Source organism: Notechis scutatus, chromosome 7 (assembly GCF_049901735.1).
Source record: "Notechis scutatus isolate UNSWTSFEM ecotype Mainland chromosome 7, rNotScu1.2, whole genome shotgun sequence".
Lineage (NCBI taxonomy): Eukaryota > Metazoa > Chordata > Lepidosauria > Squamata > Elapidae > Notechis > Notechis scutatus.
This window is the reverse complement of record NC_142015.1, coordinates 7,239,763-7,311,851: the sequence shown is the minus strand read 5'-3', so window position 1 is coordinate 7,311,851 and position 72,089 is coordinate 7,239,763. Positions and strand designations below refer to the sequence as shown.

General features: G+C 40.7%; 1 protein-coding gene across 1 annotated transcript; it reads left to right on the top strand.

Moving 5' to 3' along the window:
- Window positions 1-41,283: 41,283 nt before the first annotated feature.
- On the top strand, window positions 41,284-67,135 carry STC1 (stanniocalcin 1). Its single transcript, XM_026681156.2, has 4 exons — window positions 41,284-41,649; window positions 47,090-47,232; window positions 56,593-56,804; window positions 61,405-67,135. Exons 1-4 carry the CDS (start codon window positions 41,514-41,516, stop codon window positions 61,673-61,675), a joined length of 762 nt encoding a protein of 253 aa, XP_026536941.2. The 5' UTR covers window positions 41,284-41,513; the 3' UTR covers window positions 61,676-67,135.
- The last annotated feature ends 4,954 nt before the right edge of the window (window positions 67,136-72,089 follow it).

Genomic DNA, 72,089 nt, shown 5'->3' with positions numbered 1-72,089 from the left:
TGCCTCCCTCTTTCTCTCTGTGCCTGGGGGTGTGGGTGGGGAGAAAGGAACCTCTGAACTGGTGCTGAGTGGTGAGAATCTGATATCCGGAGGCCAACAAGCCATGGGTGGAAAACCAGATGGCTGGTGGGGCAACAGGGGTGATACCGGTGGTAGATGGACTGATGCTTGCAGGAGGTCATGGCATCAGAGCCTTTCCTAAGTGTTCCCTAGCCTGCGAGGAGGTGGAGGGAAAGGAACCTCTGAAGTGGTGTTATTTCCTGCCTCCTGCCTCCATGCATTGAGGAGGTCAAGCAGCTGCCAGTGATGCCCTCAGGTGAAGATGTTGTGAGGGGGAGTCTCGACCCCTCCCCTCAGGAGCTGCAAAGCACTCCCCTCCCCTCTGGCACCCACCAAGCCTCCTCCTTCCCGCTGGGCATTTGAGCACTTCTGGCGAGGAGGAGGAAGAGAAGCAGGGTGGGAGGAGGTTTGGCGGCTGCCAGAGGGGCAGCAAGCGCTTTGCGGTTCCTGAGGGCAGGGGTTGAGCCTCCGCCTCACAACATCTTCACCTAAGGGCATTGCTGGCAGCCATTTCCTGTGGCTCAGGAGGTCCACGCTCTTCCTGCTGCTTCTTGGCCTCCTTGATGTGCTGAGGCACGAGACAGCAGCCACAACACGGAGTTTATGAGGGAGATTGCAGGATTGCCTCACCTCCTCACCAGCCATCTGGTCTTCAGCACGTTCAGAGATTCCTTTCCCCCCCACCCCCACCCCCACCCCCTCACAGGCCAGGGAACACCTGGGAAGGGCTCTGATGCCGCGATCTCCCACGTGCTACCCTCCTTCCCCATGCGCATCAGTCCATCCACTGCCGGTATCACCCTTGTTGCAGACACAGGTGTCTGCGGCCCACCAAAATTTTCTCATGGCCCACCAGTGGGCCACGGCCCATCAGTTGGCGACCACTGGACTAGAAGACCTACAACTCTGTTATTCTATTCTATTCTATTCTATTCTATTCTATTCTATTCTATTCTATTCTATTCCATTCCATTCCATTCCATTCTATTCTATTCTATTCCATTCCATTCCATTCCATTCCATTCTTTCATTCTCTATTCTATTCTATTCTATTCTATTCTATTCTATTCTATTCTATTCTATTCTCCTCTTCTATTCTATATTCCTTTTCTATTCTTATTGTACCCTATGACTATTATTATTAAGTGTGGCACCTGATGATTCTTGACTCTTGACAAATGTATCTTTTCTTTTATGTACACTGAGAGCATTTGCACCAAGACAAATTCCTTATGTCTCCAATCACACTTGGTCAATGAAGAATTCTATTCTATTCTATTCCATTCCATTCCATTCCATTCCATTCCATTCCATTCCATTCCATTCCATTCCATTCTATTCTATTCTATTCCATTCTATTCTATTCTATTCTATTCTATTCTATTCTATTCTATTCTATAAGGCATTTCCATTCAGAAACCATTGGTAACAGCCAGGGTAGCTATTCCATTGCTTTTAAAGACGTTGCAAAAATGATTGAACTTTTGGTGGCTTATCAACAAATCAAATTTCAAACAGAACATGGTTAAAAATGACATGTGATTACGTGTAACTTTTCCCACGTCCTGCCAACAGACTTTGGAAAATCTATCTGAGAAAAAACTCTTTACCCTGTCACGTAGTGACTAAATCCCATCCTTTTTGGTAGGAACATAGTTTCTAATCTTAGAATCTGGATCGGTAGCTTCCTTCCTATTACCCAGGTTTATCTCCTATGATTTTTCACTTTCTGTGTTAAAGCCTACTTAGATCCAAAGCCAAGTGATGAAATAAAGGGCAAACAAATTGCTGGGCTAGAAAAATAAGAACAAAACAAAACAAAAACTGTCAGATTTTGAAGGCAAGTCATTTTCCTATGACTTATAACTCCCCCACTTCCGCGTAGCCTTTGGCATCACAAAGAGCCTTGCCTTAATTATAAACATGATTGAAGAAGCCGCAAAGGGAAACCATACTGTATGAGAACTGGCTAAGTGTTGCTTTGCTGATTACACCGGGGCGCTATCAAAGCCAACACAAAACTAGGGTTGCAGGGCAGTTGGGCTGGGAGCCACCGGCAATGCAATCAATGCATGGGAGTGAGTTTGGAAGCGGATGTAATTCTGCCAAATTGAATTCTCCGTGGAGAACCTCTCCCACCTTTGCTTTAGGACTGCCATGAAAGGAAGCAGGAGACAAACGTGAACCTCCATCCCAAGAGGCCGAGAATTCACTGTGCAACCTCCTGGCTTTTTATTTCAATGTCAGGAAGAGGAAGAGTGGGGAGATATTATCACAACAGTGAAGCTGATTGCTGGCAAAGGCTGAGAAAACTTCAGGCACTCCTATGTGGATCTCCTGAGTTGCTGGTGGCTACTATTTAGTCGCTGGGCCAACCTTCGAGAGGAAGTTTGGCCATGATGCTAACATGGAATCTATGAAAGGTCATGAAAGGACATAGAGGCATGAGAGACATAGAGTTCAGTCTCTAGAAAGAGCGCAGAGAAGATCAACAAAGAGGATTAAGGGTTTGGAGGCTAAAGCATACGTTGAATGATGGTGGGACATAGGTATGTCTAGTCCAGGGGTCTTCAAACTTGACAGCTTTAAGACTTGTGGACTTCAACTCCCAGAATTCCTCTTCCAGTCATGTTAGCTCAGGAATTCTGGGAGTTGAAGTCCACAAGTCTTAAGCTTGCCAAGTTTGAAGACCCTTGTGTTAGAGTAATACAAGAGGAGGAAATGCATCACGGGAACAATAGAGATGAAACCTGGAAGGGCAATGTGATATAGGAAACCACTACAATAGAGGGGAATGATAGAGCTGCATATAAGATAGAGCAGAGGACTTCAAACTTGACAGCTTTAAGACTTGTGGACTTTGACTCCCAGTATTCCTCCTCCAGTCATGTTAGCTCAGGAATTCTGGGAGTCCACAAGTCTTAAACTTGCCAAGTTTGAAGTCCCTTGGTCTAGTCTAATGATGTGAAAGACACAGGATGACATGATAGCAATCTTCCAATATTTGAGGGGCTGTCAAAGAGAAGAGAGGGTCAACCTATTCTTCAAAACACCTGAAAGCAGGACAAGGACCAATGGATGGAAACAAATCAAGGAGAGAAGCAACCTAGAACTAAGTGGAAATTTCCTGACAGTTAGAACAATTAATCAGTGGGGTGGCTTTCCTTCAGAAATCGTGGGAGCTCCATCACTGGAGGTCTTTAAGAAGAGATTGGACAGCTACCTGTCTGGAATGTTATAGGGTCTCCTGCTTAAGCAAGGGGTTGGACTAGAAGACCTCCAAAGTCCCTTCCAACTCTATTACTCTGTGTTATGTATGGTTAGCATAACATCCAAATGTGTGCTATGGTGATAAATATATCTGGGGTCATCTCCTTTTGTGAATCCTTCCCTAATTAGACAATTTTTAAAAAGGGATTATTTTAATTAAAATTGAATATGGAACAAGCCCATTGCAAAGCATGCTTTTTGTTCTCAGAAAATGAAAAATATTCCACCTAGCATGAATACCACTGGAAAATACAAAGGATTTTCCGTATGATTACAATCCTGACATTTGTGAAGTAGAATACTCCAAAAAGGTGAAAGCCTAAAACATTAAAGTAACCTTTAACTCTCTTTCTTTAAAATAATAATAATAATAGGGGGGGAGAGAAATTACTGTATTTGAAACCCCCCTCCCCCCATATCACAGTTCTCCTGTGTTATGTGAATCCACCCACTGTGTTCTTTTGAAACAACCAAAGACACACAAAAATAAAGCATCATCTGCATTCAGGCTGTGTGGAAAAATTCCCTACCCTTGCTGGATTCTATTATCTTCATTCTTCAAATGCTTAGTCAGTTGAAACAGTAAAAGGAAAAAAATCAACGACCTTCTGGGAATCCCAATGTTTTCAGATATGTTTTTAAAAAAAGCTTAGGCAAACATGCTTAGTGGACACAGAATGCTCTCTACTTTCTTGAAGAAGAGGAGGATTCGGTCTTGAGAGGTGGCTTGGTAAGATGGTAGATCCTGAAAGATGGACCATTCTGGGCTTCAACATTTCTTATTATTCATTCATTCCCCCCCACCAACCTTCTGAAAAGCTAAACCTAAAGCAATTAACAATCAACTCTTTCCGCCCACATCCTATGGTTTCATTGATCCAACTGTCACAGTTGTGGAGTCTCTCACTACAAGCAAGACACCCTACAAGTGAATTACTTGTTGTGTATATGTATATGTGTATATGTATATGTGTATATGTGTATATCATTGGCAATTATGTGTTAGATTGCACCAAACTCACCACCATCACCTCTTCATCCTCTCTCTCTTTTTTTTGTTCCTCTTCCTCTTCTCTCTCTCTCTCTGTCTCTGTCTCTGTCTCTCTCTCTCTCTCTCCATTTCCACTTAACAGTCAGTCTTACTCCAACACGTCTACTCTCCTTTTCATTATTTTCCCAGTCTCACCACAATTTTGCAATTTTCAAGAGCTTGTAATTACCCCAAGATTAGCATTCAAAATACCTTGGCGAAATCCACATCGTTCTTGCTTTCTTCATCTTGCTCAGTTCAATCAGAATCAAGTTGGAAGGGACCTTGGAAGTTTTCTAGTCCAGCTCACGCAGGAGATCCTATACCATTTCAAACAGGTGGTTGTCCGGTCTCTTTTTTTAAAAAAAGAAGTCCAGTGATGAAGCACCACCCCGTAACTTCTGAAGGCAAGCTGTTCCACTAGTTAATTGTCCTCACTGTTAGGAAATTTCGCCTTAATCCCAGGTTGTTTCTCTCCTTGATTAATTTCCATCCATTGCTTCTTGTCCTGCCTTCTGGTGCTTTGGGAAATAAATTGACCCCCCCACCTCTTTGTGGCAGCCTCTCAAATACTGGAATACTGACATCATGTCCCTCCTAGCCCTTCTTTTCTCTAGACTAGCCAAGCCCAAATCCTGCAACCATTCTTCATATGTTTTAGTCCCCATGCTTTTACTCATCTTAGTTGCTCTTTTCTGGACTTTTTCCAACATCTCAACATCTTTTTTTTTTTTTTTTTTTGTAATGTGGTGACCAAGACTGGATGCAGTATTCCAGGTGTGGTCTTACTAGGGTTTTATAAAGTGGTACTAATACTTTACATGATTTTGATTCTATACCTCTGTTTATGCAACCCAGGATTGCATTAGCTTTTTTGGCTACTGCTGCACACTGCTGGCTCATATTTAAGTAAATCTCACAGTTACTGTTTTTGAACCAGGTTTTGAAAAGAAAAACTGAGTTGATGTATTGTTCCAGAAGTATGTGACATACATAGATCACCAGCGTAGAACGTCACTACACCAGCAACCTGCCACTCAAGCAGCTCAAAAGCTAGCTAAAACATTTGTCTCAGGCAACCACCTATGTTCGCTTTAAATCTGCCTCATTGCTTGTTAAAGGGAAGACCATTGGTTTGAAAAAGGGGTAGAAGAGGCCATTTATCTTAACATTGACATAAATATTAACAACAGCCCTCTCTCAACAGAGGGGAGGGATAAGTAACCACTTCCCTCCTGTCTACAACACAGTTCATCCAGCAGGTCCAAGAAGGTTCCACACCCATTTGCTCTTTGATTCAGGTGACCCTGAGGGCACAGATGAACTCCAAGTAGCCTCAAGAGTTCTCAGGGAGAGTGCAAATGACCAGATGACTGCAAAGAAATATGATAGTTCCAACTCTCTCCCCATCCATCCTGTCAGAACGAAACCTTCCATCCCCCGCACCATCCTGCCAGAACTGATTAAGCTTCTTGGGATGAGAAGCGAAATGCCTTCTTTTTCCTCAAGGAAAAAAGAAACAGTCTACCTGCATTTTGAAAAAAACACCTTTGAGATCGCTATGACCTGGATGACTGAGAATCTCCACAGACATTAAAGGGAACAGTTAGCTATTTTGATTTGGTGATGGTGTGAGAGAAGAAACACAGCCCTAGTAATCCACCAATGACTCTCCTTTGTGTCTGCTGCGTTAAAAATAGCACGTTTTCCAGTTAGTTACTGAAACAGAGGTTAGCTATCAGGACTGTGCAGATTATGCCAGCGTCGTTTTCTGCTGACTCAAGGAAGACAGCTGTGAGGAAGAGCCCTCAGGCATATAAAAGTGCTGGAGAAATTATTGAAAAGTAGGAAATTCCTCAGTCGAATTGCCTGCTTCAGGAAGATGCCCAATAATAAGGTGGTTAAAATGTGGATTGAAAATCTGGAAGACTAAAAATAAATAAATAAAAACTAGGTCAAGAGCCAATGTCTTTTCTCCAGTTCAGAATTAAGTTCAGTTAATTAAGTTCTCAAGTTGAGAATTAAATTATTTTGGAACTTCTTTCATTTTGTATTATAAACCGCTCTGGAACTACTTTCATTTTGAAACCACTTTCATACATTATCATACATTCCCTTTCTGGGATTAAGAGCCCCCCCGTGTTATAATGGTTAGCCAATGGAATGAATACTGATAAATATTAAGCTCCATCTGTTCTGAAATTTTCTTAACCACTTCCTTTTCCAGGTGTACTTGAGAATTTCTCTGGAGATGTTAAAGGCAACAGAGGTGGAAATGTTTTCTTATTATGTAACTTCCCATCGCTGAGAAGCCCCCCTTAAAAAAGAAGTATTTTTTCTGAGGCCATCTCTTGAGATTTAATGAAAAGAGTTTGAGGCGAATGGACTGTATACTGCTAGGAAAGACTGTGGATATTCTCATGGACCTGTTGGCCCCGATATCAATAAATATGTGCAAATACATAACTACAGTAACCACCTATGAACATTTCAACGACGCTATAGAGCACTGCACACCAAAATAATTAGACACAAGAATAGATTTTTCTCGAATGCCATCACTCTACTAAACAAATAATTCCCACAACACCATCAAACTATTTACTAAGTCTGCATTACTATCACTATTACTATTAATCCTCCTATCCTTCCTTTCACCCATCTACTCCCACTTATAACTGTATGACTGTAACCTTGTTGCTTGTATCCTAACAATTTTCATTGACTGTTTCCTAGTATGATTTGATTGCTTATTTGTACCCTATGACTATCATTAAGTGTTGTACCTGATGATTCTTGACGAATGTATCTTTTCTTTTATGTGCACTGAGAGCATTTGCACCAAGACAAATTCCTTGTGTGTCCAATCACACTTGGCCAATAAAGAATTCTATTCTATTCTATTCTATTCTATTCTATTCTATTCTATTCTATTCTATTCTATTCTATTCATGAAAGTTCTCTTCTCCTTTCAGGAAAAATGAGTTTCCTTCCATCAGAGCATAATGGGACAACTTGCCACAGCCAACTCACTTGGGACAACTTGCTGAGGAACAATTCAACAATTCAATTTCATTATTTAAATTTAATTTTAAAGATATTTTAAATTTTTGCCATTCACATTTTATTTTCTCCCTCCTTTGGCAATCCTTTCTTTAATTATTCCATTAGACTATTTCTTCAATATTAGTGTAACTCTTGTTCCAAGGCAAGTTGTCCTGCAACAAGTTGGACATGTCAAGTTGGACATGGTGAATTGGCTATAGAAAGTTGGCTGTGGTGAGTTGACAGTGGCGAGTTGGCCACCGCAGGCTGGCCACGGTAAGTTGGCCATGGTAAGTTGGCGATAGTAAGTTGGCCATGGTAAGTTGACCATGGTTGTAGACCCCCATCAGAGTGGATGAGAATGGGTAGTAGAAAGAAACACAAGAGGATTCCTCACCTTCACAGATATGTAGACACCCACAGAGACCTAAACAGACAAGATGACAAGCATCTTTCTACCATACAATATTCATCCCACTCCGTAATTGGCAGTCACCCACAAATCCACAGCTCCAGGCTTTGATTTAAAATCAACTTGTGTTTGCAACAGAAGACTTGGGGCAACCCAAATGACAAGTTTAGCAGGGCTTGTTTTGTTTGTTTAATCAATATTTCAGAGGGGAACGAAGCAGTCGATCTTTGCACTGACAACAGTGGGAAGGGAGACTGTCTTCTCCGCACACTCGCATCAATTAAAATTAAGGGCTTAATGAATAAAAGATGATGAGACTAATTGAAGCCAAAAAAAAAAAAAAAAAAAGCCCAGCCCACCATCCTTTGTGGAATTACCCCGGCCAAAGAATTTTCCACTGCCTTTGTGCAATGAATAACCATCTTGGGTTTGTTGTTTTTTAAGCCTATAAATAACCGCTTTATGCACCACTGAGAAACTGCAACTTTGTTTTGTAATTGAGGCACGCTTGAGAGTCAGAAAACGGCGGCACATGGCATATAGACGGAGAAGGAGTGCAAATACTCAAAGCTGGGTGCAATTAGAAGAAGCACATGGACTCCAGATGCTGACTGTGGGGAGAAATGCAGTGGGACTCATTGTCAAATGGCACAACCCTACTGAAACTACTAAGAACTGCAATATTACAATCAGGACCAGTTTTTTATATTTCACTGGGCAAAGTGCTGCTGAATATAAGGGTGTTGTTGTTTTTTTTAAGTGTGAAACACAACCTCCCTTTCTTTGCAATTTTTGCAAATCTGGTATATATTTCCCCAAAAAAACCGTACTTGATCTGTAGGCATGGTATAGGAAAATTCCATTACAGATTTCTCCCTAAAGATGTATGTCTGTGGAGATTCGCAGTCATCCAGGTCATAGTTATCTCAAAGGTGATTTTTCAAAAAGGCAACTAGACTTGTCTTTTTTTCTCTCTTGAGGAAAAAGAAGAAAATGTTTTCCTTTGCATCCAAGACGCTTCATTAGTTGTAACCTTTCAAATGCAGACACTAAATGAAGACAGCAAAATCCACATTTTGGATGGAGACGAGCATTAGTTTGAAAGAGAGGCATAAAAGAATAAGGTAAAAGAAAGAGAGAGGTAAAAGGGTGGGGGGTTGGACTAGATGACCTACAAGGTCCCTTCCAACTCTGTTAATCTGAATCTGTTAATCGGAGTTGTGGATGCTCCATCACTGGAGGTTTTCAAAAATACACTGAACAACCATTTGACCGGAATGGTATAAGCTCTTCTGCTTTGAGCAAGGGTTGGACTAGAAGGCCATCAAGGTCCTTTCCAGACTTACGATTCTAGGTTGTATGCCTTTTGATATCTTAGCACAGTATGCTGATATTGTTAGGAATGATAGTCACCTAACAGTTGGATTGGAAATATATAAACCAGGATAGACATTTAATACTGTCTCTTTAAGGGAATGCTAGAATTGTAAATGGGTGTGGTTCCTCAAACTGCCATAAGATGGAGCCAGAAACCTTAGTTGTTTAGTCCTGTTGTTGAGAGTGTTGCCGTTCCTGCATTTCCCTATTGACTGTTGCTGATCATCGTTATTCTTGGATTTGATGTGAGTCTATTTACTGAACTGTTTATGATACCGGACTTTGTTATTGGATTATCCCTGGACTGAATACTGACTGCTATAACTGTGTATGACTTGGACTGCTTGTTGGACTTTGCTTAACAGTTTACTGGAAGTAAAAAACTACATTTTACTATATAGTGTATCTGCGTGCTGGTTGTGTGTTATTCTTCACTACTCTCACTACGTCTCCCTGTGTGCGCTCATTCTCCTAACGGTGAATTACCTCAACAGATATAAGTAAATTTGGTTGGTTTATGGTTCAGGGTATTAAATGATCCATGTAAATGTGTTAATTCCATAATAATATACACAATCCTGTATAAGCATAGCCTATGATTTCCAGTACTCCAATCAACATAGAAAATGTTGAAGAACCAACTTTCTCCAATTGTTATTACCCACCCTACCAGGTCTGGCAAAAGTACCATGCTCTGGATTTTATCCATTATAGAATGCCATCCAGAGGCCCTGAAAGTGGTTTAGGAACCAGGAAATGTGCCTTTTCAGCCATGGTATCAGCCCTTTGGAATTGCATATCACCCAAAGTTAGATTGTCCTCAACCCTACTAGCCTTTTAGAAACCTGGTGATAGGAGAAAGCGGAGTAGTTGACTCCACATATGTTGGTTCTTAAGGAACCATTTTGAGTTCTTTTTTTGTTGTTGTTGCTTTTGTTATTTTTAATTTATTGTGCTAATTTTTGCTAGCCAGAGACCACATTTGATAGGATGGACAGCCACATAGTCAAATTGGATGGATGGGTGGGTGGATGGGTGGATAGAGATAGATAGATAGATAGATAGATAGATAGATAGATAGATAGATAGATAGATGATTGATAGACAGAAAGCTACATGATAGATAGATATAAATAGATACTTTTCTTTACTTTACTTTATACTTTATTGTCATTGTACGTATATAAACAGTATACACAAACAACGAAATTCACATAACACCCAGAGACCAGACCCAACACACACACACACACACACACACACATGACAATCCCCAACATACCCCAACCCGCCAAATTCCCTGCCCCCTAAAAACACACAAGCATCCACACAACAGACCAAGTAATACTGTCCAACAGCTCACTGATGCTGGTCCTTAAGTTCACTGTTAACTGCAGTTATAGCTCTGGGATAAAAACTGTTCAGAAAAAGTGTGATTCAAGTTTTAATTGTTCTGTATCTTCTGCCAGAAGGCAACAGTTCACAAAGATTGTAAGCAGGATGATTGATTAGATAGATAGGTAGGTAGGTAGGTAGGTAGGCAGGCAGGCAGGCAGGCAGGCAGGCAATCATGCTGAAATTGTGGAGATAAGATGGTCACCAGTCTTTGAGTTGACCTCCCATGAAGAACTGTCTATTCAACTGTCTATTGCTTTATCCTACCCTCCAAGAACCTTGCTTAAAACTTTCCTCTCCTTTGCTTGCCACCCTTGATTAAAATAAAAGGGACAAACAATCCATTTGCCTTCAGCAAAATTCTTCTGCAAGCATAATAAATAAAACAATAAATATGTAAATAAAAAGTAAACAACTCTCTTTGCTCATTCCAAGTTGAATAAGCAACTGCGCTGGGATAGCTGGAATAATGCATGTGCTAAGGAACTCATCGCTGCTGTTGCAAAAGAGCCCTCAAATCCAATGACTTTTTGAAACTTCCAGTTGATTGCAAGACTTCTTGGGGACAGAAAAAGAAACAGAAGAATGTCCAAATATGCTATCAGTGCTGACCACATTTCCAAACAAGCTTTCGGTCGCTTTTCTATTTTTTAAGTGTCAAATGTTTCCATGGTAGTTTTGGAAAACTCTTGGTAGTTCAAAATTAGAAGGAGCTGGATTTATGCTTTGCATGCATGGGCTGGAGTCAATTGAGACCCCACCCAGTTTCCACAACTTAGAAAAGCTGCCAAATTTTGTCTACCAAATCCATGACCTTTGCAAGTTTCCTTTAATGTGGAAGAGCCACGATTCCAAGTTTATCAGCCTGTCTAGAGACAGAAATGCCACCGTTAAATCTTTCACAGTCTTGCGTAGGTCGCCTCATGTAGAGATGAACACCTGTGATGACCCGGGATGTGGCACGTAAGCAACACAACCAGGTAAAGGGTAAAGGTTCCTCTTGCACATCCATGCTAGTCGTTTCCAGCTCTTAGGGGGCAGTGCTCATCTCCGTTACAAAGCCGAAAGGTCAGCGCTGTCCGAAGACGACTCCGTGATCATGTGGCCAACATGACTAAATGCCGAAGGCACACGGAATGCTGTTATCTTCCCAACAAAGTGGTCCCTATTTTTCTACTTGCATTCTTTACATGCTTTCGAACTGCTAGGTTGGCAGAAGCTGGGGCAAGGAACAGGAGTTCATTCCATTACGTGGCGCTAGGGATTTGAACCACTGAACTGCTGACCTTTCTGATCAACAAACTCAGCACCTTAGCCATTGAGCCACCGCATCCCTTAACACAACTAGAGAACATGTCTAACTCCCCTTTATTGCTCCAAACATTACCACATTCACTACAAGTCCCGGACCAAAGCTCTCACATGCACCTTCAGAAGCCTTTGGCTGTGAGTAGTCCAGTAAGCAAGGCTAGCCACACAGCAACCAGGGCCAACAGCCCAATAAGCCAGGTTAACCAAACAGCAACCAGAGCAAGAGGTTCGGCAAAGCTGGAAAACTGGGCACGCCCCACAAGACAGAGCACAGCAATCTCCAGGCGTCCGCAAGTGCACACGAGGCTCCACAGAGTCAATGCTTGTTCCAGACAAATGCCCCTCCCACTGGCACCTCCTTACATCTCAGTCCCCAGGTGTGCCTTGTGAAAGGGGGCGGGGCACTCTCCTCCCTCGTAGCTGGCTCAATCTGCATTGATCTCGCCGTCTCTCTTCCCTTCTTGCTCTCAGATCAGGAGTGGGGGGAGTCATTGCTTTTCTCCTGAGCTCCCTCTGTCTTCAGGCCTTACTAATTCAGAAAAGCCTTGCCTGGACTGGCTCTGCCCTTTCCCAGTTTCCTCCAAGGCCAACGGAACCGCCCTCTCAGTCTCTGTCGGCTCTTGTTCCAGCTCATCTTCCCCTGCAGATTCAGACTCCGACGGGTTGCTTGCTAAAAATCAACAGCATGACATTATATAAGATATAGTGGCAGGATTCACCCAGCCATACAGGTAGTCCTCGACTTACAACTGCACCTGGATCCACAATTTTCAATGCTAACCAAGACAGTTGTTAACCGGAGGGCCAGCCAATTTTACAACCTTTTTGGCCTTGGTTGTTAAGCAAATCACTGCAGTCGTTAAGAGAATCACACTATGATTAAGCCAAACCAGTTTTTCCCTATCAACTGTGCTAGTGGAAAGCCATCTGGGAAGGTTGCAAACATCACATGACCCTGGGATGCTGCAATCCTGGTAAATCCATGAAAGAAAGAAAAAGAAAGAAAGAAAGAAAGAAAGAAAGAAAGAAAGAAAGAAAGAAAGAAAGAAAGAAAGAAAGAAAGGAAGGAAGGAAGGAAGGAAGGAAGGAAGGAAGGAAGGAAGGAAGGAAGGAAGGAAGGAAGGAAGGAAGGAAGGATAGATTATATGTATGCCATTTGATTTGATTTTATTTTTTTGTATCCAAAGTATGCTTCTCTTTAAAAAACCAAAAATAAGTCCTCTTATCTCCAGGCTAAGTCTGAATTCCACAAAGAGTGAAAAGATACTAATTGGAACAATTTTGCAATCTGCTCTCTAGCACCACCTTATGACCAGAAGGTGTCAAAATGCACGAGCCCTGGTAAAATTGTACAAAAGGAAATCCAGTATCAAAGATGGTAGAAATGAGAAATTTAATCTAAGAATTGAAGCGAAGGTGTGGTCTCTGAAGATGGAACAACACACTGAAAAACACAGGTTTGGCAACTATGGATGTAACAGAGGCTGTACCTTCATTAGAGAACAACATCCATTGCAAATTCTCATTGATATGCCCCGCAATTTTCACTTGGAAGTGCAGATAGTCCTGCACTATGTGATAAAAATGAGAAAAGGAAGCAGAATTAAAAAAAAATGGAGTGTCATGATAGCAATCTTCAAACATTTCAAGAGCTGTCGCAGAGAAGAGAGGTATTCTCCAAAGCTACTGAGGGCAGAACAAGAAATAATGGGTGGAAACCTATCAAGGAGCGATCCAACCTAGAACTAAGGAAAAATTTCCTGCCAGTGAGAATAATTACTCATTGGAATGGCTTACTACCAGTGGAGTACTACCAGAAACATGTACGTTAATGACTTATTTTTGGCCAATAACAAAAGCCAAGAAGGTGGCTTCATGGTAGTCTAAAATCTAAAAATCTAGTAGTAGTAGTAGTAGTAATAGTAGTGGGAGGAGGAGGAGGAGGTGGTGGTGGTAGAGGAGGAGGAGAAGAAGAAAGAAGAGGAAGGGAGGGAGGAGAGAGAGGAGGAGGAGGAGAGGAGGAGGAGGAGGAGGAGGAGAAGGAGGCTGGAGAGACACTGGACCCAGTCTAAAATCTAAAAATCAAGGAGAAGAAGGAGAAGGAGAAGGAGAAGGAGAAAGAGAAGGAGAAGGAGAAGGAGAAGGAGAAGGAGAAGGAGAAGGAGGAGAAGGAGAAGGAGAAGGAGGAGAAGGAGAAGGGGGAGAAGGAGAAGGAGAAGGGGGAGAAGGAGAAGGAGAAGGAGGAGAAGGAGAAGGAGGAGAAGGAGAAGGAGAAGGAGGAGAAGGAGAAGGAGAAGGAGCAAAGTAACAATTTTCCAGGGAACGTAGACCTAAGGAAATATGGCCCATGGCAACTAGCCACAGAAATGCTGACATTTGATCTCTTGGCTCAAAGGAGGCAAACAGCTGGCTTTCCTTCCTCCACCTTTTAATCATTCAGTATCAACTCTTGCTGGTAGGACACCAAAGCCCAAACCACAGGGGTCATTTTTGGTGGCCGACCTGAATGCTCTTTTCCTTATAAGCCAACTTGGCTGCTGGCAAAAGGCAACAGTAGATTTCCACATTCTTGTCTTCACTCTTAGATCAGCATATTGGCTTCCAAAGTATAGAGGTGAAGGTGCATCTTCCAATGTGTCACCTCAGGTGGTCTGATAGCTGAAAATTTTGAAATGGTTTATTCTTCTTGAAGGAGGCAAAGGATCTATAGATCATTTCCAGATACTGCAGACTAAAGATTGAACCCATGTACACCTGCAACACAACATTTGTGTTGGGGTTTCTAGCCAACAGCCCAGAATAATTCTTAACTAGGTTGTGAAAGGGAGATGTGGGAGTGAAAGTTTTTCAGATTAGTCTTTGATTCCAGGAAGAAGTGATGACTAATGGTTAGGGGAGAAGAGAAACGTCAGGACTTGAAGAGATGTGAATAGCGGGGACCTTAAGAAATTAAGGATCTCCTAGTATTAATGGCAATTTTCATTTTTCCTAACAAAGTTTTGACCACCATCAATCAAAAAAGATATGGTCTATGGCTGTAAAAACTCCAAATATATAAAGATGATAGAGATAGAGATAGAGATAGAGATAGAGATAGAGATAGAGATAGAGATAGAGATAGAGAGAGAGAGAGAGAGAGAGAGAGAGAGAGAGAGAGAGAGAGAGAGAGAATATATAATATATAATATATATGCTCCTTAGGATTATCTGGCTCTGCATTTACTTTTAAGAGTGAGCAGAGAAGACAAAACCAAAGTATTTATGCTCTTAGAGGTAGTTATGAGCAGGCTGGGAGCAGGCAACTATGTAGCCTCCAGATGTTTAATTATATAACTTATCTCAATCAACCCAAGCTTGTCCTCTTCATTGTTCAGCTGTCCTGGCTCAGACACAAGACATTTTCACCTCTTCTGCACACCATCCTTTTCAGACTGGAAACAGCAAAAATTCACAGCCTCCATTCTTTTCCCCTCAAGTGCCTAAGTAGATTCACAAGGATACAAAAACTCCTTCAATACATTAAGCTTTAAGATGGCTCACTTACTTGGTCTTATGGTGTCAGCCTTTCTGATGAATTGATTCTGCCCCCCTGAAATGTTTATTCAAAAATTGTTTATTCTTGATTAACCAAGCCATAGCATAGAACAAGGTGTGTTCCTGGTCAGAGTAGAGGCCTATGGACAGCTTTTCCCTGTGTATGCAAACCCACTGTCCACATACAAGCAATGTTAACAACATAATTGTTTCATATAATGCAGAAGAGCTTCATTCTACCCTGATATAATCATGTGAATTAAACAAGGCAGCAGAGACAATGGATCTATTACAGGCAGGAAAGCAATAATATCTTGTGCTGGTGATCACTGTCCATCAGCAATGAAGTTATGGGAAAATATATGCATTTTTGGTAAGTAGGCCAACCAAATCATGGCTACAAATAAAATAGGCAACCATTAGAGGCCAGTAAGGAAGTCTTGCTGGCATCTAACGGTCATCTCAAGTCTGGGTGTTTTACTCCCGCTTTTAGTAGTTTGTTTCAGCTCAGGGCAAATGGAGTGGAGTGGAGTGGATGTTTATAGAGATTCTCAGTCTTCCAGGTCATGGTTGTCCCAAAGGTGCTTTTTTCAGGAGGCAACTGGATGTTTCTCTTCTCATCCAAGAAGCTTCTTCAGCTCTAAAAAAGCTTCTTGGATGAGAAGTGGAACGTCTTCAGAGAAAAACCAGAAAGTCCAGTTGCCTCTTGAAAAAGCACCTTTGGGTACTCCAGACAAATGCCTATTCTTTAAAAAAAAAAAAAAAAAACCTCCAGCAATGGAGCCCCTATAACCCCAGGATCCAAAGTGTTCCTTTGCCTAATTGTTCTCACTGTCATGCAGAACTAAAAGTTGGATAAGGCAGAAACCCTGAGATATGCCCAAGAAATCCTGCACATCTATGACACTGCACTGCCTAGGTTAACCCACCAAATGCCTTCAATCTTTATTAGTATTACCAGTTCTCAAGATGGGACTTTCATCAGATCATCCAAGGCAGGAACAAAAAAGGGGGCGTGCATAAGCGCACCAACGTGCCTACCGTCCCTGTCCTATTGTTTCTCTTATTCTTTTATTTTTCTTATATGTAACCATTTCATGTATTCACAACTATGTATACATTTATACTTATTATCTTGTAAACAATTGGCAAATCAAATAAATAAATAAAATAAATAAATAAACAAATATTACCACCACCATCCTACCATTCATGAAGGAGGCATCCATTCTTGGTTTCTCTTCTGATGGCCTCTCTCTCTCTCTCTCTCTCTCTCATTTGCCTCTTTAGAAATGCACTGTGCCTGAAAAGATTTGTCTAAACAAAAACAGCAAAGCATTTTGAAGCTCGGCTGCTCGTGATATTTAATACTTTGATTGGACAAAGCCGTAGGAAGCACACAGCCTTGGCCTGTGGAAGGAAGGATTATATGACCGCCCACCCCAAAGTTTTTTCCATGACTTTCTAGCCAGGGAGCCAGAGAAAAAAGTTTCCCTTGCTTGCAACAACTGGTTTCAGGTTGATGACAATACATAAGGAAGCTCCAATTTCCTTTCCTTCAATGGGCCAAATTCTCAGGAAGGCTATCAGACAAGAAAGAGGCTGTTTGCCAGAGGCTGCAAAAGGGAAGACAAGTTCTCTGCCTGGGTTGTGATAAAGCCTAATGAATATCTGATCCGGAATATATTAGCAAAGTTGATTACTGATGTAATCAGTTGATTATGTCATAGCAGAAAAGCACTTTGTTGATAGCCCCCTGCTATTCTTACGTACTTTATTGAAATGGTTTTTTTTTTAAAATTGCATTCACATCATTCAGAAATGCCTATATCAACCTGAGTATATCAACATACTCAAGCCAGGAGAAAAAAAGAGTGAATGTATTCATTGTACCTAAAGGGTTGAGCCCATTTTCCAATTATCGGTCTCCTGTTGAGGCTATAGCTCATTTTTTACACCTCAACGTTTGCCTGAAATTTTATTTTTCCCCAAGCAATATCGTATCCATACCCATAAACTTTATACATGCCAATTACTTTTTTATTTATACAGAGAAAACACACTGCATCAAGAGAGGCATAGTATCAAAATCATGTGAAGTGTTAGTAGTGCTTTATACCGCTTTAGTAAGACCACACTTGGAATACTGTATCCAGTTTTGGTCACCTTGATACAAAAATGTTGAGACCCTAGAAAAAAAGACAAAGAAAAGCAACAAAGATGATTAGGGGACAACAAAGATGAATGGTTGGAGGAACTGGGTATTTCAACTCTAATGAAGAGAAGGACTAGGGATGACTTGATAGCAGTACTTGAGGGACTGTCGCAGAGAAGAAGTGGGCTAACCCAGGGGTCCCCAACCGCCGGTCCGCGGACCGGTACCGGGCCGCGGAACAAGCCTTACCGGGCCGCTGGTTGCTGGCGCCGCCATCTTTTTGGCAAAAAAGCAATTTTTAAATCAAAAAGATGGCGGCGCCAGTTGGTGAGCTTTTCCGGTAGAAAGCCATTTCTACCCGAAAAGCTCACCAGAAGCATGGCGCCGCTTATTTGACGAAAAATCACTTCGTGACGCCACCGGAAGTGATTTTTCGTCAAAAAAGATGGCGGCGCCCAGCTGACGCCGGAACCGGGCCGCGGCCGAAAGGTTGGGGATCCCTGGGCTAACCCATTCTCCAAAGCACCTGAGGGCAGGACAAGAAGTAATGGATGAAAACTTATCAAAGAGACACTCAACCTAGATTTAAGGAGAAATTTCCTGACAGTGAGAACAATTAATCAATGGAATGGCTTGTCTCCAGAAGTTGTGGATGCTCCATTGTGAGGTTTTAAAGAAGAGATTGGACAGCCATTTCTCCAGAATGGTAAAGGGGTATGGACTAGAAAACTTCCAAGTCTGGTTTTTTTGTATTCTAGTCAGTACACTTATTTATTTTTTTATTTATTTTTATTTATTTATTTTATTTGTCAATCGTTTACAAGATAATAGGTATAAATATAAACAGGAGTAAGAATACAGGAAATAGGTACGAATAAATGGGGACAATAGGACAGGGACGGTCACAGTAGGCAGGATGGTGCACTTATGCACGCCCCTTATAGACCTCTTAGGAATGGGGTGAGGTCAATAGTGGATAGTTTGAGGTTAAAGGAGTGGGGGTTAGAGGATGTAACAACGGAGTCAGGTAGTGCATTCCAGGCACTGACCACTCTGTTGCTGAAGTCGTACTTCCTGCAATTGAGTTTGAAGCTTTAGTTGGGACACATATAGCATTTCCTACAAGACACTACTCACCAATTTCACACACTTTGGCCAGTATCCTACAAGCACAACCAAAACTCGTTTTCATAAGCATCTACCTAGTATTGGTCATATTGACACGAGAAGCACCATGATGCAAATAGTGAGAATTATATTATTTGCATCTGTTGCTTCTGCTTGTTATGAGAACACCATCAATTATATAATGATGTGGAAGACATTGCTTGCCCCTTTCCCCCTTTGTAGATACCCTTGCCCAGTTACCCCAAGCATGATTATGGTGTCATGCAATGAAGTCAACACAACGTTGCATGCATCAGACTAACTAGAAGGTACAAGCAATGTATTGACATATCCTGAGAAGTATTAGGAAGATAAGAAGAGTAAATTGAGAGAACAACAGGACATAACAAATGAAATGAAATGTAAGTATGCTGCAAGTTTATGAAACTCAAAATAAGGAAAGATGTGACCGTTCTGAATGAAGGTGCTCTGATCTTCTGGAATGTGATTAACAAAGGCATGCGTGGTAGTGAAAGCGTATATAAGTAAATTATATTATTATATAATATATATGAGCCATGGTGGTGCAGTGGTTAGAATGCAATACTGCAGGCTACTTCTGCTGGCTGCCAGCTGCAGTTCAGCAGTTCAATTCTTGCCAGGCTCAAGTCTTCCATCCTTCCAAGATGGGTAAAATGAGGACCCAGATTGTTGGGGGCAAGAGGCTGACTCTGGAAACTGCTTAGAAAGGACTGTAAAAGCATGTGAAGCGGTATATAAGTCTAAGTGCTATTGCTTTTGCTCTCTATTTCTCATCTGCCTGCCTGCCTATCTATTTATCTATTTATCTATTTATCTATTTATCTATTTATCTATTTATCTATTTATCTATTTATCTATCTATCTACTGTATCTATCTATCTATCTATCTCAGGTAGACTCAGCCTTCCATCCTTCCGAGGTGGGTAAAATGAGGACCCAGATTGTTGGGGGCAATAGGCTGACTCTGTAAACCACTTAAAGAAGGCTGTAAAGCACTGTGAAGCAATATATAAGTCTAAGTGCTATTGCTATATATAAATTAAATTATAAATAAAACAGCTAGAACTTCTGTAAGCCACCCGGAATCACTGTGAGTGTGCTGGGTGACCATATAAATTTACTAAACAAATAAATAAAATGTATATCAGAAATTGGTCTCATCTAAGGGGGCTGGACTAGAAGACCTCCTAGATCCCAGCTCATTCTATTCTATTTTATTCAATTCGATTCGATTCGATTCTACTCTACTCTATTCTAAAGATGCTGTGGTTTGGTGTATTTGAGATAGCTGGTATAGTCAGGGAAGCAACCAGAACAAGGAGCTCTTAAGCACAAAGTCAACTGGGTTGATCTTGGGTCAGTCCCTCTCTCTCAATAGAGTCAGGCCATGGCTATCAAACATCAAACACATCTGCCAGGCTATCCCACCTCTTTTACATGGATGATCAGAAGCTGTATGGAAAAACATCATCTGAAACAAAGTCACTGTTCAACATTGTCCAGCCCAGATATTGCAATAGAGTTTGGACAAATGCATCACATATGTGAAACTTCATTATAACTCTTTGTTGAGGCTGAAGGGTCCAAATGTACCCCTATCATTTCTCCTCAGTGTCTCAGTTATTATGAAGAGCGTGTCTTGTTTCAATGGTGGCAACAACTGGAAAGGCAGTCAAAAGATGGGATTTTATAACAGTCCCCAATTTCTCCTTGTAACTCAAGCACTGGCATATGTCTTTCCCCTCTTACTTTCAGACTGAAAGCCATTTTTTTTTCACTTTGAATTCCAAATCCTTAATATTAGCAAGGATTCTGTTGCCTTCCGTGGATTTTCAGTCAGGAAAACTTCTGCCCATTTTCAAGGCATAACCATCCAGGTTTTTTTTTTCTTTCTTCCCTTTTGAACTTTCTGATGACGTTCCTCTGATGAGGCTCCAAGTGACTTTTGAAGGCTCAAAAGGAATCAACTTTTTTTTTTTATTTTGGGATGCAGAATCACTCCTGTGGCTATGATGTAGCTGAGAGCTATTTAGGGACATGGATGAACACAAACTCTTCATGAGCCACTGACTGTATGACTAGAGAGAAATGAATCAGCAACCTAGTAGCCTGAAGGCTAGTTCTTAATTGAAAATGAAGAGAGAAAATAGATGCAACCTCAGATCCAAAAGTTAAATAACCTGGAAAAGATTTTACACAATTGGAATGTTTGAAGAACTAGCTAAGAACCTGGACAGTACACAACTGCAATATAATAACAACTCTATAACCAACCATCATCATCATAATTTTTATCTGCAATCCACTTTATAAGAAGGCTTTTATAGAAGTAGATAACACAGGTCACTGCCTGAAAGAAACTTTGGAATATAAGAAACAAACCACCTACAAATTGGTTTTCAAAGATTATATTATTATTTTTTACTTAAAATATTGGTCTTTTTTTGGATTCCAGATATGATCAGAGAAATATTTGAGAGCATCTCTTATCCTTGACATGTCTTCTCCTTTGCTCACTAGATATTTCTGATACTTTTAAGCAAAAATGAAAGATGAGTTTATTGTAAATGTAAAATAAAAAACTGTCAGGCAGTGCTCCATTCAAAATCCAAGAAAGAAATACTTAGACTCTTTTAATTAGAGAAAAGATATCTTTTACTGGAAATGAAGTGGTAGCAACCATAGAATTCTGAATCTGAGGAATTAGGCACGTAAATCACATATACAAAGTGATGGAATTGTTCCCACCCCCAAGAGTTCAAATGATTCTTCCAATTAAAAGTTGTGAATATCATCATGTAGACATCTTCAGGTGATGATGAAGTTTCTGTCCGTTGACCTTGGCCTACTTTGATAAAGGTTTGCAGCTGCGCAGAGAAAAGAAAGGTAAGCAAGAAATAGAAACCTAAGCAAGAATGCACTCTTCCCCCCCTCAATTTATACAATACTAAGTTTTATCACCTCCAGCTCGCTTCCCATACTTGTCCCCCCTCCTCCCCCCGTTACTTATGGCAGCCGAAAGATGCAAAGCAGAAGTAGAAGAGCTTGAAGGCTGACAAGAACTTTTTTTAAAAAAAAGCAAAGAGGAGTAGGATTAATAGAAACAAAAATAAGCTGGATCTCAGTTAAAATGCAACAAAACCATCTCTTTCTCCTGCTAACCCCACATCATTCTCATGTACTCTGAGGAGAATGATCTGAAATTAATCAAGGAGAGAATCAATCTAGAACAGGGGTATCAAACTCACATCATCACACCGGCATCATGTGATCTATCGGGACTTTTTCCCCCTTCGCTCAACCAGGCCGGGGCATGGCCAGCATGTGACACATCTAGTCCATGGGCCAGGAGTTTAATAGCCCTGATCTAGAACTAAGGAGAAAATTCCTGACAGAACATCAGTGGAACAACTTACCTCCAGAAGCTGTGAGTGCTTCAAACACTGGAGGTTTTTAAAAAGAAATTGGATAACCGTTTGTCTGACATGGTATAGGAGTGCCTGCTTGAGCAGGGGCTGGACTAGAACAGCGGTCGCCAACTGGTGGGCTGCGAGAATATTTTGGTGGGCCGCAGAGAAATTTCACCCCCAGATCACGCCCCCAAAGCAATTAATCCAGGCTACACAGAAACACAAGGCTGCACCACCCACCTGGCCCACGGGAACCATTCCTACCCATTCACTCCTTACCTGGCAAACTTGCCTGCTAAATTGCTATTTTTCCTTTTTCCGACCATCAGCTGTTCTGCTGTGCTGGGAGATTTAACAGATAACAGATAATCAGAGTTGGAAAGGACCTTGTAGGTCATCTAGTCCAACCCCCTGCCCAAGCAGGAGACCCTACACCATTTCTGACAAATGGCAGTGCAATCTCTTCTTGAAAGTCTCAAGTGATGGCATTCCCACAACTTCCGAGGGCAAGCTGTTCCATTGGTTAATTGTTCTCACTGTCAGAAAGTTTCTCCTTATTTCCAGGTTAAATCTCTCCTTGTTCAGTTTCCATCCATTATTCCTTGTCTGGCCTACAGGCACTTTAGAAAATACCTCAACCTCCCTCCTCTCTGTGGCAGCCCCTCAAGTATTGGAAGACCACTATCATGTCTCCCCTGGTCCTTCTCTTTACTAGCCAAGCCCAGTTCCTGCAACCATTCGTTGTATGTTTTAGCTTCCAGTCCCCTAATCATCCTGGTTGCTCTTCTCTGTACTATTTCTAGAGTCTATACATCTTTTTTATAATGTGGCGAACAAAACTGAATGCAGTAGTCTAGGTGTGGTCTTACTAAAGCTTTATAGAGTGGTATTAGTTCTTCCTTTGATCTTGATTGTATCCCTCTGTTAATATAATTTAGGATTGCATTAGCTTTTTTTGGCTGTTGCTGCAGACTGCTGGCTCATATTTAGCTGGTTGTCCACTAAGACTTCAAGATCCCACTCACAGTTACTGCTATTGAACCTGGTTTCACCCAGTCTATATGTGCACCTCTGGTTTAAGAGGTCAGGCTGGTTGGATTTCTTGCTTTCTAGCTAGTCTCTAGATCTTTGGCTCTGCTTTTAAGCACAGCCGAACCTCCCTTAGGACTGAAGGTTCTATTATTCAGTGCAGACTCACGGCAAGCAAATTTTATGTGACAGACTCAAGTAGCCAATGGCAGATAGATGGATCACTGGATGATTCTGTGAGCAACTCAATCTGCCTGCTTTGCCTGATTTTGGGTAAAAGTTGCTCTTTTTTATAAAAAATTCAATATTTATATAAATATTTATAATATTTACATACAAGCCATACCCAGCCAGTCACATGACCACCAAGCCACACCCACAAATTAGGCCATGCCCACAGAACCGGTTAATGGTCCCTGGGATTTAAAATTATGAGTTTGGTGGTCCCTGAGGTCCAAAAGGTTGGCGACCCCTGGACTAGATGACCTCCAAGGTCCCTTCCAACTCTGTTTTGATACTGAACTGCCCAGTTCTTAGGACTTGGGTGATACACAATTTTAATTATTATTTTCTTCTTAATATTCTCCCATACTGCAGAATCCATGTTTTAAATCAGGGGTCCCCAAACTTGGCAACTTTAAGACTTGTGGACTTCAACTCCCAGAATTCTCCAGCAAGCATGAAGTCCACAAGTCTTAAAGTTGCCAAGTTTGGGGACCCCTGATTTAAATCAATGAAGTGTTCATCCATTGATTGTGACATGAGTTGACTGATGAGTTGTGGTCTAACAGAAGGTGACTAGCCCAAACCCACCCAGCTAGCTTTCATGCCACCAGACTTGAAATTCTAGACCTAGGAAACCTTGAATTACGCCGCCTTCGGTCCAATCGAAGTATAGTATATAAAATCAAACATTGCAATGTCCTACCTGTCAATGAATACTTCAGCTTCAACCATAACAACACAAGAGCACACAATAGATACAAACTCAAGGTTAACCACACCAAACTTGATTGCAGGAAATACGACTTCAGCAATAGAGTGGTCAATGTCTGGAATACTCTACCTGACTCTGTGGTTTCTTCCCCAAACCCCAAAACCTTAGACTGTCTACTATTGACCTCACCCCTTTCCTAAGAGGTCTGTAGGGGGCGTGCATAAGCGCACCAACGTGCCTACCGTCCCTGTCCTATTGTTTCTTTTTTTTTCTTATATGTACCCATTTCATGTATTCATAACTATGCATATACTTATACCTATTATCTTGTAAGCGATTGACAAATCTAAATAAATAAATAAATAAAAGTGGAACTGGAACACACAGTCTCCTGGCGCCTTAAATTACTAATCCAAACTGGATCTCCTGGTGTACAAATTTTAATAATAAATTATAATAATGATACTATTTTTAACTGTTACCCAAACAAGGGACAATCAGAAGTGAGATTTGCTGCACAGATGAAGAAAGCAAGATGTCCATCACATCAAGCTGGCATGAGAAAGAGGAGCGAAAGAATTTAGATGTTGGTCTGGCCAAGCTTTGTCTTGAAACACTGCACTGAAAAGTTTAATCTGCTTTCTTTGAGTGGTTGAATCACAGTGGTTGAGTTGAGTCAGAAAAAAAGATGTTTGTGGACAAAAATAGAAAAGGAGGGAAGAAAATATAAGGAGATGGCCTTTGATATTCTTCACAGCAACTCCAAATATGGTCAAAAGGTTTGGAATTTCCCATTTCATTCAATGCCATGACTTGAAAGACTTGAAATTCTCTGTAATCCTTGTGGTTATGATTCCATCAAAACACCTGATCAAATCTTGACCTGGTCTCTCCTAATGGAATCCGAAGCCCCTGTATGTGTGTGGGGGGGCTTCTTGGTGCATAAATCAAAAAGAATTTACTGCACTAAAGTAACTTTCCATTTTTCTGTGGTCTTTTATTTTCAGCTAAAAAAAACTGATTGTGAAGGTTTAGGAGAGGGCTCCCCAAACTTGGCAACTTTAAGAACTTGTGGACTTCAACTCTCAGAATTGCTCAGCCAGCTGGCTGGGAATTCTGGGAGATGAAATCCACAAGTCTTAAAGTTGCCAAGTTTGGAGACCTCTGGTTTAAGACACTACTGTATTTACAGGAAGGCATACTGTGGTTGCATCTCTGGCCTTTTCCCTTTTCTCTCTTTGAATTCGAACAACACTTTTTAAAAATGCAGCTCCATTAGGACATTTTATGGTTCCAAGTCCAGCTGACTTGCCATTTTGCACTAAGCCAGGGATGGAGGACCTTTTTGTTGTGGTGTGCCAAAAGCACCCACAATGCAATGGGCCCCGCCCCCACCCCCTTACCTGCACGGCACGTGTGTGCCTCCCAGCTGATTTTCAGCCCGTTTGAGGCCTTTTTCGCCTTCCCAGAAGCTCGAGGGAAGCCCTTGCAGCCTCAGGAGGCTGAAAAACGGTCCTTCCTGAAAGTGCCCATTTTCAGCCTCCGGAGGGCCTCTGGAGCCCGGGGGAGACTGTTTTCGCCCTTCTTGGGGCTCAAGGGAAACCTCTGAAGCCTTTGGAGGTCAAAAAATGGGCCCGTTTTTCGGCCTCCCAAGGCTGCAGAGGCTTTCCACGAGCCTCTCTGGGAGGGCGAAAACTGCCTCAAATGGGCCGAAAATCAGCCGGCAGGCGCGCCCATGCACAGTGCAGGAAAGTTTGGCTAGGGCTCGCGTACCCACACAAATGGCTCTGCGTGCCATAGGTTCGCCATCACGGCACTAGACAATACAGGCAGTCCTCGACTTACAACAGTTCACTGAGTTGACCACTCAAAGTTACAACAGTACAAGTGACGTTACCATTTTTCACACTTATGGCCTTTGCACCACCCCCATGGTCATGTGATCAAAGTTCAGATGCTTGGCAACTGACTCATATTTATGATGATGTGCAGTGCCCTGGGTCATGTGATCACCTTCTGTGATCTTCAGGCTCAGGGAGGGCAAAAAACAGGCCTCCCAAAAGTTCGGGAAGGCTGGAAACAGGCCCGTTTCTGGCTTCCAGAGAGCCTCCAGAGTCCAGGAAGTCATTTTCGCCCTCCTGGCGGCTCGAGGAAAGCCTCCGGAGCCTGGGGAAAGCAAAAACGCCCTCCCTATGCTGTGGTGCAGGAAGCCGACTAGGCCAGACCCACCCACCATGGCCACGGCCCCCCAGCAACCGGGCAGAGAACCCTTTGCTACAATTTTTGAAGCCCACGCCTGCGCAAGACCTAACTCAAGATTTAAATCATAACATTTCTTCAAGCCTGTGCAGACTCTCTGTGGTGTTATCAGGGGCCCTAGAGGTCCACAGACCACAGGTTGAGAACCACTGCCTATAAGACAATGACAAGTCAAGAAAATTCTCTGCATATGTCTTTCAAGCAATCAGGAGCCCAATTTTTTTTTTTAAAAAAATTAATAAATACATGTATGAATAGCTCCAATGCCAGTAATAATCTAACTAAAAACATGATAGCAGTGTTTTAATATTTGAGGGGCTGCCACAGAGAGGAGGGGATCAATCTATTTTCTAAAGCGCCTGTAGGCCAGACAAGGAATAATGGATGGAAACTGATCAAGGAGAGATTTAACCTGGAAATAAGGAGGGATTTTCTGACAGTGAGAACAATCAACCCATGGAACAGAAATTGCCTTCAGAAGTTGTGGGAGCTTCATCACTGGGATCTGTCAAGAAGAAACTGGACTGCCATCTGTCAGAAATGGTGTAGGTGCTTGGATGGGGAGTTGAATTAGACAATCTAAAAGGTCTATTCCAACTCTGTTAATCTGTTAAAATATGTTGAAGTTATCTCTGAGAGGTCTTTGGTACTTGCAGATGTTTCATTACCCAAACTAGGTACCATCATCAGTGCTCTGATGATAATGAACCACCAACATCAGCACTGATGATGTTACCTAGTTTGGATGATGAAATGTCTGCAAGAAAACAACCAAGCTCAGAGAGATCCAAGACCTTACAGTTCAACTCTGAGCTGCCAATATTATTCTCTTCTATCAGGATTGTGGTCTTTTTTTTTTTTTTTTTTTTTCTCAATCTATATTTCTACAATTTTTAACTAATTCTCCCCCCAAAAAGACATATACACACAACACACAAAACATAAAAAAAATCTTTTGAAAGTAACTTGGACCCAGGTGTCTCTCTCTTCATGGACTTCAATTATATTCATGCTCATCTTACATATCATTACTTATTTTATTTACCATTCTAAGCCTTCTATATTAACTTCCCCACATATTTCACACTTCTTACTTCTATCTTAATTAATCATCTTAATTTGAATCATTATATTTATATCTTTTGTCCATTTTTTATCATCCCTTTGTCTCATTCCTTATAAAAAAAAAGAAAATAAGTTTCTCCTGAAATCATTAATCAGAGTCTGATGCCTTTCTATCTCCCCTAAGTTAATCAAATTAATCTTTAAAATAATATCTAATACCCAATCCGATTTTGCTTGGTACATTCTATCTAACTAATACACCCAACATAATTAAGTACATAATTAGACAATAAATCCAAATATTAAAAAAAGATACTATAATAAAAATTTTATAATAACATCAATACCATAGTCTTATTAAACTCTTTAATTAAAACAATATTCTAAACCTCCCCTATTATTAAGTTTTAAAGCCAATCATTTTTAAACATTTTAACATTTTAATCTCTTATCAACTCTTAAATCATTACAATACTACCATCTCATCTTATGTACCTTGCAAAATCTTTTTTTAAAAAAAAAAAATATACTTTATCCATTATCCAAAAAAAGCTTCTTTTTTTCATTTAATTTCAAGACATTGTAGCTTTTCTCCACCTTTTCCCTTTCTTTCTTCTCCCAGCAAACCTTTCTACCCCCTTCTTCTAGCCTCTGCCTTGCCAGCTTCCCTTCTCTGTCGTATTCCTTTTCCCTTTTGTTTACTATCATCATATTGGTTTTGCACCTTATTTTTCCCTTTCTTAAATGTTTTTTTAGATCTTAAGTCCTTAAGTCCTTTAATTTTCTTCTTTTCTCTTCTTTTCTTTTCTTTCTCTCTTCCTTCTTTCTGGATCAAGTTCTGAGATTCATTAAAGATGGCTCCTTTCTTTCTTTCTTGTTCCTCTGCTGTCTTCATCTGTTGTAATGTTTATTGATAATTAATAAGCGCCATTTCTAAGAAAAGGAAAGCTTCTTCCACACCATCTTTACCATTTTTTTTTGCTTGTTCATATTCTTTTCTTAGTTCCTCAACAGAAAGAGCCATTATAAATCTTTTCTTTTCTTTTCCCCTTCTTTCTTCTTACAACAACCAGAATATTCAAAAGAAAATAAAAAAAAAATAAAACAGTCCCAAAGTTATCAGTCAGTCCAAACCAAGGCAGAATTCTCACTTTCTCCTTCTGGGGCAATATCAATCCAAGAGAAAGAAAGTCCAAATCTGTTTAAAATCTTATTGCAATATATTCTAGTCTTCAAATCCTTAAGGCATCTGCTCCAACAAATCTTAGCATACAAATGTTTTCTTTTTAATCCTCTCTCTTCCCACTCATCGCTTAAAATCAATTTTCACCTAAAAGAAATAGGTTTCTTAATATCCAGTTATTTATTCCGTAGGAAAAGAGGAAAGCTATCCTTTCAGCACCTTCACAGCCGCTTTTTTCCTCTTCTGGCAGGTATAATTCAGAAAGTCATACTTTTCAGGAATTTTATTAGATATGTCTTAGAGTCCTAGGAGCCAAGAAAAACTTTCTCCTCTCAATCACTTTCTCCACTTCCTCCTGCGCATTCTTACCCGGCTGCCAGCTTCTTTGTGGCGGCCATTACAGACCGCCGCTGCACCGTCCTGGGAAAAGGGAGTTCTGCCGGCCAGGGAGGGGGTCTGCAGCACCCCCAAACCCTTCTCCGGATCCCCTACCTTCAGCTGCCCCTGCAGGCAGCCTAGCTCCGCACCCGGCTGGGTCGGAGCCCCAAAAACGGCTAGCGGCAGGGATCGCGCACCGCTCCAAATCCCTGCCGCTCGCGAAGCCGACAAACCGGAAATCCCAGGATTGTGGTCTTTTAACGTTTTGGTTTTCTCTTTTGAATGGTATGTATATGTTGTTTATCTCTATATGCCTGTTGATGGCTAATTTGTCTGAATGCCTGGCTTCTAGGAATTCACTAGTGTTTTTGAACTTAGTTTGATTGGGGATGCTCATTATGTCCCATTTGAAAATATGGTGAACTCTGTGTAGATGTTGCTCAATTAAGAAGTTTTACTTATATCTTCTGATTGCTTGTCAGAAATCTATCTATCTGCTCCTTTCTAGTAATAATGATGTTACCTAGTTGGGTAATGAAACATCTTGGAGAAAACCACCAAGCTCAGAGAGCATCAAGAATCTCTCATTTCAACCCTGAGCTACAAATACAACTTAACTGGTAAAGTTATCTCTGTCTAGGTCACATAAATATCAATAAAATGATCTTGTATTTGATTAATCCTCCCATTGAGAACATTGAAATTCAGTTTCGTGCTTTGTCTGAATCACATCAGCTGAGTTCCCAGCCTTCCTATATAACATAGAAAAAGGTCATTTATTCAAGACTTGTTCAAAATGTCCCAAAGCCAATTTTAGCTAGACTGTTTTGTAAGAAATATTCTACATAATTCCATGCCCTCCAATAAACCTTCTATCATTTTTCCCTATTTTACCTCTTCTGTCATTATCTCTTCCACTTAACTTTCTCAAAAGTGCTTCCTTCTTCATATTGAATAGAAAGAGAAGGATTCGGTTTGCTCTTTTGGGGAAAAATCTATTTGTTATTTCCCTTTCTACTTTTAAATATTGACTGGGAAAACTTTGAATTGATTGGCTGGACAAATTGCTAATTTAGTTAAAAGAATTAAGGAATGATGTCCTGGTGTATTTGAGAAGCTAGTATTTGGATAATTTTAAAAACCATTCTTATATTGCAACAACATATTTCTGTCTAAGGGTTAAAAATAAAATAACTTTTAACATAGCACAGTATTTAAGCAAAATGGTTTAGTTGAAATCAGCATATGTGGGACTGACTGGGGTAGTTTGTAAGGGTGACACCAAAATATAATTCCATCATATTTTATTTATCTATATATTGAAGTATTGTATTTTATTCCAATTTTATTTTAAACTGTATTTTATTCCAATTTCATTTTAAACTGTTTTTATCATATTTTAGTAATAATTTGTGTTTGGAACTCTGCACTTTGATATGGCCCAAGGGCTAATCAGTAAAGTATACTGTTACTGTCTAAGGTAGTTTATTTCTGCAAGAACTGGAATTTTCCCAAGACTCTTATGGGAGAAAGATGCTGTTTCAGCTAGATAACAATCTGGCTTTGAAAAGGCAGGAAAGCAATTAAAAAAAATTGAGATTGAATCAGTCATCACACACGTCTATGGAGATTCTTAGTCACCCAGGTCATGCTTGACCCAAAGGTTCTTTTTTCAAAAGGTTTTCTTTGTTTTTCTTTAAAATCAGAACTGAAGAAGCTTCTCGGAGGAGAAGCAAAACATCTTCAAGGAAAAAAACCAGGAAAGTCCAGTCGTCTTTGGATAAAGCAGTCATCACACATTTGTGATGGTGCTTTGGAGCTGGAGAGCAAAAAGAAACACGCTTTAGGAAAGCCTGAACTTCTGGAAGTATAAACCTTGCTGCTTCTAAGAATAATATAGTGACATAGCAAAGGGAAGACCAACTGCAGGCATTTATTGGAGAAGCAGCTGCTACCGATAAACTATTTCCTATACTTCTTCCTTGCAAAATAAAACTCCTTAAAATAGACTTGGCCCTATCTATCAGCCAAAAAAGAAATTACTGTCTCAATGCTTGCTTTTCTCTTTCCTTATCTTTCTCTTTTCCTTGTTTATTAAATCCATTCGATTGTCTGCTTGTGATAGAAACTAACATTTCAGGATTCATTTTGAACTAAGGGTTTGCAGGTTACAGGAGAACCCTGTACCCAGGGGTGGGATTCTACTGGTTTGGCCTGGTTCGAGTGAACCGGTAGCTCCAACAATAAGCTGTTGGGCCCACGAGCCCGCCCCGACTCTAGTCTGTGCTTTATATCCTGGTTTTTAAGCTCACCTGATTCACGCAGCACAGCAGATTCTTGCGTGTCAGCTGTTTAAAACACAGAGATTTGTGGAGAAGGTCAGTAGCAAACGCAAAGCTCACTGAAACTGGTTGTTACTCCAGTTGAATCGCACCCCTGCCTCAGATGTGGTATTCAACTGGTTCGCATCGGCTCGGGCGAACCGGTAGTGGTGATTTGGTGCGGGGTCGCCGAACTGGTGGTGACCCCTGGCTGGCCATGCCTTCAACCCGGTTGCCCGGTTGCTCACTTGCCCCGGTCGCTCTCCTAGGTTTCCCAACCACATGGTGGCTGGGCGCAGCTCGGGCGGATGTCCCGCAGCTGCTGCACATGTGCACTGTGAGTGCAGCCACTACATATGCAGTGCACATATGCAGTGGCCCTAGGACATCCGCCCACCTGCCTATCCGCCCAGAGCACGCTTCTCCCGGCGGACGTGCCTCCTCCAGCTTGGCCTGGCCCGGCACAGCTAGCCAGTAGGTGACCACATGTTTAGCCATTCCTTTTGCAGCGCCAGAAGCCTCTCCCAACTGGCCGACTACTCTCTTCCTCCTCAGCCATATAGAACAAATGGGCAGAGAAGGAAGGGAGCAGCTGTCTGAAAAAGGGGTGGCTGGGAGCGGAAAAAAAAGTCGTTTCCAACCACCTCTTTTGGAGTGCTGCATCAGCAGGCTCAATGGGGTAGACCTGCGTGGCTGGTGGCTAGGATGCAGCGGCGGCGGCGGCAGGTTGGAGAAGCGCAGCAAAGCCTCTTGCAGAAGCCTATAGCCACTGCAGGTTTTTTTCAGTGTGGAAGGAAGATAAGGTTAGGTTTCAGGCAGTCGAGAAAGCTGCCTAGCCCAGAGCTGCTGGTGGGGTGGGGGAGGCTGCAGCACACGCCTCGCTTGAATTTCCCAGCCCCAAATGTGGGAGGGAAGGAAGGCTTTTTCAGGCAATGCAGCACAGGAGACTGGCTGGGATGAACCCTTGTAATGAGAGATTCTGCCGGGCACTTGGAAGCCTGTGTGTGTTTCAGATGGGTCTCCTTTCCTAGAGGGAGGGGGAGAGAGGAAGAGAGAGGGAAAGAGAGAGACAGAGAGAAAGAGAGAGGGAGGGAGAGAGGGAAAGAAAGAAAGAGGGAGAAAGAGAAAGACAGAAGAGAGAAGAGAGAAGAAAGAAAAGAAAGGGAAAGGGGAAAGAAAGAAAGAAAGAAAGAAAGAAAGAAAGAAAGAAAGAAAGAAAGAAAGAAAGAAAGAAAGAAAGAAAGAAAGAAAGAAAGAAAGAAAGAAAGAAAGAAAGAAAGGAAGGAAAGAAGGAAGAAAAGAGATAGACAAAGAAAAATGGGAAGGAAGGAAGGAAGGAAGGAAGGAAGGAAGGAAGGAAGGAAGGAAGGAAGGAAAGAAAGAAAGAAAGAAAGAAAGAAAGAAAGAAAGAAAGAAAGAAAGAAAGAAAGAAAGAAAGAAAGAAAGAAAGAAAGAAAGAGGGAGGAGAAAATGAAAGCTATATGAATGAGTGGATGGATAGAGGGAGGGAGGGAGAGAGAGAAAAAGGAGAGGAAGGAAGGACACAAACACTGGCTTCAGAAAACTCTTTAAAACAGCACAGGAATCTAGGACTGGAAGGGATCTCGGAGGTAATCTTCTAGTCAAACTTGGCAAGTTTAAGACTTGTGGACTTCAACTCCCAGAATTCCTGAGCTAACATGACTGGAGGAGGAATTCTGGGAGTTGAAGTCCACAAGTCTTAAAGCTGTCAAGTTTGAAGAGCCCTGTTCTAGTCCAACTCCCTGCTCAGGCAGGAAAACTCTGAGGATGCCAAAATCTGACTAGAGGTCCTGGGAAAGGTGTCAGAATAACAGAATAACACTTAGAAGGGACCTTGGGGGAAACTCTATACCATTTCAGAGAAATGGATGTCCAGTCTTTTGTTAAAAACTTCCAGTGTTGGAGCACCCAGAACTTCTGGTGGCAAGCAATTCCACTGGTTAATTGTTTTCATTGTCAGGAAGTTTCTCCTTACTTTTAGGTTGCTTCTCTCTCTGTTTAGTTTCCATCCTTCTGGTGCTTTGGAAAATATATTCCCCCCCCTTCTTTCTGACAGACCCTTAAAAGCCTGTTGCCTATCATCCTCTTGGGCAAAGCATGTGAGCCATTTCCTCCTTTCAGTGGTCCATGAAAGTACATCTATAGTACGTAGATAATAAAGTCAAAAAAAGGTTTTTACAGAACTATAGATATGTTGAGGCTGGGTGTGACAAGGAATGGCTGGGAGGGGAGGGGCCAGGCGAGGCACCTCTTGACGTGAGTGACATTGAGTTGGCCACACCCACCCAGTCACGCAACCACCCTGGTCACATGGCCACCAAGCCACGCCTACCCAGTCACATGACCCTAAGTCACGCCCACCAAATAAGTCACACCCACAGAAACGGTAGTAAAAAAAATTTGAATCCTACCACTGCCCTGCCTGTACCTGTTTTGCAGCCTTCAGAGTAGTCTAAGGTGGGCAAGCCAACACTTTTCACCATTTTTTAAAAATATGATGGCAGGTGGGCCCAAGAGTCTTGCAGAGACCACAGGAACCAATTCCATCTTTTATGCCTCTCAACTATCCTCCAAAGGAGCTCAAATTTCCATGGCACCTAGCATTAATGGCCACAACCATTTGTAGCTTGATGAAAAGAAGAACTAGGGGAAACATGATAGCAGTGTTCCAATATCTCAGGGGCTGCTTCATTATCAAATGCCTTAACCAAATGTTTATAATTTTCCATGTTTGTATTTTCTATGGTTTGTCTTTTTCCATGTTTTGGCAATGTTGTATTTTTGGTGGTCAACGACTATTGCATTGTAATGATGGGGTAGGGAGGTGTGTAACAACAAAGGCAGAGAAAAGAAAAGCCATCTACCTGTGTATAAAAAAGAGTATTTGGAAGTCTATTCCTTTGTTATTAATATTGCTAAACAGGTAGTGCTCGACTTACTTAATAAGAAGAAGGACCAAGGGTGACATTATAGCAGTCTTCTAATATCTCAGGGGCTGCCAAAAAGAAGAGGGAGTCAAGCTATTCTCCAAAGCCCCTGAGGGCAGGACAAGAAGCAAATGAGTGGAAACTAACCAAGGAGAGAAGCAACTTAGAACTAAGGAGGAATTTACTGACAGTGAGTACAATTAATCAGTGGAACAATTTGCCTCCAGAAGTCGTGAATGCTCCAACACTGGAAGTTTTAAAAAAGATGTTGGATAACTATTTGTCTGGTGTAGGGTTTCCTGCCTATGCAGGGGGTTGGACTAGAAGACCTCCAAGGTCCTTCCATCTCTCTTATTCTAGCTTAGCATATTTTACAAAACTTTTATGATGATGATTAGCATCCAGGTTAGCTTTAATTTCTATGTGTTATCTCAGCTAACAGAGAGAAAGAAACCCTGGAATGTCATGCAATTCTTTGACACTCTTGTCCCCAGAGATTAACCTAATCTTCACCATCTTCTTTCTGACCTCCAACACTTCTCAGTCCATCTTAGGTTCTTAGCTCCTCCTTGGTGCAAAATTTAGAAAAAGAAGTGCATTAGAATTCACCCATAGGAAGGAATCACCATGTCAAGAAACCATCACCAACGCTGCCAGGGAAAGCCACTAGTATATAAAATGACAGCAAACCTTACTAACTTAATCCACTGATGATGTTACCTAGTTTGGTAATAAAACTTCTGCAAGAAAGCAACCAAGCTCAGAGAGTATCAAGGATCCCACAGTTCAACCCTGAGTGACAAATTCTCTTCTATCAGTTCACCCATAGCTATATATGTTATTATATAACTTATTCACCTCGAAAAAGGTTGTTTCAGCTCTGCATGTCTTACCCTCTCCTTCTGGGTATAATGGTATGTGAGAATGACCTTGGGGGAAAGATGTAAAACCTGAAGACTGGAAAACAAGCATATAAAGGATCTCTTAAGATATAAGAGCCTCTGTGGCACAGTGGGTAGAGTGCAGTATTGCAAGCTACTTCTGCTGCCAGCTGCCTACAATTTGGCAGTTCAAATCCCACCAGGCTCAAGGTTGACTCAGCTTTCTATCCTTCCGAGGTGGGTAAAATGAGGACCCAAATTGCTGGGGGCAAGAGGCTGACTCTGTAAACTGTTTAGAGAGGGCTGTAAAGCACTATAAAGTGGTATATAAGTCTAAGGGCTATTGCTATCTTATCCCACAGAAAGATGGGGAGCATTTCAAAAAGGACTCTCACTAATTTTCCATTGAATAAAAGGAAAAGAGGAGATAAATATTTTCAGTCTCACAAGATTCTGTTAACTTACCCTGACAATAAAGTTAGTACTTGTGCTTCTTGTCTGGACTATCTCAAAGAGCTAACATTCTGGTACTATGGATTGGCACAAGGAAAACAGTCTGGAGGATAACAGAAACAGGGGTAGATCCATGGGAACTCAAGATTAGCCCTCCCCATGCAGAAAAATTCTAAAATCAGTAGTGAATGAAATGAATGCAATGCAGAAAAATGCTTATTTTTTTTTAAAAAAATAATTCTCATTTAGTTGAAAGAAAAAGTATTTTGCTTTCTGAGTTTCTTTCTAAGCAGTAGTTCAGTAAAATTCTCATGGACAGAATGTGGTGTTTCTGAAATCTGGCCCTGGATTGAATTTGGAAATTTTGCCTTTCACCGTGTACCTCTTTTTCCAGCCTAAGAGGAGACAGTTCTAGTCCAACCTATTCAGGCAAGAAACCCTACAACACATCAGACAAATGGTTATCCAATTTCTTCTTTAAAACTTCCAGTGTTGGAGCATTCACAACTTCTGGAGGCAAATTGTTCCACTGATTAATGGTTCTCACTGTCGGGAAATTTCTCCTTCGTTCTAAGTTGCTTCTCTCCTTGATTCATTTCCACCCATTGCTTCTTGTCCTGCCCTCAGGGGCTTTGAAGAATAGCTTGACTCCCTCTTCTTTGGGGCAGCCCCTGAGATATTGGAAGACTGCTATCAGGTCTCCCCTTGTCCTTCTTTTCATTAGACTAGACATACAAAGCCCACCCCCCACTCAAAAAAAGACCATTATATCGAAAGTGTGATGGTATGGGGGGAATGACCTTGGGGGAATAGGAGAAAGAGGAACATTGGAAGACCAACATGGAAAGAATATTTCATTCTACAGAATGAGGGGACCTCTGGGAAATGTTTCAGAAGAGATCCTGCCTAATTTTCTATAGAGGAAAAGAAAAGAAAGGGAGAGATTACAACATCCATTAGTGTCCCCCCCTCCCCCAAATTTGAGAAAAATAGTTTTGGAAAAATTATGCAGAAGGCGGTATCTGTGCTACCATCATCTTAAAACCATATACTAACATAAAAGGAGGACAGAATATTACTGATTCAGGACTTGGGGACATGACCAAGAAATATTTAGCAGCTCAGCTGAGAAGTTGGTTTTTTATTTTAACCTTTAAGAATGACACCAATTTCACAGCTGTTAATGGCATGTGGAAATTATCCATCAAGAACTCCAGGGCTCTGATAAATAGGTTGAGGGAGAAATCTCCACATTAATTTGCTGGTTTCTTTGTTCTGAAGTATCTAATTTTATGCTTTAATCTGTTCATCTCATTTCTTTTTATTTATTAAATGGCCCGTAAGAAAATATGGCTTGACTACAGATCAGAGATGGAATTAGAAAAGCAGAAGACTCAATTTTTGCAATTTTACAAGAAGTCTCTTAATTAATGTCACACCATAAACATCTGCAGGAGAGGGACAAGGAGAAGGTAAATGATAAAACATGTCTTATGACTCCAGAAAGAAACTCTAAAGGTAAAGGCTCCCCTTGCACATATGTGCTGGTCATTTCTGGCTCTAGAAGACGGTGCTCATCTCCGTTACAAAACTATAACGGTGGTGTCCAAATATGTTTCCATGATCCTGTGGCCAGCATGACTAAACGCCGAAGGTACACGGAACACTGTGACCTTCCCACCAAAGTGGTCCCTATTTTTCTACTTGCACTTTTTTACATGCTTTCAAACTGCTAGGTTGGGAGAAGCTGGGACAAGTAACGGGAGCTCACTCCGTTAAGTGGTGCTAGAGATTCAAACTGCTGAACTGCCGACCTTTCTAATCGACAAGCTCAGCGTCTTCGCCACTGAGCCACCGCATCCCTAAAGAAACTCTACCTCTTGGGAACAACATGATGCCACCAAAAAGGACCAGACATTAGATGACTCTGTAAATATCCTTTCGTCATCCCTGAACTTATTTAGGGATGAGATGGCCAGTCTGGGGATGAGAATGCCCTTTCTTCATCATTTCTCCAGCAGGATTCCTATTACATTATGCTGAGTGTTGACTATGGTAGTTTTATCTCTATGCAGTTAGAGGATAATCGGATGTAAAAACAGAATACGGTTTCGGTCACAAAATGGAAATGTTACTGTTCAATCTTGGAAGATATTATCCATCACTGTCATCTGCTGCAGTGTGAGGAGATGTTCCTCATTGGGTTACCCTTTTCCTTTCCTAAATTAAACCATATAATTTATGAAATTGTCATTGCAAGGAAAACTACATAAGAAGCAACACTTAACATTTCTCCCCACCCTGAAATTTCTATAAAGCTGGGATAGAGATGCCATACCTACCTCTTAATTGAGGTCTATTGTCTATTTATTTATAATTTACCAGCTATTAATCTGTCAGATGACTTGTATGGACTTCTTCATGCCCAACACAGTAATTTATCCCTGTCTATCTTGGGTTCTCCTGAGATCATCCTTTCCAACACCAAGAAGACTTCAGCAACTGGCTTTGCATTGTCCCTCCAGTTGGTTCATTGCTCCTAAATGCTATATGCAATCCAAGCAACAAAGCGGGATCATTGCTTTATGTAATTGTCTTTTAGAGGAACTGTAGAGCATATTATATATGTATAGTCAAATCATTTATGACTCTCTTTTCCACTCTTGGGTTGGTACAATCACATGAATATTGCAATTGTAAAGTACGCACATCATATATTGGACATCGCACATCCATATTTTTGATTTAAGAAAGCCTGCTGCTACAAATAAAATTTGCTACAGATCTTTAGAGCTAATCAGTGAAAGAGGGACAAGGACAGTAATAGATATTGTTTCTTTCCACCTGAATATAATCTTTGTTTTATGTAGCATCCCCAACCTGCCTATACCTCCTTAGTCACCCCACCTTACCAAACTTCTTCAGGCAATGGCTAGGGATGATGAGCCCTGTGTCCAAAATATATGGAAGATAATAGGCAGGGGAAGGTTATCAACAATAAGGGGAATGTGAGAACTTACTTATATCAAGAAAGACAATCTTGTTTATCTTGCTGACATTTGTGGGCTTCCTGAATGTCCAATGATTGTCTACTATGTCTGCTTTGGACTAACTGTCTATTACTAAATTTCCTACCATGGACTAAATGAGTTCTTAGCTTGACCTAGCAAGATTTAGTATTTTTTTTAGTATTTACTTGATTTGTCAATCTAGTTTAGCACTGCCTGGAGCAGCTTTTAAGGATTACAAGTGATCCTTTCCAATTGCCCTAGTAAGAGAATGAGTCTAGAACCTTTTCTAACCATTACATGTGTTGCTCTCCTGAACAAAATTCCTTTCCTTGATTTTCTGCTTTAGCTTCCAGCAGTTCTTTATTGTGGGTGGGAGGTTTCTCCTTGGAATTAAGCTGCTTCTGCACACAACTATTTAGGGCAGCCTAAACTAGAGGAGCTGCAATCAGCTTTTTGTAGGAAGAAATGCAAGATTGACTCGGAATAGAGCTGGGAGGTCTTCTTCCACTGGATGTCTGCAAAATCAAGGCCACCAGAGATGTGTGATCAGAAAAGGAATGATCGTAGTATATCTTCTAGGAAATACACATACATCTTAATGGATTCTGTTCTCGCATTCCATTGCTAAGTTCCAAGTGCTGTAGACTCACATAACATAGGCTGACTGACAGATCTCTACAATAATTTAAGGAAAATGAGTGGCCTTTGTGGGTTGAGTATCAATAGGGAATTGTCCATAAAAAAGAAAATCAACACAATGCCTTCTTGACAGTTTGGACGTCAAGTCCCATCAACCTCAGCCAGCATGTCCACCAAATGAAAGACTCTGGAGTTCTCCAGAATGCTGCAACCCAACATTTTCACTGGGAAACTACATGTCTCTCCGTAAAGGAAAGCATTTGTAGCTCAGGGTTGAAACATGGGTTCTTCAATGCTCTTTGAGCTTGGTTGTTTTCCTTGCCTAAATTAGTTTAACATTATCAGGGCTAGTAAGGAATGGGGTTTGCTCTAGCACTGATGTCGTCACCTCATTTGGGTAATGAAACTTCTTTTAAGAAAATAACCAAGCTCAAGGAGCACCAAGGACCCCTCAAACTATTTACATTTCCCCCATCTCAGAGGCAACTATCGATAGTAAGAATCCTGTCACTCAACTCCAATATCTGTAAAATCCTTAGATCTTAGAAACAAGGTGGGAGTGATATTTAATACACATAATTTTACATACATATACACAAATATATATATGTATGTATGTGTGTATGTATGTATGTGTGTATGCATGTATATGTTTTCTTAAGTTTTCGCGGGTACTTACATGTATGGTATTCAGCTTTGTTCGGGTATTTTCCCACGTCATTATAGTTGTGCTTTTAAAGTTGTAGCAATGTTGCTACAACTTTTAAAGTTGTACCAACGAAGAAAAAACCATTCTGGCACAGCAGTAGGCTAGCCCCAAATTTAAAACAGAGACGGCTGTGAAAGTCTGACTCAGAGACGAACACTATACAGAAGGCTGATGATGGCAGATGAGATTCTGCCGAAACGTTGCTACAACTTTAAAAGCACAACTATAATGACGTGGGAAAATACCCGAACAAAGCTGAATACCATACATGTATGTATATATGTATATACACATATATGTATATACACATATATACACATAACGCGGGATAGAACCCGAATAACCAAAGATCCACATACAAATACCCGCGAGAACCTCAGAAAACAAATACACATATATGTATATACACATACACACACATATGCACTGTGTATACATGTGTGTGTATGTGTGTATATGTATACATGTATATACATACACAATGTATACACAAATATATATATATACACACATACACTGTATATGTGTGTGTATATATATGTGTGTATATGGATCTTTGGTTATTCGGGTTTTCTCCCACATAGAATTGGAAGTATTGAAATGTGTGTATATATATATGTATATGTATATGTATATGTATATATGCATACATACATACATACATACATATATATACACACAATGTATACACACACACACGTATGTGTATATGTGTATGTATACACACACACACATATAAATTATAGACATATAGACATAACTTATGGAGAATGTAAGGAACTGCACAGTAGCACTGATCCTAAAGATTTATAATGTGCTGCCTTCATCTACGCCTGTTAATGCGGCTGCTTTGATTGTCCAATTTCATTCATATGGAGGGAGTGCCGATGAAACCTCTACCATTTTCACGTCTTCGGAACACCAAATGCTCTTTGCAAAAGATTTCACCTTTCCTTGCTTAAGTTTTCTGAAGCAAATCCACATCGATTCAGAAACTCGGGCACGAAGCCTCCCTAGGTACAGATGCTCGCTTGGACCCAATTCCAGCCTAAGCGCTCAGCCTCTCTTTTAACATTTAAGGGAGATGAACACGCGTGTGGGCCTCGGTGTCCGTGTGGTTTTAGATTCCGTCCGGAGGTCCTTTTAATAGGTTGGAAAATATTCTTCCTATGAACTTTCCAGGCGTCCTGTGCTTGAATGAGCATCGCTTCTCATTGGCCGCCCACCGCGTCCCCCGATTGGTTCCTGGTCGGGGAAGGACTTTTAGGGGTGGGGGGAGATAAGAGAAGCTATAAAAACTCCAGGTTGGTCACCTGCAGCGAGTAGGAGCCAGAACCGAAGAAGAAAAGAGGGGCTCTCTTGGTTGAGCTGATTCGGCGAGTCTTTCTCTCCTTCTTCTCTTCTTCCTCTCTTTTTCTCCAACAGCCAGATCCGTGTCTTTGCTCAAGCCAAAGAAGTGGGCAGAGAGAGAGAGAGAGAGAGAGAAAGAAGCAGAGAAAGAGAGAGAGAGTCGAGCGAGCACGCCGCGCGAACTTGGCGGAAACTTAAGAGAATGCGCCAAAAGCCCACGCTTCTCCTGCTGCTGGCGGTTGCTGCTGCTGCTGCTGCTGCTTCTGCATCCTATGAAGTCGAGCAGAATGACTCCTCCGTCAGCCCCAGGAAGGTCAGGCTTGCAGCCCAAAACTCAGGTAACTTCTCCAGATCCTTTCCCTTGTGGGGGTGGGGGAAGTTCTCCTGCGCAAGTGCTCCCCCTTCTGTGAAATCCAAGAAGCCAGGTGCTAAGAGGGAAGCTTGCGCAGGGAAAACTTTCCAGGGGGGTGAAATGGGCTTCTCTGCTCGCTTGGCTTGGCTGCTTTAGGGTACGAGAGGGAAAGCAGGCAAGCGATCCCTTGTGGTCTTGGGCGGGGGGGGGGCTCTTCAGAGGGGCCCAAACCCGAGCCTTGTCGTGCCACCCTAACGGAGAATGCCATCCTTAGCGAATGACAAGCCCGACTCGAAATCCTGGATGGATCTATAGAGTTGGATTCGCTGCACCTAATCCGCTGGGCATTCCCTCTTAATAGCCCTTTGCAGAAGTTCACCGAAGCAGATTTCCACCACCCCTTATTTGCAAATTAATTGAAAATCCCCCACCCCGGTATTCTATGAGTTGCCTTCTTCAAAGACAGAAAATACCAGGAGTGGAAAACGTGCCCTTAAAAAGAGAGAGAGAGAGAGAGAGAGAGAGGAAGAAAGGAACTGGCCATGCGTGCTTCAAGTAGGAGTATAGATGCCGGTTCCAGGAGACTGTTAACTTTTCACTTTTCTTTTTAGAGTCCTTTCAGCAAAAAAATTTTTTTGCCTTGCATACCTCACATGCAGAGCTTGGGGTTTTCCATAGGTGCATATCCTCCTCTAAGGAGCTTTCTTTAAAACGAAAGACTTTACACTGGGAGGTTCTCTGGCTTCCAGTATGGCAAGATATCACTTGCATCTTAATTTTCAATCCAGGAAACTCCACTCCCCTAATCTGACACTTGCCAGGGGAATGGTTTTTATTTCAGATCTGCAGGGCTCTGCAGCACTGATGCTGGAGTATTTGCTCAATTTCCTTTTGTACTTGGTTACTATAGAAACCTAGGGTCTCAGTTCTTCCAGGGTGTCTAAAACAATGAGAAGCCCCAATGCTTATTAAACCTGCAGATTGCAAAGTTCTAAGTTGAATCCATGGAAACATCATAAGAGAAAGCAGATGTCCAGGGTACCTACTGATTTATATATATATATATATATATATATATATATATATATATATATATATATATGTATATGTATGTATGTATGTATGTATATATGTATGTATGTATATGTATATGTATATTATATGTATATGTATGTATGTATATATATATATACACACATATATATATATATACATATATATACATATATGTATATATGTATATGTGCGTGTGTGTATATATATATGTGTGTATATGTGCATATATATATATATATATATATATATATATATATATATATATATATATATATATATATATATATATATATATATAATATAATATAATATAATATAAATCTTTCACTTGGCACATCTAATACCATTGGAAGACAACGCCTCTGTTTTAAAGACTCCACTTACAAGGTACTAGAATACAAGTAAAGGTTAAATTTTTTTTGAAAATTACTGCTAGTGCCCTCCAAAATTCCTTGATTTCCTGCAACGTATTTTAGTCGTGTTTCTTTTTTAAAAAAAGAAGAAAACTTCAGTTATATTCCTGATACCTACAAGGTGATCGGGTAGAAAAGAAGGCATATGTTTTCAAGATGGCACGTATCTAAGTAGAAATTCAACTTGGAGGGGGGAAAATAATTTAAAAAGAAATAATACCATCAGGGTGTTGTTTTTTAGCAAAACTGCTGGAAGAAAATATTTTTTACCTATAGGTAGTCCTCAGCTTATGACTACAATTGGGACCAGAATTTCCACTGCTGACCAAGGTTGCTAAGTGAGACCTGCCTTATTTTATGACCTTTTTTTTTTTTTGCCAAGGTTGTTAAGCAAATAACTGCAGAGTTCTGTGTATCACAAAGTCATTCTGACTCTGCTTGTCAGAAGCTGTCTAGGAAAGTTGCAAGTGGTGATCACATGATTCCAGAATGCTGCAACCATCATAAATGTGGTTGTCAACCATCTGGATTTTGATCATGTGACTTTGGAGATGCTGCAATGGTCATATAAGGCACCACTTCAGTGCCATTTTAACTTCAGATTGTAAGTTTACTTGATTCAGTGTTCATTTGCGATAAATAAGTTGGATTTTTTTTTTAATGAGATCTCTTTACAAAACACTGTATATCCTAGCTCTGGCTCACGGCAATGTTCCTGATATTTTCCCCTTCCTCAATGTTACAACCTCCCTTCCAATTGGACTGAAACATCTTGATTGCCTGAAGATCATTCACTGAGCTTCAGGAAATCAAGAAATGATTTAAATCTGGGTCTCCGTGGGCCTAGGGACACATTTTAGCTATGACTTTTCATTGCCTTTACCCAACCAAAATCTTCCATCTGTACTTCACTTTTATGGACTCCCTAAGCTCACCTTTGGTGATCGCTTTCTAATGCATTTCTTGTAATTGGGTCCCCAAAAAAATAAGGACACATTTGCTCATAGATAGCCTTCACAGAGTGTCTTCTGGAACAATGGAACAGAACTATTAAAAAAATGTTCATTCCATAGTCTATATGGGATGTTGTTGTTGTTAGTTGCGAAGTCGTGTCCGACCCATCACAACCCCATGGACAACATTCCTCCAGGCCTTCCTGTCCTCTACCATCCCCCAGAGTCCATTTAAGCTCACACCAACTGCTTCAGTGACTCCATCCAGCCACCTCATTCTCTGCCATCCCTTTCTTCTTCTTTTGCCCTCAATCTATATGGGATAGTAGGTTCAATTTGTAAGAATCTTTGCATAGGGGGAGGAGGGGAGACCTTCAGCATTCAACAATGCTGAATGTTATCATCAAACAACAAAAGTAAAGATATGTTGCCTCTGCTATGTTCCCATCCCATATTCACAATCCAATGTGGTCATTTTTAAAAGTGCCCCTTTATAAAATTGGTCAACATTATTAAAGAGGTGGTATGTTTATTATAAAAGTAAAGGTTCCCTTCGCATACACATGCTAGTTGTTTCTGGCACGAGGGGGTGATGCTCAACTCCAGTTCAAAGCCGAAGAGCCAGTGCTGTCCGAAGACGTCTCCGTGGTCATGTGGCCGGCATGATTAAACGCCAAAGGCGCAAGGAATGCTGTGACCTTCCCACCAAAGGGGTCCCTATTTTTCTACTTGCATTTTTACATGCTTTTGAACTGCTAGGTTGGCAGAAGCTGGGACAAGTAACGGGCGCTCATTTCGTTACAAGTAATTCAAGTAGCTCCATTACTTGATGCTAAGCTTGTCGATCAGAAAGGTCGGCAGTTCGGCGGTTTGAATCCCTAGCACCGCATAACGGAGCGAGGCCCATTACTTGTCCCAGCTTCTGCCAACCTAGCAGTTTGAAAGCATGTAAAAATGCAAGTAGAAAAATAGGGACCCCTTTGGTGGGAAGGTAACCGTGTTTCATGTGCCTTCAGCATTTCGTCATGCCAGCCACATGACCACGGAGACGTCTTCGGACAGCTCTGGCTCTTTGGCTTTTTAATGGAGATGAGCACCGCCCGCTAGAGCCAAAAAAACCTAGCATGTATGTGCAAGGGGAACCTTTACCTTTAGAGTTTCTTTCTGGAGTCATAAGACATGTTTTATCATTTACCTTCTCCTTGTCCCTCTCCTGCAGATGTTTATGGTGTGACATTAATTAAGAGACTTCTTGTAAAATTGCAAAAATTGAGTCTTCTGCTTTTCTAATTCCATCTCTGATCTGTAGTCAAGCCATATTTTCTTACGGGCCGTTTTAATAAATAAAAAGAAATGAGATGAACAGATTAAAGCATAAAATTAGATACTTCAGAACAAAGAAACCAGCAAATTAATATGGAGATTTCTCCCTCAACCTATTTATCAGAGCCCTGTCTTTCCAGACTCACTCAATCAACCATAGCTTTGGTGCTTCAGATATACTGGACTAGAATTCCCATAAAACCTTTTCTTCCTTTGTCATAATTGGGTTAGGCAGGTATTTCAACGTTTCATATATATATGAATCTACTTTTGTAGCTGCTGGGATTCTGAATTAGGTTTGAAATGACTTTGTGTTATCACGTTATGGTCAAATTGCCCTGAATCAAATTGTACTGAGGACCTTGAAAGAATTATTTCCTTGGTAGAAATAATATAAAAAAATATCTCAACTAAATAGCAACTGTCTGAGTGGGCAGGTGTATTGAGAGGCTGTACAGCAGGCTGGTTATGGTCTGATAGAATTGCATCAGTTTGGTAGACTCCAAGTAGCTTTAACATCTTGTTTGATTTGGAAAATAACGTGCAGTTCTGATGCTCACCTGGGTTTGATTTCTGCCCAGAATTTTGCCCTTCTGATGTATCAGTTGGGCCCCGATGAGTGGAGTATGAAGGTATTTTCTTCATCAAACCTTTGGAAATGAATTTTCCGCACCTGCAGATATATGAGAAACTAGTCTTGTAATAGGAAGAGAAGAACATTATTCATGGACGTCTATGGAGATTCTCAGTCCTCCAGGTCATGGTTGTCCCAGAGTTGCTTTTTTCAAGAGGCAACTGGACTTTCTGGTTTTTCTTTGAAGACATTTCACTTCTCATCCAAGAAGCTTCTTCAGCTCTGACTGGATGGTGGGGAATGGAAGGGTTTATACTCCTTGCAGACAACTGGTCATTTGCATTCTTTAGCGGGTCGAAGAGGCCATTTATGTCAAAATTGGAGGCCCAAAGAGGCCATTTATATCAAAATTGAACAGCCCTCTTTCAACCGAGGGGGAGGGATATGGCATCATCTATCTCCAATTTATAACACAGTCCTTTTAACAGTTCCAAGAAGGCTCCACACCTATTTGCACCACTCAGGTGACCCCGAGGGCACAGATAAACCTCCAGGTCACCTTAATGACCCGCTAAAGGAATGCAAATGACCAGCTGACTGCAAGGAGGATAAATCCTTCCATTCCCCACCATCCAGTCAGAGCTGAAGAAGCTTCTTGGATGAAAAATGAAACATCTTCAAAGAAAAAACAGAAAGTCCAGTTGCCTCCTGAAAAAAAGCACCTTTGAAACATTATTCATGCGCAGCCATGTAGCACCAGCATTAGAAGTGCCTTTCCCTTGAAGTCTTACAGCATGGTTGATCCTCAAAACAACTCCCATTTTCTACCGTAGTAGGAGACCATTTTTTTTCTTGAAACAAAATCTTCCAGGGCAACAACTGGGCTCCGCTGAGACCCTGAAAGTTGAGTGTTGTGGCTGAAAATGCAATGAATCCCTTACTAAGGGTGATGTGTCGAGGAGAGCTATCTGGAAGTAAAACATGACTCAGCAAGTGTGACCGATACCTTCTACCAGCTAAGCTGAAAGCTGCTATGGTTTTGAATCAAGTGTGATAGAAACTTGTGCTAAGATGTTTTCTATGTCTTGTCCACCCTTTTCTTTGCAGTGGATGTGGTTCGATGTCTAAATAGTGCCCTCCAAGTAGGATGTGGGGCTTTTGCCTGTCTGGAAAACTCTTCGTGTGACACAGGTGGCATGTATGACATCTGCAAATCTTTCCTCTACAGCGCTGCTAAATTTGACACTCAGGTACGGTACAGATTTGAATAATATCCTTTTTATGTGCATCAGGGTTTCTGATAGGCCAAGAAGGAGCTTTTTGGCTCGTGAATATATGAAATTTAATGGCATATAAAATAGGGCACCTCTTTTTGTATGCAAAAGACCTTAAACTTCATCCCTAGCATTTCTTCTCAGGGCTGAAAAAGATTTAGATGTGGAAAAAGAAATCCAAGGAGCATAGACAAATGAGCAACATCCTACAAATGGATATGTAGTCTTCAACTTACAACCCCAATGGGAACCAGAACATCCGTTGCTAAGTGAAATGGTTGCCAAGTGGGTCGCACCCAATTTTGCAATCTTTTTTGCTGGGGGCTGTTAAATACATCACCGTGGTTAAGTGAAACATTTCAAAAATTGGCCAGGAAGGTAACAAAGGATTATCACATGAGACCCTGGGATGCTCCAACCATTGTAAATGCAGGAATTTTGATCACATGACCTTCTGTCACAGTCATAAGTGCAAGGACTGTCTACAAGTTACATTTTTTTTCAGCACTGTGATAATTTTGGTCATTAAACAAATGTGTTGAGGACTACCTGTAAAGATTTTGAGTTTGGTTGCAGGTGTAGACATCTATGACTGAGAAGCTGCTTGGTATGGTTAACATAGGGATACCATAACTGTGATTCTTATATCTAAGTCTACGGTCTTTCATTGATTGCATTTTATATTTTTTAAAAAGGATTTGATTGAGCAATAAGTTAATAATTGCACTAGTAACCTTATCTCTTTTTTTGCATCTGAAGGAAGTAAAGTGAGAAAGAATCAACAGCATAATCAATAAAACTGTTGATCATTATATAAGAGAACAGGAATCCTGCAACATTCATTTTAAAGCAAAAATAACCCATAGGAAAGTCTAGTTCTATCTACAAATTTTTGTATGAACCAGCATGCCTTCAGTTATTGAAACCAGCTGCAGTAAAACATTGCTTTTTTTGAAGGCCCGGTTTCAGATCATGAACTTAGGACCATGGATGGGTTCCTTCTGCCATGGATCTTACTGCACCAGTTCATTGATGTTGGGATGGTTCATTGAGACATGTATAGGTGACAACCTCTGGGTAACCATGGGGGAAGAGTCTGTGAAGCTGAACCAGGTTCAGACCCAGTTGGTACTTACATGGAGCACTACAAAAACTATAGATTCAAGTGAGTTAAAAAAAATCCCACCATTTTAGAAGAAGCCATTTCCATATGGCTGCCAAGAAAATGACCTAGATGCTCTCCTTAACTCACCAGTGCAATTTGGACTTTTTTTTTTTTCAGGTGCACGTTAACTCTTTAAGTTGGTTGTTACAGCTTGCCAACTCAATGCTTTCAAAGGCTGATATCAGGGTGCCAAGTAATGCACCCATAGAAAGTAGAACTCCGAGGCAGGCAAATTCCTCAAAAGAACAGTTTTACTGGATATATCATGTTGTCACAACTGGTGAAAGCCGACTCTGAAAGTTCCTGTGGTTTTCACCTAACTGAAAAGTAAAAGTCTCCCCTTCACCCCAGGTCACTGGCCATGCTGTCCAATCCAGTTGCTGGCTGGTTGCTTGGTTACTTCACTCCTCCTCTGGCCAGCCACCTGTCAGAATGTCCTTGGTTCCCACAGGAAATCTTCGTTGATTTAGCTACAAAATCCCATCTAACTATTCCTCCCCCCTGTTGTTGTGGCAAGCCTGAACCCTCCAAGATGGCCTCAGCCAAGTTCACTTCAGGATTGACAGCTGGTATCATATGGTCAAAGGGTAGAAATGGTTGTGATAAAATTATACAACATCTGCTAACACCCACAGTGCATTGAACTTGCAGTCTGTCATTTCAAGCAGTATTTTTTTCTTCCAGTGCAAACTTAATTAGGTAAAATACATGTGACTGGTGAAGATCATGACTGGGAATGTCTGTTCCATTATCCATTTTACCTTAGCTTATTAAGTAATTAGAAGGCAAGGCCTGGGCAGCACAAACACAACAGCCAACGACTTAAAAGCCAGCCATCAACACACACCCCAATCTGCATCTAAAAAGCCACATACAACAGGCCCCATATTAACACCACACAGAACAGCACACACACTGCTAGAGAGAAATTCCTTGAAGGTGGACTCCAGCACCAGCCCAAAAGCTTGGAACACAAAACTTCTAAGTCCCAGTGACTGGCCTAGATTGGATCCTGCATTACCCTTTTTTTATATTTATGAAATAGCTTTGCTCTACTTCATTTTTACATGCTAGAAGAAATATTAAATTGCAGAAGCATGCATGATCTCCCAAGTTCCATGTGCTTCCAGATCGTATTGCCTAATTTTTTTTTAAAGTCTAAAATGTCTAAGAGCTAAGTGAATTTGTCCATAATCACAAAGATCTAATAGTTACAGCTGTTTTTCAATCCAAATCATGGTCCTGCCATTGAAATAAGAAAAGTGTTCAAAATATCATTAGCAAGGACAGGTGAACTTTGGTATGAATGCAGTGGCAGCATTGCAGGAAGACCTGGCCTTTTTCAAAGCAAAGGACACTTTTGAGTGGCATCAGAGGGGCTAAACTCAACAAAGTAGCTGAATTTAGACAACATTTATACATATTGGCAAAAAAAGCAAGAGTATATTCAAAAATTCTTTTCAAGGATATCATTAGAAGCCTCAGAATTTGAAACATTAAATCTTTTTATGATCATCATCAATAACATTTTTTAAAAGGTTGGAAGAATTAACACTTTGGTTAAAGGAGTATAAATATACTATTAGTGAAAATTAGGGCACTTTCTTAAAATAATCAAGAACTAGAAGCTACCAATAAAGGAGAATATTTATAGCTGAGGATTGAAATAGCGGGTCCTTGGTGCTCTCTGAGCTTATGTTTTCTTGTAGATGTCTATGGAGATTCTCAGTCCTTCAGGTCATAGCTGTCCTAAAGGTGCTTTTTAAAGAGGCAACTGGATGTTCTTGTTTTTCTTTGAAGACCTTTCGCTTCTCATCCAAGAAGTTTCTTCAGCTCTTTGGTGTTCTCTGAGCTTAGTTGTTTTTTTGCAGGCACTTCATTACCCAAACTAGCTAACATTATCAGTGTTCTGATGAGCTTGTCTAGTTTGGGTAATGAAACATCTGCAAGAAAACAACCAAGCTCAGAGAACACCAAGGACCCCTCAACTGGAAGTTGATCAGAATCTGTTTCTTCCAAACCTGCTCAATATTTGAAAAGGATGAGCCCTTAAATTAATTTCCACACCCATCACCTAGTTGACTCTTTATTTTTCAACTTGTCTTTTTATTCTGAAAATGAAAAGTAATAGCAGGAGGGCTGGAAAATGAGAGGACTTTCATATTTAAAAGAGCTATACACATTTGCAAGACTCCAAAAATGGGAGACCTATCAGAAAACAAGTTTAAGAAATGTTGCTTATTCGTGGTTTCAAATATATCAGTTTATCTTTTTTTTTTTAACTGCAGTTCTAGCCATTAGAACAAAAGCAACTAGAGCCTGGAGTAAATTGGAAATTAGGCAAATTCATCCTCTAATGGGGATAAATGGGTAATGTCAAAAATGTGCAACGTTCTAACAGAGAACATAACAAGAAATAGGCTGAAAAAAGAATATATAAAATCAAATATAAAAGCGTTCTCCAGAGTTCAGATAGAATGACTGGCCTGAAGTCACCCTGTTGGCTTCAGGCCCAAAGTAGGATTAAAACTTCCTTCCCGTTTCTCGCCCAGGGCCTTTACACACTATGGCAAAGTAGCTGTTCTAAGAATCCCTTTCCTTTTGATGGTTACCCAACTGACATAGAAAACCATTGAAATCAATTTTCCTCAAAATTAGAGAAAACTCAAAAGTATTTTGTAGGTGATATTCAACACCAATGTAACTTATAAGGTGTTATGCTATAGTTGTCCAGTCTTTTTGGACTGATTCTTTCAAAAGTTAAAATTGGTTTATATAACATTATTGCCTCCTGTGTTGGCTTTGCAAAGGTTTTGTTTCAACCTGTTGAAACATCAAAACTTGATACCTTCTTATTTGTCACAGCCAGCCAGTAGTATCAAAATCTTGAAAAACAGGAAAAGGAATGAATATTACCGTTTCCATATGATATTAGATATGCTATATGTCAACCCTGAAGTTTGCTTTCATGGAAATGCTGGCCCCCAAAAAGCATCACTATCACAATAATAAAGAAAAAAATATGTTTTTTGGCTTGGTTTAAACCCGTGAGAATGATAAGGAAACCACAAGAGCTTTGCTGGACCATGTCTGAGCCACTCAAAACCGACATTTCCATGTCTATGGAGATTCTCAGCAGTGATGGGATTCAAATTTTTTTACTACTGGTTCTGTGGGCGTGGCTGGGTGGGTGTAGCTTGGTGGGCATGGCAAGGGAAGGATACTGCAAAACCCCTATTCCGTCCCCATCCTACTAACCTGCTTTCCAGCTCCGTTCTCCTGTGTGGGGCAACAAAAGGAGACCCAGCTGATCAGCTGGGACTCGTGAGGCAGAGAATAGATGGGGTTGGTGGGGTCAGTCCAAGGTGGTATTGGCCAGTTCTCTGAACTACTCAAAATTTCCGCTACCAGTTCTCCAGAACTGGTCAGAACCTGTTGAATACCACCTCTGATTCTCAGTCATCCAGGTCATGATTGTCCCAAATGTGCTTTCTCAAAAGGCAACTGCACTTTGTTTTTTGTAAAAGACGTTTTGCTTCTCATCCAAGAAGCTTCTTCATTTCTGAACTGAAGAAGCTTCTTGGATGAAAAACAAAATATCTTCAAGGAAAAACAAAGTTGAAAAAGCGCCTTTAGGACAGACACTTCCATGGTTAGAATAGCTCATTCTGGTGTTAAAACAGTCTGGGATGCTTTGCAGACTTCTAGTTAATACATCTGATGGTTGTATGATCAAAATTTAGAGGGGAAGAGAAGATGTTCTTTTAAGGCCTATTATTAAGTTGCCTGGCAATATTTACCTTTCCATGGTAAGACTTTTTTTGGGGGGGGGGTGAAATTAAGCAAAGTTATTAATGATTGTTGGGGACAATATTCTGAATGAAATATATCAGTTTATCTTATTCTGAATCAAATATATCAGTATACCATTTGGAAAGGGCTGTAAAGCACTGTGAAATGGTATATAATTAAGTGAAATTGCTATTAATATGAGGACCATGTTCACACCCAAGAATAATTAGCCGTTTTAGCTATCTTTCTCTTTTAGTTGATTTTGATAGCTGCAGCAAATGCTGCTGACTGAAGAGTTTGTGAATGCAAATGATGGTGACGTGGGGTGATACAACTCGTATCTCTTTGTGGCATGGTCAGATGAGAAAATATCTTTGGTTATGTCTCGAAGCCAGAATGTTCAATTAGGGGTATTCAGAATGACACTGAATCATCCCTTATCCATGGAAGGAAATTACAGAAAACATGGTCATAAACCATTTCTGACAGTAAGAAGTGTACAATGATAGAATAGTCTTATCTAATGATGGGTTGTGGATTCATCTCTAATCTTTTTAAAGACGTTTGACCTCCCATAAATGTTTTAAATGATTTCCCCCTATTTATTGCAAGATGGTTCGACTTCTGCAAATTATTTTTTGGGTTCTTTCCAGTTCTGCAATTCCATTCTGTTAAAAAGAGGTCTTTAGGCAGCTGGAAATAGCCTACCTCAGGTTGTGTCAAACTCAAGGCCCGCGGGGTGCTTAGATATGGGCCGCGGGGCCGCTCTAACAGTGATAGACCAGCCCGTGATGCCTCTGCCAGCAAAAACGGGCTCCCGATCTCCGTTTTTGGCTGGGATGGCCTCTGGCAATCCTTTGCCAGTAAAAATGGAGCTCCGAGCTCCATTTTCGCTGGCAGAGGGTTGCAGGAGGCCGTCCCAGCTGAAAACGGAGATCGGGAGTCCGTTTTTGCTGGTAGAGCACTCAGGCCAGCGCAGGCATCCCCAACATGAGTGAAGTCAAGCTGGCCTGACTCTGGCCTTGCCTCCCCCCCCAGCCTCCCCCCCACATCAAACAACCATGATGGGGCCCTTAATAAAATCGAGTTTGACACCCCTGGCCTAGCTAAAAGTTAGTACTGCTATCATCTGGGAAAGCCCACAGTGGCCTTAGTTCAAAGCATAATGGGAACAGCAAGTCGGGATGAGGGTTCTCTTTTCTGTCTGTACACTTTTTCCCACAAGCTTCTGTGTAAAGCCTTGGCAGAAGACACCTTGTGGGGTGGAAAAGGAAGTTTTCTTTTTCAAGAGGAAACAAATGTGTTTTCCCCGTTCTTGGAGTTGGCAAGGAGACTGAATTTTTCCCAAGTTGGAAAGCTATATATGTTCCAGTTGTGCCTGATATGAGTCCCCTTCATGCAGGTGACCAGGAGTTTTAGAACAATCTGGACCTTGCCTTCTCCAGGAGACAACCTAGGCCACCGAAATTGACAGGTCAATGACCAGCAATATAAAGTAATAAAAAGAGAGATAAAAGATAGCAATTACAATCAGGATCAACAGAGAGAAGTGGGTACAATTTTATACCGGCAACTGTAAAATAAATATAGTACATTCTAAACACTCCTATTGAAATAATACTATTTTTATTGATCTAATACTAATTAATCAAATATATAATAAAAGTATACATTGAAATATATGGCCTCTAAAAGTTACTGGAAAATAACCGAGGAAAATGTTGATTAAAAGTAAAGATCTCTAGTTCTTTAATTGGTTTTTCCTTATTCTCACTGCAGCAGTACAAAATTTTGCTACTGATATGAATCTTGGAGAAGAAGATGGTTCACATAAAAATTATCTGAACTCCCTAGAAATCTCTCTAATAGAGGGAGAATTGTACATTGATCGGATGTCCCAGTAGAACTTGCAGCGCAATAAAAGACATGGGAGATATTTGCAACTTCCTCATTGTCCCATGTACACATTTGTTCTGCTATTGAAAATCTGGGCCACTGATCATTGGTCATGGCAATAACAGCCTTTTGTTGAGAAGCAAACTCGGCATTGCAATAAAGGAAGACTTCCAAACTATAACTATTGCATTTCTTCTGGCTGATCTAAGCACTCTTAGATTCTTCCAACAACTCAGGCTTGGAAGAAGCTCTTGAATGCCATTAGGAAGTATCGCTCTTCATCTGGAGAATTCCAGCAATGTCCATTCCATTCTGCCGAAACATCTCAAAAGGGGCTTTCATTTTTCTACTTCATTCCCAGAGAGCTTCAGAATTTTGTTTGGGGGGTGTTTTCAGCTTACTTTAGGGTTGTGAGTTGACAAAGGGAGCGATATTTTTCACTCCCTCTGCAGTGTCCCTGGCTGCTCCTGATTTTGGAACTGGTCTGAGGTTCCTTCCCTTGTGACTTAAGTGTGGGAGGCTGCAAACAATTGATGTTAATGAAAAATAGAACATTAACACACCAGCCTTCAGAATAACTGTCATTCCTCAACATAGGATTTTCTGATACTAAAATAGACATGAGATACTTGGTACATCATGTTAATTGACACGAATCCACTGTTTCTCCATTCCTTGTTTGAATAACAGCTGTGGCAAACTTATTTGCTACTGTTAGCTTCATGTATTTTGGTAAGGAGAGCTTATCTAATTTTGGTTAAACATCATGATTAATAAACTCTGGCTTCTAGCTGAAGTGAAACCAGCCTATCCAAATATGCCTATCTTGGTAAATGAGGAACAATAAGAGTAGAAAATGAAATAATGGTTGACCTTTCATAAATCATTTAAAGAGAGTTGAAAGTTTCTGTTGGGAAGTTATGATCAAACCTTGCTGAACTTCAGCAAACTATCTACAGGTCCTTTATTGGATGAAGTCTCCTTGTCTGCCCACCCATGACATAGAGGACTAGACTTGCAAATGGTGAAGCTACAGCTCCTAAACTAGCTTTCCCAAACCTGGTGTCTTCCAGGTCCAATGAATTCTTAGTGGTGGGATTCAAAAAAATTTTACTACCGGTTCTGTGGCCATGTCTTGGCGGGTGTGGCATGGCTTAGTGGGCGTGACAGGGGAAGGATACTGTAAAACCCCCATTCCCTCCCCACCCCACTAAACTGCTTTCCAGCTCCGTTCTCTTGTGCAGGGCGATAAAAGAAGACCCAGCCGATCAGCTGGGACTCCGGAGGCAGAGAATAGATAGGGGCGGGGCCAGTCAGAGGTGGTATTTGCTGGTTCTCCAAGCTACTCAAAATTTCTGCTACCAGTTTTCCAGAACCGGTCAGAACCGACTGACTACCACCTCTGCTTCAGTGTCGTGCTGGCTTGTTAAAAGTCCAAACCATCTGGGAAGATTTAGTCTTCTGAGCTTTCAGACTCCTACTGGAGGCCATCTTCACTCAGGGAACGTATCTGTGTGCACACATAGAGAAGTGCCTGAAGATGGGTTCTAGCACGAGTCCCAAAGCTTGGAAGACTAAATCTCTGGGCCTGGTGACCAACTCTGATTGGATCCCGCAACATTATCCTGGGACACGTATATATTGGGAAAGAATCAAATATAGGAGAAGACTGGATGAGTTCATTCTGTTGCTTGATATTTCCTGGCCACAGGAAGCTCCTTGCCCAGAAAGATTCTTGTGTCAACAATATGAATAAATCAAGCTTTTTTCATAAGGAAATCCACCACTGACTTCTGCTCTGGGATTATTATTAGTATAATAAAAAGGTATATTTTATAAATAGAATGTGAGCATGGCCTCGTGTTGAAAGTAAACCTCGCGTGCATTTATAATTTAATCAGTTTTATGCACTGTTATTTACTCTATTTAGAGCAACGGTCTTCAAACTTGGCAAGTTTTAAGACTTGTGGACTTCAACTCCCAGAATTCCTGAGCTAACATGACTGGAAGAGGAATTCTGGGAGTTGAAGTCCACAAGTCTTAAAGCTGTCAAGTTTGGAGACCCATTATTTAGAGTGTATAGACTATAAGCCCTGAATGGGTCTTTGGGAATCATGATTAAGATTCCTGCCTTTAGGCATTCCCAACAGATCATCATTTTTCAAGCAAAAGGGGAAGCTCCCAATTCTTTCTACTCCATTGTTGAACAACTCTTAGAGGCAGTAAATTATCCTGAGATCCAGCTATTTTCCAGTTATCCTTTGGAACAATGCAGAACAATTCAGGAACAACTCTGAGGAATAATGGTGGGAATTTGAAACTCACGACAAAAATTGATGTGAGGGGTCCTTGGTGCTCTCTGAGCTTGATTGTTTTCCTGCAGACGTTTCATTGCCCAAACTAGGTAGCATCCACCAGTGCTCAATTGCTGTCCCATGGGTTTTAACCTAGTTCCTTACATGTTCCTTTCCTCCTTGTGGCAGGGGAAGGCCTTTGTAAAGGAGAGTCTGAAATGCATTGCCAACGGTGTCACATCCAAGGTGTTCCTGGCCATTCGCCGATGTTCCGCATTCCAGCGTATGATTTCTGAAGTGCAGGAAGAATGTTATAGCAAGCTGGACATCTGTGGTGTTGCAAAAAGGAATCCAGAAGCCATCACAGAAGTGGTCCAACTCCCAAACCAATTCTCAAACAGGTAGGTTTGATACTCATTTAAAGGAACAGTTAAATCGACTGGGGGATGTTCAAGTCCCTGGCCAACAATATTTTATTTGTTGGTTCATTTGCATCCTACCTTTACTATTTTTGCAAATAAGTTCAAACCTTTATTGTCAATGCACAACATGTGTACAATGAAACTGAAATGTATTCTGTGTTTTTTGAGATGTATTCTGTTTTTGTGTGGGCTGCACCAATGGAGGCCAATTCAATTTCATTGTACACATGTTGTGCATTGTCAATAAAGGTTTGAACTTGAACTTGAATTAAGTCAAAGTGGCAAACATATCCAACACACTTCATACTTTCCCCACAAAAACAACAACAACCCTTTGAGGTGCGTTGGGCTAAGAGACAGGGAGTGGCTTAAAGTCACCCAGCTGGCTTTCATGACTAAGGTGGGGCTTGAACCCACGGTCTCCCACTTTCTAGCTTGGGGCCTTAACCATTAGACCAAACTGGTTCCTTTTGTGAGAGGCAGATCATCTCTACAAGTGAATATATTCTGTGTTTGTTTATTGTAGTTTATTTAAGTATATAGCCTGCTTTTCCTGACTGGTTTATCTCGTCACTTGGTGGCCAGAGAGAAGGCAGCCCTGTGCATTTGTCAATTTGTCAGTCAATGAATCAACCCATGGGAAGCTACGAGGAAAGCCACAGCTACTATTTAGTGGGATTAAACAGTGTGCACAGAGTGTGGCAAGTTGTACCTCAAGACTGCAGCTTTTCACAGCAGCCTATGTCCTGCATGAATTATTGGGGGATTCTCAGAGCATCAAAGAACGAAGAGAGTTGGATCTCCCTCTCTCTTTAAATTGTAACCTTAGAAAGAAACTAAGAGAGCCAACTGCTGAGGGATAAAATTCAGGCCTGGGTTTAATCTCGGTCAAATTGAAAAAGGCTGCTGTGTGTGAAACCTCCCCCCCTCCCAGAGAAAGAATCACATGCAGCAGTGGTCTGTTGGTTGGGAAATCTTGGTTTGGTAGTCCTGATTTATCAGCTGGATAAGAAACAAAGCCAGCTTTGGGCTGGCTGAGGGAAGGGAAGGAAAGGGACGGACAGTCCGAAGTGTCCTTGGGGGATGAAAAAAGTTTAAGGGGGTGGTAGGAATTGTGCCATCAAAATTTTGCCCTTTTTTCTGTGTACTGCATATGAAAAGCAAGACTTCAGTCACATGATTGCTGGCATTATATTGACTTTTGTGACCCCCTTATGAGTGGCTTATGAAAACATGGTGATTGCTGCGTACCACAGAACAAAACACAAACATTAGACTTGTTCTATTTTTCCTGAAAACATTATTGAAAGAATGGCCACCACACAGTCACAGGGTGTTCTTGAAACATGTGGGGTTTGGTATTTTTTTTTGTTTGTTTGTTTTTTGTTTTAGTGACTGAAATAAAAGGCTAATACTACAAGCTAGAAATAAGCCCAACAGGATTTCCTAGTGAGTAAGTTGACACTTCCCACACCCCTTCAAAGAAACTAAGAATGGCTAAGTTGGTGATTGAGCCGAGCAGGAAATCATTAAAAAGTCAGCACATCTTCCTCTGGTTTAGCCTGAAGTGACATTTATAATACAGGAAGCAAGGTTTAAGGTTCATATATTGATATTAATCCTAAAAGATTGCCTTTCTCAAGAGAGTTTTTTTAAAAAAAAAAACAACAACAACCAAAAGATAATTTTCACACTTGGTTTGGATGGTGGTTTTTCTGAATTGAAATCCTACAGCCAAGGTGAATGGCCCCCTAATGGCCCAGAAGCGTACACTTAGATATAGGAAATGGTCAGGCTGTATGAGGTGGGACTATTCAGGACTTTTGAATTGGGTAAATCCACAGTGAAGCAAAAGAATTTTCCACTCATCCCCCGAGGGAAGGAAAAAATCAGATTGTGGATTCTCCATATCCTTTCATATCTCTGTGGGTAAGATTATTGGCGCTGACAGCATTTAGGGAGGGCAAAACTAGAAGTGAATGGTTCAGAACTATAGATAGAATAGAACTGCGTCCCACTAATGGATCTATTAATTAATTAATATATTAATTAACAAACACTTGAATAGCTTGCCTCCTGCAGGCTTCATTGGAGGTTTTCAAAAATAGACTGGGCAACCATTTGACTGGGATGTTATAAAACCTCCTACTTTGAGCACGGGATTGGGCTAGAAGGCCTCCAGCCCTGTTATTTTCGTGTTCTCTCCTTCAATTTGGGTAGGGAGCTAAAGAGTTTTCTTCTATTTTTAAAAATGCATGAAGCCTATTTTAGGCTATAGCACTATTTCCAAGATAGCAAGAATATTTGCTATTTCTTTATCAGTTTGCTTAATAGAATATCTTGCCTCTCCTTGAAGAGCTGAGGGAATTCCCTTTTGTTTTATCCTCCAAACAACCCTGTGAGGTAAATTGAGCCAAGAGAGAGTCCGTGGCCAAGGCATTCAGTAATTTTCCATGGTGAAGGGTAGGCTATTGGTTTGTTCATTCATTTATTCTTTCCATTTATATCCCACTGTAATCCAAATATAGCTTTCAGCAGTTCAGAGGATACATCTAGTAAAATATCTATGGCACTTATAAATTTTAAAAATACCGTAAGTCATTGCATATAATTTTGAGAAATCATGAAGGATAATGATTTCAATTTAATTACATTCAGTCATAGCCTTCCTGCTTAGAAGCATCTGTAGGTGGTATCAGGATCTTCTACTGCTACCGTTGAATAGAGGGATCCCTACTGGATTGTTGAATTTTTGAATACTTTAGAATTTTTGCTATATTTTATATTATTTTCACTTCCTGGAAGCCAATCAGTGGCACTGACTTATAATCTCTAAAAGAATTTGATAGTATCTTATCAATCAGTTGGTTTGAATCTTAATAACTTTGACAATGACAGTACATTAAAATAGTGGTATGTTAAAAGAGCATTTGATCTGTCCAAACTTGGTCTTTCAGTAGTGCCCCCATAGCCACTGTAACTGAGTCCGCCCACCCCGATCCCATTTTGCTCTCCTCTTTTCTTGCACGTTTTCCAGGAAGAGAGAGTAGAAGAAAATGATATGAATTATTATTATCAGTCGTTTATATCTTTTGTATTTGTTTAGCCCTCTTGAGTGCTCAGAGGATTGGTCTACAGTTATAATCTAAATTTAGATTTCCCTTTTCTCCAAGATTTCAATTCCATTTGAATCCCCATGGCACTCAGTGTTCTTTCCTGGCCAAGAATGGATTTGAAGTGTAGGCCCACCATAACAATTACAACACACTGGGTCCTCCTGCATTTCCTCTATACTTCAGAGGAATTGAAAAGGGGAAGATTTTGTGGCTGAGGGCAAGCAATTTCCTAAGCTTTAGCTCCATCTCTTCAATGTTATGCCATTTCAAGTTAATTGACTCCGGATGAGTAAAATCTGGAAGTCTTTTGTTGGTTTCACCTCCAGCAGCCACCCCTTAGGTTAAAATGACAGAGAGCATTCTTGACTTGACCAATTTAATAAAGGCCGCTGGTGCTTCTTTTGCTAGTCCCTCAGTGAAAGAGCAAAGTGGATGAGAATCTAATGGGATTTAAACCTGGAGTCCCTTCGCTTTTCTCATTCCACCTTCGAAAATTGACATGTGCAACACTAAAAACAGGTTCTTAGCCCGTGCTTGCACAAATTTCCTCTCTGCAAATGAAAATATGACTTGCATGTCTGGAGCGGTTATTATAGGGCTGGAAAAAATATTTCAGATTTTTAAGACGCCAGCGTCTGGATCCTTGGAGGAGCTGACTTCCCAAGGCCTCTGAGGCAGATCTATGGGAACAATGCACCGGATTAGCCTTCCCCATGTTGCTATGTCATTCCGATGTGACTTCAGGCAGTTGCTGGGTAGGGAAAGGGCCTCTACTTGATTAAGGCTCTTTCTTTGTCACAGAAGGGACTGCACAGCTGCTTTCAGGTTGAGGTGGATTTTTAAAAACGATGCCATTGGTAAGCTCAGGAGATGCTGTGTTCTGGTCAGATACCTGGCTCATGGATTTGATCTGAATAGTTGGCAGGGAGGGGGGGCAGTTTAATGTGGTTCATTTGTGCTTTTTAATGGACAAATGTGGAGGTCCCATTAGGAGACCCAGAGGTGCTTTCTTTCCAAAGGCAACTGGGCTTTCTTTTTTTCCTTGAATGACATTTTGCTTCTCATCCAAGAACCTTCTTGGAACTTCCTCCTTTTGCTACCTATTGATAGAGCTGATCCTATAATGGGCCATGGTTGAGGTGTATTCTCACCAAAGATTGCATTTGGGCTGTGCAAAATAGGTTGAAATGGAGTCCAGTTGCCTTTTTGAAAAAGCACCTCCGGAACAACCATGATCTTGATCAGGGATCTCCAACCTTAGCAACTTTAAGCTTGGAGGACTTCAACTCCCAGAATTCCCTAGCCAGCAAAGCTTTGAAGTCCTCCAGGCTTAAAGTTGCTAAGGTTGGAGACCCCTGATCTGGATGATTGGGAATCTCCACAGACGTTCTAAATACTGGCTTCTGAATGGTCCTGAATTCTATGAAGCCTCTTGAGTACTAATCAATATTGTCTTTATGCAGGTATTACAGCAAACTTATGAGAAGTTTGTTGGAATGTGGGGAAGAAATTGTCGGGACCATTAAAGACAGTTTGATGGCCAAAATTGGACCAAACATGGCCAGCCTGTTCCATCTCCTGCAGACCGATCGCTGCGCCCAGATTCATCCAAGAGCAGACTTCAATCGGAGACGCATCTCGGAGCCTCAAAAGTTAAAAATCTATTTGAGGAATCTCCAGGGGGAGGGACCTTCACCAGCCTACGCGAAGCGTGATTCTTCAGAAAGCGTGTAATGTGCCATTGAATGAGTAGAAAATCCCAGTTGTACCAAACTAAGAAATTGCTCTTTTTTTTTCTTTTGCATTCACAATACACCAGAAATGTACTGTAACTGACTTCTAAGGACATTTAGCCAATCTATACAAACAAACAGACAAAAAGGACATGGCGTAGTTTTCCTGGGACTGTACGACTTAAAGCTTGAGGTGGGGAAAACTGCCTATTTAAAGCTTAATATTGCAAATGTAGTCATGCATAAATAGTTCTTTCAACAGTGTACAATATTTTATGAGGACCTCCTTTAATTGGGAAGGAATAGTTGACATCTACTTCTTCTCCTCTGCCATTAATCATAATATATTCTGAAGTGGTACAGTCACAAGTAATTGGTTTTCCATGTTTCTATGGAAGTATAGATTGGTCCCTGGTCATTGGCTATAGAGTTTTTATTTCTCATCCCCTGGTCCTGCCTCACCCTTCAAACAAACTGTATGAAAATAGAATTCTGGTTAGGACTGTATAAAAGCTCCATCTCATTATGGAAGGATAGATCCCTTGATCTGCCCCAACAGATCAAATGAATATAAGCTTTCCTTGAAAGTGATTGTAAGAGCACTTCAGCAAACACCAAACTTTCCTTGTACTGTAGCTCAAGCAACTTGACAGTCAGGTAGTGTAGATATAGTTCTGCTTATCCTAAGTGGAAGACAAGAATGGGGAGTCTAAAACAAAAGAAAAGTAGAAAGAAAAAGATGTATTCTGTAGATCTCATTGGACCATTGATACGAATGGTACTGGTTCCTAGGCAAATATCAGTGTCCTATCTAGACTCTGAATCTCAGTGCAGCAAGGTTTATTTTTCTCACTTTTGAGTGTTGTCCCAGCCTTTCCAATTAAGGGAAGAAACAAAACGTTTTTGCTAGCCTGAGAACTGAGCCAACAAACAGCTAAGTCTTCAATTTTTCTACCAACTAGATCCTCCCCTTCAGGTCTTCCTCAAAAAAAGGCACTTAGCCAAATATTAGATATTTATCTTTTTTCCCCTTAAACTACCCTGCAATGTCTAGAGGTTGGGTAAGATGACACTATAAAGTGATGTCCAAGTTGTTGTTCTGGAACCTTGATACACCAACAACTTGGGAAATGTGCTGCTGTCTTTGCATTGCGAGAGTTTTAGTGCCTGTGGAGAATTCCTTCCCCACTTTCCATTTTAACATACAGCAAGAGCTTAGCCCTAGAATTGTCATTGGCATAACAAATTATGCTCAAGATCCATCTTCCTCACCCCACTGTTCTCCTGATGTGTTATGCTATGGGTCCCATCACTCTCCAGCAGCATGCTTGCTATTGAGTGATTGTAGACATATTCCAACACATCACAAGAATACCGGTTGGGAGAAGACTGCCTAGAACCTTGGCCTAATTCTCACCATGATGGAGAAATTGTCTTGCACTTATTAAGGCCATAAGTTGAGAACCTTTTGATGGAATGTGGCATGCTCAAAACAAAGTGTTTGCATGTAGAAATTGGCATGTGTAGGGATAGGTTTGGTTACATCTCAATGGACGTACTCTCTTGCTAGAAGGAAGTCTTTATGTTATTTGGACAGAAGGGCAGTTCTTTTATTTTAAGAGTAGCCTCTTACAGTTTGACATGGAAAGTCTTTTCTAGAGGACCCTTGCATGGTAGTAGACAGAAGGGTTTTAGGCATGTCTATATGTTCTTGGGATGCTAATACCTCTTGCATGGTCTCTGAAAGAGCAGATGAGCCATCTAACATACCATTACTTTTCCCGGGTCACTTTTAGGAATCCAGTGACCACTGTCTTAAGAATATAGCCTTGAGCCTTACTCTGTGATAGAAAATGAACAAATTGTGTATTAGGCAAAACTTCCAGGGAATTTTTTTTTTAATGATAGCAAATAGCTTTGCAACACGTAGTTCCATTTGATAACCTCTGTTGGAGAGCATCAGTACAAAAGTATGACTCAATTCTAAAGGCACTATACTATTAAATTATTTTGCTTAGGAATGCCACTTGAATCAAGAGAAAGGATTAGACAAGAAAATTACTTTGGTTATTGTCAGATGCCATAACATAACCACTGCCTACATTAAAGTGAGGTTCTTGGGCACTGCTTTAAAAAAATAACTTCACAAAACTGACCTAAACATGATGTGCCTACACATAGCTTAACAATCTAGTGAGGGCTTGCCTTAACTCTCAGTGCATTGGGTTGGAGCAAGACTAAGTAGTTCAACTCAGGTCCCCTCTAGTTTCATGGTCAGGTTGGTTGTTAAATCTCAAAGGAGGGACCAAATTCAGCTAACTTAGTTTGTTGGGAACCCACTCTTTGTGACCTTTGAAATGTCAAAGTTAATGTCCCACTGAAGCAGCCTTTCAGATGAAGCGTAAAACTCAGGGTCAGCTTATAGTTGAAGAGGAGATGTTGGGCAAAGTAGGTTTGATGGATTCTCCTGAGATATCTCTTCTCTTTCCTTGCAAGTTTTGATGGGCAAAAGCACCACATTTCTGAAGCTGCTTGGGCCCTGCCAGCTTGTACTTTTTTGTGTGTGTGCAATGCTTTGGCATGAGGCCACTCCAGGGAACATAGAGAATTTTTATTGGGAGATTTTGTAGGACTCTGGCAATGTGCCTGACTATGCTGGGTGCTGAAATTAATCTTGGAGAAATTGTTCCTGGAATATATCCCTTCTGCTGGGAAGCCGAGAGTGCATCTAAGAAAGCTAGCATGTCAGGAAGAACAGTCGGCCCTCACTCTTCCTGATCTCTAGTTTCCTATTTGCAAGTCATTTATAAAGATGGTATATATTCCATCGGGCACTTCTCTGATTCTTCAGTTTGAAAAAAGAGGTATTTTAGGAGCAGCTTGAATTTAAAAGAGGGTTGTTCAGTCCAGGCTTTGCTGCTACCTTGGAAAAATTAGCTTTCCTAATGCACTAGCTTCGAAACTTTGCTGGGAGGATTTAAACAGGCACTTTACCTATTGCACTTTCCAAATCAGAATAAATATTGTCCATCGTGTGTGAAGTTCATCTTCCAAATAAGAAATCTTTTGGACTGCAGTCAGGTTCCACAGAGACTCGATCCATGTACATTCCAAATTTGCAGGGTCATCCACAAGAGGTAAGGGTCAAAAGAGGGTGGTGTCAGTGGTGTATCCATCTCTGTCTCTTTTCTTTTGCTGCCCCCTCTGTGGACCCCCCTGCAAACTTCTCCAGTAAGGGAAGTGGCAACCACAGGTGACCGTTACCTTACTGTAGAGAAGCGAATAATCACAATGAATATACCGAAAATACGCTTCTCATGGAAAACTATTTAAAAAGCAATAGAATGTTTACCACAACGCCTTTAAGCATTAACTTGCTGCTAAAAATACATTTCTCACCCGAGGCAGTACTTCAGCCTTTGCTGTCTTCATTTAAATGCATGTAGCCCGAGAAAAATGTGGTTATAGAATTATAAGCAGCAAAGGAAGAAGGGAAGAATTGCCAAGAGCAAGATTTTTATATTCTATATTATGCAGTCAAGCGCAGTCCAGGTGTGATGCTGTGGAATAGAAACTTAAATGCTTTTCAGGTAAATTCAATTCTCCTTTGCTTGTTTCAGGATTGTGTCTTTTCAACAATGCTTTAAAATGAGGGTTGATTGGGGAGCGAAGCGTGTTTCTTGATTTGTGAGTGTGGAGCATTGGTATTCCACATTAAATTGCTTGGATATTAATGACATGTTGGGATTTTAGACGGGGCGGGGAGAGAATGCATATGGGAGAAAGAAAATCTATTGGACAAATAAATTATATCGCACTAGAGCAGGGATCTTCAAAGTTGGCAACTTTTAAGACTTATGGACTTCAGCTGCCATGCTGGTTGGGGAATTCTGCAAATTGAAGTCCACAACTCCTAAAGTTGCCAGCTTTTAGAGAGCCCTGTATAAGAGGATATTGCTTTACCTTGACAGGTATAGTAATTCCTTAAAACCCATAGGTTTATTCACAAAGTAATTTTAACTGCACTGAAATTTATATTTAATTTTGTAGTAGAATGGGGTTCCCTCGCAAAAAATGTGCACTCCCAATAATGGTCAGTGTAACAACAAAGGAGTCAAAAGAGGCTGGATAGTAGATGTGGCATCTCAGTGAAAGGCCCTACCCACCATCTTGCTTCTCTTGATTGCTTCCCATGGGTGCTGTTGTACTGTAGACCAGACCCAAGCTTGTTCATGAAACAAGTGCACATCCCTAAGATGGCCAAACTGAATGGGCCTTGGGGGCTAATCCATAAAATTGTCTTAAGGAAGGCAAAAGTCATCCCCACCGCAACCTCCTTTGGCAGAGGAGAGCTCTCAGGATGTTGTAAGATGCCAACATCTCATCAAAATGTGGCAAGAGATTGTGGGAGTTTTTAGTTTGTGATCTAAAGCAGGGGTCTCCAACCTTGGCAACTTTACGACTTGTGGACTCCCAGAATTCCACAGCCAGCATGTGCTCTTCAGATTCTACTGAATTACATCTTCAACCAAGCTGGTCTGGATCTGAAGACCTGTATCTTGTGCTTAACATGAAAAGTAGCAAGTTGTCTACCCTTGATCCAGGGACTCTTGCCTTTCCTTCGTCCTCTTCCCCTTTTTCTTGATGACAAACCCTCTTCATGCGTGAAAGTGACTTGTACGAACAGAACTAGCCACTCATAAGCAACAAGGTTTCTATTGGAAAAAATAAATCTGTAAAGGAAGGAGAGAGAATTTTTAAAAAGGGAGCATGTGCAAAATGTTCAAATTCGAAACATTCTGAATCCCAAATCAATGGTTTCGGGTTCAAAACAGGACTTTTCAAGCATTTCGGAGGTGTTACACTTCAGAAATGTTCGAAGCAGCCCATTTTGCTTTTGGGCAGCTGTTTCCAGGTCAAAGGGAGCATTTCAAATCCTAGACGGTCCAAATATGAAATGTTTTACAATATTATTTTTAAAAAAGCAAAATCCTCCCACTTCCTCCTCCTCATCCAAATACGATAAGGAAATTTAATTTCCACTTTGAATGGAAGAGGAGCTTGTATCCATTCAATATCTATCAAAAGCCTAAAATAAGTAACTGGTTATAGATCTAAGCAATTTTTATAAGATTTGGGTAGATGAATAACAGAGCTCTGTGTGCTTATCAGTCCATGCAATAGAGTGCTTGCAACTCAGTGTGATACTACATCAAAGTGCACCCCTTCTTAAAAACATCTGGCCTTATAATACTGATGGATCCCACTTGAAATTGAGGGCTGACTTATCTTAAAAAATAATAAAGGAAAAATGCATGATTTAATTGTGATTTTTTTTCGCACTTTAGATATTTTGTGCCATTTCTATACAGATACATATATATATATAAAGTATGTATTTATAATTTAATTTTTTTTTTTCGTTTGGCCAAATGCTGGAATAAACAGTGAGCATATCTGGTATATGTCATTATTTATTTATTAAGTTGCAATTTTTTTGTTTTTAGAAAGAAAAAGAAAATAGCCACCAGTGTTCTTATAAAGATTATTTAAAAGTTATTGCAGCAAATGAGAAAAAGATGCAAGTTATTTTCTCTGCTTATTTTTATAAGTAAGAAAAAAATGCATAACCTTATAAAGCCTGTGGTGGATTCCTTACAAGAGCGAATTAAAAAAAAATCTGGCCCTATATTAAGTGTCTGCCTTCTTTTTTTACTGAAAAAAATGATCCTTTTCCTAAACTGCAGAACTGACTGTCCTCTGAAAAATTGCAAAAGAATAACATGCCTCTTTTGAATTGTTGGGAAGTAGGTTATTTTCTGCTACTGTATACATCCTTTCCATTTGATCAAATTGAAGCTGACATGCAGAGTTTGAATCATTGGACGACAGCTAAAAATTCACTTGAGGTTACAGCAATGACCTCTCACCTTTAGGTCAGGCTCAACGTGGTCCTCCAGGGGTACGCAATCTCGCCACAGGGGGTACACGAAGACTTGAAGAAATGTTATTTAAATCTTGAGTTAAGTCTTGCAGGGTTCCATGGCCACAAAAGATATTTAAAGGGGGTCCATGGTGAAGAAAAGATTGGGAACCACTGCTCTAGGTCCTATATCATCTAGGTCAGGGGTCTCTAACTTTGGCAACTTTAAGACTTGTGGACTTCAACTCCCAGAGTTCCTCAGCCAGCTTTGCTGGGAGTTGAAGTCCACAAGTCTTAAAGTTGCCAAGGTTGGAGACCCCTGGTCTAGGTTGTAATTCAAGAACATGCAACTAAGGAAAACTGAGAAGTCAGTGAACTTAGAGTACACATGAAGTTTGTAGATAAACTGTCTAATAAGGATGCTAACTGCTGAGAGGGACAAACTACTAGATGAGAGATTGGAATTGCTTGTTGTTCAATCATCCAGTAACTTCTAAACCATCATTTCACCAAGATGATTACTTTGGGTTCTTCTAAGCTCCTACCTGTCTTCAGTGATAACATCTACCCATCTTGTTTTCCACTCACCTGTTTGTTTTTTGATGGCCTCTGTTTTTTCCAAGTGTCAGGTTCTTTCACCAGTGACTCTTTCCTTCACCTCCCATGTCCCAAATGTTTTAAGCTTTGGCTTGATATTTAGCATTTTCAATGAGAAGTCTGATTTTATTTCTTCTAATTTTGAATGGTTTGTTCTTTCAGGATGTCCAACAATCTTCTCTAGAACTACAATTTGAACATGGTATTTTTTTTCTTTGTTCAGCCTTTTTTTTAATTTGTTTTTATTGTAATTTTCAAAAATACAAATCACATTTATATTCATAACAATTTGCATCAATAAATACATATATCTTATATATTATATACTTGTCTATATTAATAATCTCTTAAGATCTCTTATTTTATTTACAATAATCCATTCTTTCTAATCTTTACATCTATTTTTTTGCCATTCATGCCATTTATCCCATACTGCATAATATTCAGAATCTTTATCTTTCATTTCCAGTGTGAGCTTATCCATTTCTGCATATTCCAATATTTTTTGTATAACTAAGTCTTCTGAAGAAATATTAGCTCCTTTCCATAATTGTGCAAAAGCTATTCTGGCTGCTGTCAAAATATGCAAATATGTTTGTTCAGCCTTTCTATTGGTTAATTTTCACAGACATGTTACAACTGGGTCAACTGTTACCTTGGGAATGGACCATTGAGGTTGGAATAGCTACAACAAGAGGGTAGAGAAAGTGGTATATAGATAGCAATAGAAACATTAAATTTCTTTTAATAGGTCAACTATCAATGCACTATTAGGATTCCCAGATGAGTCCATCAGTAAGCAAGAAGGGAAATAATAGAAAATCTTCTCAGGTGGTTGAGCTGTTTTTTCTCACAATGAAAGGAATTTGCCTTCAACTTGGATGAGGCATTTTCCAATGATTTGGGATAATGTATTATGTGTCAACTCATAAAATATTTCTATGGTCTTTAGAGTTGCCAACAAAGGGAGGGGGAGCAGTGTGGCAGCTTGCAAACCGAAACTGCATTCCATAAATGTTTTCAAAGATAGTAACTAGGTGATTTGAAGTTTCTGCTGGGCAAAATTCTAATTGGAGAGCATGATTAAATAAGGGTAACTGCTGGAATCCTGACAGCATGTTATATAAGGGGTGGTGCTGGGGCTTGTCGACAGGAAAGCTGACAGTCCAGGTTCAAGACCCAAGTGCCACACAATAGGGTTAGCTCCCATACTCACCCCAGCTCCTGCCAATTTAGCAGTACAAAAGCATGCAAATGCGAGTAGATAGATAGGTACCACTTTGATGGGAAGGTAACAGCTGAACACATGACTGCAGAAATGTCTTCAGATCAGTGGTGGGATTCAAATTTTTTTACTACTGGTTCTGTGGGTGTGGCTTGGTGGGCATGGCAGGGGAAGGATACTGTAAAATCTCCAGTCAGAAGTGGTATTTGCCAGTTCTCCAAACTACTCAAAATTTCCGCTACCGGTTCTCCAGAACTGGTCAGAACCTTAACCCACCTCTGCTTAAGATGACATTGACTCAATGGCCTTGAAATGAAGATGAGCACCGTGCCCTAAAGTTGGCTGCAACTAGCGGAGTAAAAGCCACAGGGACTCCTGTTTTGTTATATAATAAGATGGATTTCTTTACATATTTTTAACTCAGGCTACTGGAAGGGAATTGTCTGCTACTCGGATAAATGAATGATAGTGCTAATGGTCGCGCAAGAATCACTAGTAATTTCTACAGAGCAAGTCCTGCCCTCACTCTTCCTGAACCACAAATTAATCATCATCAATAATACCAAGCATGGGACAGCATGTCTCACAGAACTTTTATTGAATATATTGTCCCTTGCACTCTTAATGTAGGCGTGGAAACAAATGCCCATTTCTATAGAGCTTCCTTGGGAATGTGCACACAAAATACATTTCTACAAGTTGAGGGTAATTGACCTTCGCCAAAGATGAGCTAAGATCAGCTATGATCAAGTTGGCTTTAATGTGGCTTTCTGAATAGAAGGATATTACAATAGGTAAGTTTGCATGAAGTGGCTTTACAAACAGATTTCAAACCCAGCCTGCCTCTCCAAGGCCCATTGAATCATCTGAGAATGACTGGCAAGTGTGCCTTGTAGAAACCCAAACAAAATGAATGGGGCAACCCCTGTTCATTAAAGAACACTCTTCTCCTGCCAACCGGCTAAATTCCTGAGATCAATCCAAGATGCCTCTCTTAAACTATCTTCAGTTAAACATTCAGCAAAAAAACGTCATTAGCAAATTCCTTCGAACAATGTGCCCAAAGAGAAGCGAGGGTCTGTGCTTTTAAGGAACAATAAACAGTTCAACCAGTAAAGGTTATGGAGAGGTGACCATTTGGAAAAGTTAATAAAAGGAGGCAGGGCTGATTCTTTAAAATAAAGAAGGTATGTGATTCAGTGGTATTTATTAGAGAAAAACCAATGCAAATCTGGGGTCTCCAATCTTGGCAACTTTAAGACTTGTGGACTTCAACTCTCAGAATTCCTCAGCCAGCAAAGCAAATGTTCGGATTTTAGATGGGGCGGGGAGAGAATGCATATGGGAGAAGGAAAATCTATTTGACAAATAGATTATATCGCACTAGAGCAGGGATCTTCAAAGTTGGCAACTTTTAAGACTTATGGACTTCAGCTGCCATGCTGGCTGAGGAATTCTGGGAGTTGAAGTCCACAAGTCTTAAAGTTGCCAAGGTTGGAGAGCCCTCCTCTAGAATGCATTCCAACACCTGGAAAGGCATCTGTCTCTCTGAAGCTGCTGTTTCCTTTCTCTTTGTCCTAGCTGTTCTTTTGATTTCCTTTTTCTCACTCAACAGACATACACATATTTATTCTGAGCATGTATTTGGACAGTAGGTGTGGTCTGTGGTTAGAAACCACCGTCCATCAAAAACGAATGAAAAGACTAACCATGGGGCATCCTTTGAGACACAAAACCACTAAAACACTTGAGAACTTCTCACTGAAAAAGAGTCTTCAACTTATCTGAGGTGGGTGGGAAAGTCCCCAAGATCATAACTCTGGGATCTGTTAGGAGATCCCAGATTACAAGAACAGAGTCATTGGCACATATTCAGTCCAGAAATTCATCTTTGGAATTTGAGCAATATTCACCCATCCCCTTTGTTTATAGGAACTCCAGTTGTCAGTTTTCTGCATAAATTATTCCACAAACTTATTTGGGGGAGTATAATTTTACTGTTGCTACTATTGCTAAATAAGCCATTATGGAACTCCCACAAGCTAGGAAAAGATGATCTACAACAGTTCCATTCTACTTTCACATGTTCAAGAACCCATCTTGTTATTTGCATTCTTGAGTCATGTTCACAGTGTCAAAGTTTGGAGATCGGGCTCTGAGTCTTTTCGGTAACTGAATTAGAGGAACAGGAGCTCTTCTTGATGGGAGAATAACCCCAATAATGGAGTTAAACATCTCACATGGTGCTTTGAGATTGCAATTGCAATCTCAAAAATTGCAATTCCTGTGTCAATGATAATCTGTTCACTGGAAAATATCAACATAATGGTTTAGAATGTGTTTTATATGCTTTCACCCCCTGGTTTGTCTAGTCACAAGGAATAAGGATGCGGCCATCAGAAGGATTTTAATCTTAAAACTCAGGGATCCCACAGGTGCTTTTTCAAGAGGCAACTGGACTTTCTGTTTTTTTCTTTTGGAGATGTTTCGCTTCTCATCCAGGAAGCTTCTTCAGTTCTGACTGGATGGTGGGGAATGGAAGGATTTATATTCCTTGCAGAGAGCTGGTCATTTGCAACCTTTTAGGGAGTCGTTGAGGCCACTTGGAGGTTTGTCTGTGTCCTCGGGTCATATGAGTAATGCAAATGGTTCCTGTAGTCTGCAATTTTC

What these genes read in the sequence shown, in the direction of transcription:
- STC1 (XM_026681156.2), top strand. Translation starts at nt 41,514, where the DNA reads ATGCGCCAAAAGCCCACGCTTCTCCTGCTGCTGGCGGTTGCTGCTGCT. An exon ending in CTGCTAAATTTGACACTCAG is followed by an intron (nt 47,233 to 56,592) that starts GTACGGTACAGA and finishes TCCTTGTGGCAG; the next exon opens with GGGAAGGCCTTTGTAAAGGA. An exon ending in CCAAACCAATTCTCAAACAG is followed by an intron (nt 56,805 to 61,404) that starts GTAGGTTTGATA and finishes GTCTTTATGCAG; the next exon opens with GTATTACAGCAAACTTATGA.